The sequence below is a fragment of the Xyrauchen texanus genome, chromosome 2 (genome assembly GCF_025860055.1).
Source record: "Xyrauchen texanus isolate HMW12.3.18 chromosome 2, RBS_HiC_50CHRs, whole genome shotgun sequence".
In the NCBI taxonomy this organism is placed as follows: domain Eukaryota; kingdom Metazoa; phylum Chordata; class Actinopteri; order Cypriniformes; family Catostomidae; genus Xyrauchen; species Xyrauchen texanus.
This window is the reverse complement of record NC_068277.1, coordinates 2744677-2816765: the sequence shown is the minus strand read 5'-3', so window position 1 is coordinate 2816765 and position 72089 is coordinate 2744677. Positions and strand designations below refer to the sequence as shown.

At 39.1% G+C, this 72089-nt stretch overlaps 4 protein-coding genes across 9 annotated transcripts in view; 2 read left to right on the top strand and 2 right to left on the bottom strand.

The window, feature by feature from the left end:
- The window catches only part of LOC127653879 (endothelin receptor type B-like), a 15014-nt gene extending 5713 nt beyond the window's left edge, over positions 1-9301 (bottom strand). The window contains exons 1-6 of the mRNA XM_052140693.1: positions 8659-9301; positions 2463-2575; positions 2157-2361; positions 1861-2010; positions 1508-1641; positions 1-27 (exon numbers count right to left, since the gene is read on the bottom strand). The exon at positions 1-27 is cut by the window's left edge and continues 82 nt beyond it. Coding sequence (XP_051996653.1) covers positions 1-27; positions 1508-1641; positions 1861-2010; positions 2157-2361; positions 2463-2575; positions 8659-9075 — 1046 coding nt within the window. The 5' untranslated portion in view covers positions 9076-9301. The remainder of the gene's footprint in view (positions 28-1507; positions 1642-1860; positions 2011-2156; positions 2362-2462; positions 2576-8658) is intronic.
- Positions 9302-29551: 20250 nt separating this feature from the next.
- Positions 29552-35383, top strand: LOC127653896 (macrophage mannose receptor 1-like). Of its 2 annotated transcripts, XM_052140742.1 has the most exons (7): positions 29574-29688; positions 30948-31314; positions 32763-32812; positions 32947-33324; positions 34228-34563; positions 34731-34816; positions 34902-35383. In XM_052140742.1, exons 3-7 carry the CDS (start codon positions 32776-32778, stop codon positions 35037-35039), a joined length of 975 nt encoding a protein of 324 aa, XP_051996702.1. In that variant the 5' UTR covers positions 29574-29688; positions 30948-31314; positions 32763-32775; the 3' UTR covers positions 35040-35383. The 2 variants fall into 2 exon arrangements, with proteins under 2 accessions (XP_051996692.1, XP_051996702.1); XM_052140732.1 differs by lacking the exon at positions 30948-31314 and having other exon boundaries at positions 29552-29688.
- A 2354-nt stretch (positions 35384-37737) lies between these two features.
- Positions 37738-53922, bottom strand: khnyn (KH and NYN domain containing). Of its 3 annotated transcripts, none has more exons than XM_052140648.1 (10): positions 53566-53922; positions 53240-53321; positions 51363-51625; positions 50749-50883; positions 46690-48398; positions 45376-45506; positions 44817-44913; positions 43728-43835; positions 43364-43465; positions 37738-38656 (listed from the first exon to the last, which is right to left on the bottom strand). In XM_052140648.1, exons 3-10 carry the CDS (start codon positions 51612-51614, stop codon positions 38362-38364), a joined length of 2829 nt encoding a protein of 942 aa, XP_051996608.1. In that variant the 5' UTR covers positions 51615-51625; positions 53240-53321; positions 53566-53922; the 3' UTR covers positions 37738-38361. The 3 variants fall into 3 exon arrangements, with proteins under 3 accessions (XP_051996608.1, XP_051996615.1, XP_051996598.1); XM_052140655.1 differs by having other exon boundaries at positions 53819-53906; XM_052140638.1 differs by having other exon boundaries at positions 53240-53922.
- Positions 53923-54489: 567 nt separating this feature from the next.
- On the top strand, positions 54490-66126 carry ripk3 (receptor-interacting serine-threonine kinase 3). 3 transcript variants are annotated; one of them, XM_052140671.1, is made up of 12 exons: positions 54491-54833; positions 57300-57624; positions 57745-57896; positions 61064-61113; positions 61193-61348; positions 61483-61565; positions 61752-61809; positions 61969-62015; positions 64558-64597; positions 64692-64747; positions 64854-64872; positions 64963-66126. In XM_052140671.1, the coding sequence occupies exons 1-12, from the start codon at positions 54676-54678 to the stop codon at positions 65094-65096; spliced, it is 1278 nt and encodes a 425-aa protein (XP_051996631.1). In that variant the 5' UTR covers positions 54491-54675; the 3' UTR covers positions 65097-66126. The 3 variants fall into 3 exon arrangements, with proteins under 3 accessions (XP_051996640.1, XP_051996631.1, XP_051996622.1); XM_052140662.1 differs by having other exon boundaries at positions 57297-57624; XM_052140680.1 differs by lacking the exon at positions 57745-57896 and having other exon boundaries at positions 54490-54833; positions 57297-57701.
- The last annotated feature ends 5963 nt before the right edge of the window (positions 66127-72089 follow it).

Sequence of the window (72089 nt, the reverse complement as noted above, 5' to 3'; positions counted from 1 at the left end):
CCAATATAATCAAGAACAAGGAGGAAGCTACAGGTATAAACAAACAAACACACAAACAAACATTTCTATTAGAGACCAGACACTGAAGGTGCTTAGACAGCCTTTTGTATTAAAGTCAATTGTTGAGAAATTTGGCACAGAATTTAGGGGCGGTTTAAGCTTAAATCTTACCAATTTTGGGAAGTATAGTTCTCTGCGGAAACAAAAATGGACGTTTTCCAATCAGTGAGCTTTTTTCAAACTAGGATGGGTGTTTTTCATTTTCATTTTCACTTTATGTTTTCTAAAATTTAGTGGCCAGTTCCCAATACCTTTCTCACCTTAATAATGTCTGAGCTCACCCGTTATTGCAAAACTAATTCGCCTTCGCTGACTTCAGTAGTTTAACCAACAATTTGAGGTCGGACTAGACTATAAAAATCACGATCTGTCACAAGAATGTTGTTTAGGCTATGTATGTAGGTCTAAGTCAACCTCCGGAAAATGATCACATTGAGGTTCCCAATATTGATTAGACGGTTGAAAATACCCACTGATTGGGAAACCTGATTTTTGTTTAATATCATCAATATTGAGGGCATCCTCTCAAACCCTCTAGCTCCTCCAAAAGCTCAACTTTTACATTTCTGCTCATACCTTTTTAACCATATGCTTCAGAAACCTCTGATCCCTTTAGTTCAATGCACCGGATGTTTCAATTTCCCCCGTCTTTGATTTGAATGAAAACTCTTACAAATTTGGTCCAATCTTTACCAAATTTGGGTTAGATTATCTTCAAGTAAAGCATCAAATGGATTTTGGTTTTTAATCTGTGTTCCAGAAATGACCTCTTGAAGATGACAACATGGAGGCCGAACAGAAAATTAGGCTAAACCATGCCAACGATTTGGTGTTTTCTTTGGTAGCTGAGCAGTGTGGGTACAGCGCCACCTTCTGGTTAAGAGATCACCAACATTACTAAATATGCATAATTTGGGATCTTCAACTCCAATTAAAAAAAACAACAAACAAGATTACAATATGTTTACAATCTTATAATTAACATACATTTAAAAAAAGGAAATATTCTCCTCAATAACATTTCCTCAAACACCTTCCATTACAATATAATTTTATTTTTCACAGAAATAACTACATTTTAATACATTTATTTCGCTTAATTGTGGTGCAAGAGAAAAAAGAAGCCATTTGCCTAAAACAAAGCCTTAAAGACCCAGCTGGTTGCTTCGGCAGCGGGTGGAACTAACTCAAAAGTGCTAATCCCTTTGGTTAGCGCTCACATGTCACAGTCCACATTCAGTAAATCAATTAGAGTGAAGGCAGACAACATATATACAATTATATAGATATAAAAGTGTGCCTTCGGCCATTTCTGCAATCCATCTTGAAGTATTTGTTTCCAGACAATGTACGAGAACTGATGTCCATCTACGGCCAAATGTAAAACAAGGTATTCCTCATGAAAGATTTGTGAAGATAGTTAATGTGTTGACTGATTCTATCTTACCTCAAGAGCTCGCAGCGGTTGGGGTCCTTTTCATCATAAGTGGTCATCTTAAGAATTCGACTGAGGTGAAGTGGAAGCCAGCACAGTGAAAACACCAGCACCAGACAGAACACGGTTTTAGCCACCTCACGCCTCTGTGTGGGGCACAATCATCTTTAAAGCTGATTGTTTTGCTTGATAATCACAGTACAAGAAGGCATAACGAGAGTAAATCTCCATAGTATTAATGAACTTTATGACAAGGTATGAAAGTGAATGTGATTTTAATTTTAGTCTTTAAGTGCATGTAGGAAGTATATGGGCTCTCTCAAAAGAATATACATTTCCAAAAATAATGTACAGAGGGCTCTGACCTGTTTCAACTGATCATTCAGTGCAATTTTAAGCCCGTTCTTCTTTCGGAGCATTTCACAGGTCATGAGAGTGTAGAATAAGGCAGTACAGGCCAACGGTAAGCAGAAGTAGAAACTAAAAAGCCACCAGTCTTTGACTGACTTATAAAACTGGAATTTAACAGAGAAACCAAATAGTCATGACAAGTAACAATTTATATTTTGCGAATAATTGTAACAAGAAGGGGATTAAAAGAACCAAGTTATTTGGGATTGTGCATTGAATTATTGAATGACATGCACAGACACACACTGACCTGCATGAACCTGGTTTTCTGCATGGGATGGAGCAAGCAGATCCTAAGATGCTCTCCTTTGTAGTCCATCGTGATCATGTCAAAGGCAATGGCCTCTGGTGCCGCAAGTAGGATGGACAGCACCCATATCACAATAATTTTAATGGCTGTCCATTTGGGTACACCGATGCCTTTGATGCGGTTCCATGATGCTACTGCTCGATACCTTAGGGACAATGTTATCAAAGCCAGATGCAAGATTAGTTGGTGCTACAAGTAAGGTTTTACATACTAAGAGCATACATATGAAACAAATGATATATATACCTGTCTATACTCAGTGCACACAAACTCAGCACTGTGATGCCAACTGATGCCTTCTGTATAAAGGGAACCAGTTTGCAAAGTCCAACACCAAATGGCCAATCTTCAGCCAGAAGCTGGAATACAGATACTGTACTGTCAGTATACGAAAGCGGACATAGAATTACACAGTGAATCAATGAATCAACAAAATAATAAAAGTCTATATTATATGTATGTTTGAGGAAGTAATAAGGAAAAGGATGACAAAAAGACACATCTGTTTATGATATTAATGTGTCTGTGGGAATTTCATTCACTAAAACTCACTGCAGTTTTTCCTCTGAGTGAAACAAATTTGCTCATTGCATTTGACTAATTGAGACCTTTCCAGTGATATATAACACATGAATATCTCATCTTGTTATGGTTTTACCAACTCTGAATATATTTGTTGGGACAACAAATTAGCAAATTATGAGAAGGAAACCGTACTTATCTGTCATCAAATTAAAAAAGCATTATTTAAGAATGGGTAGGATCAGCTATATGCATTGTAAAGTCCAGATTTGAAGCTTTAAAATGACAAACATTTAGCTCAGATCAAGTGGTTATTCATTTATTATGTAATTATTTATTTAGTTTTTTCCTCAGGGAGTGACCTTCACTAGCATGTTATAAGCTCAATTAAACCTTCTATCAAAAAATAAACGAAAATATGTTCAAAAAAGGAGTACAAAACCTGTCATAATGAATTATGTAATGCAATATCTTGTGATAATACATACAATATGAGAGATTTATGAACAATCTTAGTGGGCCGGTCATTTTTGACAGGTAAATGTGTTAATGTGTTAAAAGAATGTGTTAGCACAAAACCAAGGGTTAAGAGGTGTTCAAGACAGGTCTTTTCCCCTTTTCTCCCCAATCTGGAGCGCCCAATCCCCAATTCTCAAAGTCCTCATGGTGGCGCAGTTACTCACCTTAATCCATGTGTCGGAGGACGAATCTCAGTTGCCTAAGACCGTCTATCTGCGCATCTTATCACGTGACTTGTTGAGCACGTTACCGTGGAGATGTAGCGTGTGGAGGCTTCACACTATTCTCCGCGGCATCCACGCACCACTCACCACACGCCCCACCGAGAGCGAGAACCACATTATAGTGACCATGAGGAGGTTACCCCATGTGACTCTACCCTCCCTAGCAACCTGGCCAATTTGTTGCTAAGGAGACCTGGCTGGCGTCACTCACCACACGCCCTGGATTCAAACTCACGACTCCAGGTGTGATAGTCAGCGTCAATACTCGCTGAGATACCCAGAGCCCAGATCTTTGTAAGTTTGCCAAAAATAATACTATATTTTAAGAAGTCAGATGGGATGTTTTATAAAGTTGCAGCAAATAATTTCCTCAAGTATTAATACATTGCTCTATGTACATTTTGAGTGACAGGTTAATATAGAAATCATGCATCTATTATTATTATATTATTAATGAAAGTTCTCCTATAGACACCTAGTGTCACATGCTCCCAAAATTCATATTTGAAACATGTGGATTTATCTACAAAATTTAAAAAAAAAGTTGAGTTACTTTACTTTTTAATTACTTTTGAATGAGTGTGTGTTCAAAAGTTTGTCTCCACTTGTGAAATGTTTTATTTGCATTTTTTCTTATTTGATAGATTATTTTTCATTACAAATAATATTATCAACAACACACTCAAAATATAAAAATATCAAAAATATTTCATCCTGTTTTAAATTTCCATCAAATTGAATTGTGCAACAATTAACTAACTTCAATAAAAAAACAACACCAAAATGTATTATATTGAAATGCCTGAGTAACTCTTACAATTATTTCTGAATGCGTTTTAAGTAAAACGTTTGTGCAAAACATGATCAAAGAATCAGAATCAGCTTTATTGCCAAGTATGCTTACACGTACAAGGAATTTGTCTTGCTGACAGGAGCTTCCAGTCAACAACAATACAAAAACATCAGCAAGACAAAGATAATTAAAAACAAAAAAAAGAATAATAAAATAAATAATTATACATATACGTACATACACTCACCTTCATACATACCCACATACATACATGTAGTGCAAATCTATTACAATCTGTTATATAAAAAAAAATACAGTTTATTATGTACAGTGCAATGTATGTAATGGCATAAGTGGATATGTTGGTTAATATAAATAGACTTAACCATGTATTGCACATAATTATTGCTCAATGGGGCAATTTTAACTGTTCATGAGATGGATCGCCTGAGGGAAAAAACTATTCCTGTGCCTGACGGTTCTGGTGTTCAGAGCTCTGAAGCGCCGGCCAGAAGGCAACAGTTCAAAAAGGTAGTAGGCAGGGTGAGTGGGATACAGAGTGATTTTTACAGCCTTTTTCCTCACTCTGGAAGTTTATAGTTCTTGAAGGGGGGGCAGGGGGCAACCAATAATCCTCTCAGCAGTCCGAACTGTCCTCTGTAGTCTTCTGATGTCTGATTTCGTAGCTGCACCAAACCAGACAGTTATTGAAGTGCAGAGGACAAACTCAGTGACTGCTGAGTAGAACTGTTTCAGCAGCACCTGTGGCAGGTTGAACTTCCTCAGCTAGCAAAGGAAGTACAATCTCTTTTTCACAATGGAGTCAATGTGTGTCTCCGATTTCAGGTCCTGTGAGATGGTAGTGCCCAGGAACCTGAATGAATCCACTGCTGCCACAGTGCTGTTCAGAATGGTGAGGGGAGTTTTCTTCGTATAAAACATATAGTTCACTCAACAGTAATAAATCAAGAACATATAGTCCGCTCAACAGTAATAAATCTAGAACATATAGTCCGCTCAACAGTAATAAATCTAGAACATACAGTCCGCTCAACAGTAATAAATCTAGAACATATAGTTCACTCAACAGTAATAAATCAAGAACATATAGTCCGCTCAACAGTAATAAATCTAGAACATATAGTCCGCTCAACAGTAATAAATCTAGAACATATAGTCCGCTCAACAGTAATAAATCTAGAACATATAGTGCACTCAACAGTAATAAATCTAGAACATATAGTCCATCAACAGTAATAAATCAAGAACATATAGTCCGCTCAACAGTAATAAATCTAGAACATACAGTCCATCAACAGTAATAAATCTAGAACATATAGTCTATCAACAGTAATAAATCTAGAACATATATTCCGCTCAACAGTAATAAATCTAGAACATATAGTCCGCTCAACAGTAATAAATCTAGAACATATATTCCGCTCAACAGTAATAAATCTAGAACATATAGTCCGCTCAACAGTAATAAATCTAGAACATATAGTGCACTCAACAGTAATAAATCTAAAACATATAGTCCGCTCAACAGTAATAAATCTAGAACATATAGTCCACTCAACAGTAATAAATCTAGAACATATAGTCCGCTCAACAATAATACATCTAGAACATATAGTCCGCTCAACAGTAATAAATCTAGAACATATAGTCTATCAACAGTAATAAATCTAGAACATATAGTCCATCAACAGTAATAAATCTAGAACATATAGTCTATCAACAATAATACATCTAGAACATATATTCCGCTCAACAGTAATAAATCTAGAACATATAGTCCGCTCAACAGTAATAAATCTAGAACATATATTCCGCTCAACAGTAATAAATCTAGAACATATAGTCCGCTCAACAGTAATAAATCTAGAACATATTGTCTGCTCAACAGTAATAAATCTAGAACATATATTCCGCTCAACAGTAATAAATCTAGAACATATAGTCCGCTCAACAGTACTAAATCTAGAACATATATTCCGCTCAACAATAATACATCTAGAACATATAGTCCGCTCAACAGTAATAAATCTAGAACATATATTCCGCTCAACAATAATACATCTAGAACATATAGTCCCCTCAACAGTAATAAATAAAGAACATATAGTGCGCTCAACAGTAATAAATCTAAAACATATAGTCCGCTCAACAGTAATAAATCTAGAACATATAGTCCACTCAACAGTAATAAATCTAGAACATATAGTCCGCTCAACAATAATACATCTAGAACATATAGTCCGCTCAACAGTAATAAATCTAGAACATATAGTCCCCTCAACAGTAATAAATAAAGAACATATAGTCCGCTCAACAGTAATAAATCTAGAATATATATTCCGCTCAACAATAATAAATCAAGAACATATAGTCCGCTCAACAGTAATAAATCAAGAACATATATTCCTCTCAACAGTAATAAAACAAGAACATATAGTCCATCAGCAGTAATAAATCAAGAAAAAATAGTCTGCTCAACAGTAATAAATATAGAACATATAGTCTGCTCAACAGTAATAAATCTAGAACATATAGTCCGCTCAACAGTAATAAATCTAGAACATATAGTCCATCAACAGTAATAAATCTAGAACATATAGTCCGCTCAACAGTAATAAATCTAGAACACATAGTCCACTCAATAGTAATAAATCTAGAACATATAGTCCGCTCAACAGTAATAAATCTAGAACATATAGTCCGCTCAACAATAATACATCTAGAACATATAGTCCGCTCAACAGTAATAAATCTAGAACATATAGTCCCCTCAACAGTAATAAATAAAGAACATATAGTGCGCTCAACAGTAATAAATCTAAAACATATAGTCCGCTCAACAGTAATAAATCTAGAACATATAGTCCACTCAACAGTAATAAATCTAGAACATATAGTCCGCTCAACAATAATACATCTAGAACATATAGTCCGCTCAACAGTAATAAATCTAGAACATATAGTCCCCTCAACAGTAATAAATAAAGAACATATAGTCCGCTCAACAGTAATAAATCTAGAATATATATTCCGCTCAACAATAATAAATCAAGAACATATAGTCCGCTCAACAGTAATAAATATAGAACATATAGTCTGCTCAACAGTAATAAATCTAGAACATATAGTCCGCTCAACAGTAATAAATCTAGAACATATAGTCCATCAACAGTAATAAATCTAGAACATATAGTCCGCTCAACAGTAATAAATCTAGAACACATAGTCCACTCAACAGTAATAAATCTAGAACATATAGTCCGCTCAACAGTAATAAATCTAGAACATATAGTCCGCTCAACAGTAATAAATCTAGAACATATAGTCCGCTCAACAGTAATAAATCTAGAACATATAGTCCGCTCAACAGTAATAAATCTAGAACATATAGTCCGCTCAACAGTAATAAATCTAGAACATATTGTCTGCTCAACAGTAATAAATCTAGAACATATATTCCGCTCAACAGTAATAAATCTAGAACATATAGTCCGCTCAACAGTACTAAATCTAGAACATATATTCCGCTCAACAGTAATAAATCTAGGACATATAGTCCGCTCAACAGTAATAAATCTAGAACATATTGTCCGCTCAACAGTAATAAATCTAGAACATATAGTCCACTCAACAGTAATAAATCTAGAACACATAGTCCACTCAATAGTAATAAATCTAGAACACATAGTCCATCAACAGTAATAAATCTAGAACATATAGTCCGCTCAACAGTAATAAATCTAGAACATATAGTCTGCTCAACAGTAATAAATCTAGAACATATAGTCCGCTCAACAGTAATAAATCTAGAACATATAGTCCGCTCAACAGTAATAAATCTAGAACATATAGTCCGCTCAACAGTAATAAATCAAGAACATATATTCCGCTCAACAGTAATAAATCTAGAACATATATTCCGCAGGAGATATGTGATTTGGATTTGAAGCTTGCATTACTGCCAATGTTTAAACTGTCAATATTAAAATAAAGAAAAAACAATGACAGCAACGGTAAGAACCTGCACTGAGCGAGCACACACGAATGACACCGGTTTGGAGCGATTCAGACAACATGGGGTGGAGAATGACGTCACCGCTAGTGAAAACATTCTCGCTATATCTAGGAAAATTGTTACAACGTTTGTTTTAACGGCAGATGGGGTGTAGAATGACGTCACACAGCCCAAAAAAGAAGGCTTAATATCTCAAACACCAAACCAGCACAAACGAATGGAATTATTTTGGTGATTATTTCTTAATAAATTAAATAATTAGGAAACGCTATGTCTAAACAAATCATAAAATACAAAGGTGTGCTGCAAAATGGGCAATTTAAAAAAGTCAGCCAGGAGAGACTTTACCTTATACACGCTGATGGGAATGTCAATGACGATGTGCAGCAGGTCCCCGAGCGCAAGACTGGTGATGAGGATATTAGGGCCGTTCCGCATGCATTTATTCTTATAAATGATTCTGAGCAGTGTAGCATTTCCGATTATCCCAACCACAAAGACTAGGCATGAAACCACCGTGTTAATATACTTGAAAGTATCCCGTATTTCTGTGGGTCCGGCGCACATTGGCGGCACCACTCTTGTCCGTCGAGTCATGGACACATTGCGTTTCAATAAGATGTCTTTCCCAACGGCAGATTTGAGGGTTGGAGACATGTGTCCCGAGGAAAGTTGCCTCTGATCAGAAGTCCTCTCTTGTGCCCATATCGACACGAAGTGTGCCGTCAGGAGAACGAGCAAATAAACTATACGTCTCGTTTCCATCGTTTGTATGAACCGGTAATTAAATATTGTTTTGAACACTTTTCATTAAAAGCTGTTAAAAAGATTAAAAAGACAGCAACAAAGTTAAAGAAGAGGTTGAAAAACGCATTTGTTTACCCGTCGCAAAGTAATCTGAACGAAGACCCCTGAAAGTCCATTAAATGTCCGCATGTGCCTCAGTCTAAAAGTGTTTAATCGGTCTCTGAGGGGCATTGCCTCTCCCCAGTGGCAGTCCCACCCAATGTCTTCAGACTCTCAGAGGACTACAGAAACACTGGGATGCTGACTGTGCATGTGATCTATGGTTAATATTATTCACTGATGACTTGTGCCAACACTTCCACTGAACAGTGGCATAGAAAGTCATTCTAAAATGTGTTCAACATTAACAATTCTGGGCTATTTCAGAAGCCCACAGCACAATCATATATAATAATATTTGTTTGCACTGAGGCAAAAAATATGAAGTACATTCTATATTGAATAAGTTAGTTAAAGCTTGAAATATGAAGTAAACATTCTACATTCAAACATGTTAAAAATAAATAATCAATCTCTTAAGTAGGGCTGTCAATCGATTACAATTTTTAATCTAATTAATTACACGGTGTCCTGATTAATGAATCGCATATACAAATAGTTGCTGAATGCCCCTCATCAAACAATAATTCAATATATAATGATGAAATAATTATACATAGTTATCTTTAAATAAATATATATTCAGATAATTAAAATATATTACATTCTTGTGGCAGAAGAGTTAATCATTAATAAGACAATACAAAACGAATACATTGTATTGTTTACTACCATATTATTGAGCACAAATTATCACAACTAGCAAGAACATTCACAGTCCTGTTGTTAGTATATAACCCAAGGATAGATTAAACTAAACTAAACTAAACTAATCTAAACCTAGATTAATTCCCAATGTGTAGGGAATGAAAATTACACCCGGCCATGTGTCCTAGCAATGTTTACAACTTTATTGTATGACACACATGCATGGACGTTGTATTTTGGTTACGCTATACGTAATGCATAACTTAATTTCATTTAAACTGACTGATCTCAGTTCAGGAGACTTTGTGCTGTCAGTAAAGGGTTACATTTTCGAAGTACGGAGTCATGTGATCAAATAATATAGCGTCGATGACATCAGAGTTTGTGTTTGGTTAAAATGGCAAAATAATTACATCTGGTAAGAAAACGTCTAGGTTACGGATGTAACCTCCATTCCCTGATGGAGGGAACGAGACGTTGTGTTGAAGAAGCGACACTAGGGGTCTCTCTTGAGTGCCGAATATGCCTCTGATCTATGAAAAAAGGCCAATGTGAATTAGGCAGACAGTATTTACATACCCTGCCCCGGACATACGGGTATAAAAGCGGAAAAATACGTAGAGTTCATTCAGGAGTTTTCTGAGGAGCCAGAAATGGTCCGGCCACAAGAGTGGCTCGTCTCGTTCCCTCCATCAGGGAACGGAGGTTACATCCGTAAACTTGACATTCCCCATCTGTCGTTCACTTTGACTTTGTGTCGAAGAAGCTACACTAGGGGTTCAAATCACGCCATGCGCTGAGCCGTGTACGTCTACTGCTGACACAAGAGCGGGCAGGTATTTCACTTGCAAAGGTGACCGGTTGTGTCAGATTGCACGTACCCTTCACAATGCCCCATAAAAAGTCATCGGAATCCTTTTGGTTACCCTAAGCAGGGTAACAAGGCGACGCTTGCCAACCTGGGAACGGGCCTCTTTTTTCTCTATGTTTCTCGCATAGAGCCAAATGGCTGGGGCCCTTACATGCATCGTGGGAAGGGGGGTCTTACTCAGTTTCCTATTCTTTCAGAGGGAAAATACCCTGCGGAGACCACACCTGCCCAGGTACGGGGAGGTAAAGTGGTGAATACATCACATGGGCCATTCAGGTCACATGTGGAAAAATGGCGCGGTGGTAGATCCAGCCTCAAGGAGGGGGGAGTTGCTAAAGCACGGCGACCGGAGGGCAGCTAGAACTGCCTAAGGGAGACGCAGGGCCACTGGCAAGGGAACCGTACCGTGGAAAATACACACAGGATGAGTCCACACAGGAGTCTCGACCTGTGGAGCACCTATTCCAGTACATGGTAGATTTAAGTACCCGCAGTGGATTGGGTCATCGAATTCCTCTGCCGAATTGCGGACCCACAGGGCTAGGGAGGGGTCATCCAGGGATCTGAATATATGGAATCTCCTGGGACAGAAAGCACACAGTTTTACCTCGACCGAGGGAAAGGGCGCTAGGTGCAAGTGATCCACCTGGCCAGTCCGTCAGTGAGTTACCGAATTCTACCGGCTCGGACCTGAGAATACACGGCTAGATACTGACTCAACACTGAGATTGTAAAATCTCGCAAAGGTATTAGTCGTTCCCTTTCCGCTGTCCACCAAAGCAGACAAAGAGCTACTCAGAACGTCTAAAGCTCTGCATGCGGTCCAAGTAGGTACGCAAAGCACGTACCGGACACAGCAATGAAGGGGCTGGTGCTGCCTCCTCCTGGGGCAGCGCTTGCAGGTTCACTACCTGGTCTCTGAAGGACGTGGTAGGAACCTTGGGCACAGAAAGCCCGCTAACAGAAAACACTTGCTGGTCCCCGACCCTCTTGATGGAGGCAGGCACGATCAGCAGGGCAGTCTTTAGAAAGTTAGCCCTCAGTCAAACTGATTCTAGGGGCTCGAAGGGGGGTTTCTGAAGGCCCGTGAGGACCACTAAGAGATCCCAGGAGGGGAACAGGCTTTGCTGGGAAGGATTTAACCTCCAGGCACCTCTTAGGAACCTGATGATTAAGTCTTGCTTACCCAAAGACTTGCCATCTACAGGGTCATGGTGGGCCGCGATAGCACATACACCTTCAAGGTGGAAGGGGACAGCCTCCTCTCCAACCTCTCCTGCAGGAATAAGAGTGAAGAGGGGTGCCCTCCATGGAGACGTCAGCTCATCATGCACTTTCGGTAAAAACGGGACCAGGGGGGCGTGGCTGTGAGCGGCGCGGAGCCCCCAGGAACCAGTCATCCAACCACGATGGCTGTGGGGAGGATGGAGGGTTCCAGTCAAGCCCCACATCTGCGTGTCAGCCTCAGCCTGGGCGTGCTGGCCCGAAGGCGGCAGCCCAGCGGAGTCATCAGTGTCAGACGCCGTGCTCTCCACTTCGAGCTCTAAAGGATAGGCAGGCTGGCTGTAAGGCGAGCCGCTGTTGCCTTGAGCATGGCAGGAGTCAACAAGCGTGCCGGGGGGCAAGTGGTCCGAGGGGGCGTACCTGGCGGAGCTGCACCCGCTGCCGTCCCCAGATCGCCTCCATCGCCAGCCGCATTGTCCTCAATCCCATGGGAGGGTATGCAAATACTGTCTGCCTAGTGAGCGACAGACGGGGAACTAATTATGTTTTTACTAGGGCTGTCGATTTAACGCGTTAATCCAGTGCGATTAATTTTACAAAAATAACGCGTTTAAAATAATTAACGCATTTAATCGCACTTCCCCAGACCATAATTTGGAAGATTCCTGAGAAATTCAAGCTTGTAGTACCACCTGTATACTCCAGAGTGCAGTAAGTGAAACTTCAGCTGTATGAGCAACGCGCAGTTTATTACAGTGAAGAAAACACTTCAGTAAGCGTTCTTGCGTTCAAAACACATGAAGGGATCTCAAGATGCGTTTAAAGTATTAAACTATATTTAACTTGACAGTGACTTAAACATTTTATGTTTATGATGCAACACACCAAAGACACGACACAAGCATGTCTAATGCAGGGTGAGGCTGGATTGAGATTTAGTGCAAAATTAGGAAATTACCCCATAAATATCTAATCACAATTAAAATCAAAGAAATTTCCCTTCAAACTTATTTATAAGTACTACCTCACTAATTATGTTCTTGTAGATCGATTTAATTGTGATGTCGATATATCCTGTTCATTTTGTGGTCTGCAGGCAGAAACATTTTTTCATTTATTTTGGAGTTGTCCCGACTCGACTTGTTTTGGTCTGATTTCTGCAAGATTGTTAGAGATCATATCATTCCCAGCTTTCAACTTTGTTTTGAAAATGTTTTATTCGGTTTTTTTTAGCTATGACATGTCTCTTCATAAGGAATATTATTTGATTAATTTTCTGCTTTTGTTGGAAAAGTTTAGTATTCATAAATGTAAGTATGGTGGTTATAAACCATTAGTTTTAATTCAGAGGTTTAGCAATACCTAAGAACAGTTTCCAGTTTGAGTAACAAGAAAGCTGTAAAGTGTACTGAAATTGATATTTTTATTTAAACTGTTTATTTATTTTCCTTTTTGATGTTGTTTGTTTTAATATACCTCTTGGCTCTAGATGTAAAAGATTTGTAAGCATTAATTTAAAGAAATCAATAAATCTCCAACTGATTGACAAATTCACTTGTGTAATGGATTACTGTGAACTGTGTGCCAATGACTGACTTATGAACAATAATATGGTAATAAACAATACATTGTATTTTAAAGCTGCTTTTTGTATTGTCTTATCAATGATTAACTCTTCTGCTACAAGAATGTCATGCATTTTAATTATCTGAAGATTTTATATATATATATATCATTTAAAAATATTTAAAAATAACTATGTATAATTATATATTGACATAAATATGTATAATCATTATATATTGAATTATTTTTATGAGGGGCTTTCTCAGCAAATATTTGTATATGCGATTAATCGCGATTAATTAATCGGAAGACCATGTAATTAATTTGATTAAAAATGTTAATCGATTGACAGCCCTAGTTTTTACAGTTTGAAACCTGTTTGAGTCAAAAGTGTCTCTAGTTTCAAATGCCTTTTTTATTTTTAATTGAGCGATTTATCATGAAACAGATCACTTTTAAACATAATGGCCATGTACGTGGAATATATGCTCAGGCTTCATTAAAAGAAATCGTCTCGGGTTACATGTGTAACCCTTGTTCCCTGAAAAAGGCGGAACGAGATGTTGCGCTGCTTTGCCGCACTGGGACGTCCCAGGACTGCTCTTCAGAAAAAGGTATCTGTCGACACGCTGGTGACACCTCTATTTTATAGCCTGGCCACAGGTGCGTCTAATGATCTTCACCAGCCGAGGCTATAAATTCAGGTCAATGTTCATTGACGTGTTTCACACAAATTCACAGCTGCTCACAATGCAAGATTGTTCCCCGTAGCGCTTAGCAGCGCAACATCTCGTTCCGCCTTTTTCAGGGAACAAGGGTTACACATGTAACCCGAGACGTTCCCTTTACAAAAGGCTTCACTACGATGTTGCGCTGCTAAGCGCTACGGGGAACGCAATACCCACGCCGCCGCACTTGGGGCTGTCCGGACCCCTACGGTTGTGCAGTGTACTCACAAAAACGCGAGAGGTCTCAGACATGAGCTTGAGATGTCGACTCAAGGGCATAAGAGCCCGGAGTAGCATAAACATCTAAACCATTCAATTTTGATGAATGTGTGCGGAGAGGACCAGCCTGCCGCATCACAAACTTGTTCAGGCATGAGCTGAGATGTCGACTCAAGGGCATAGGAGCCCGGAGTAGCATGAACATCCAACTATAAAATCTGATGAATGTGTGCGGAGAGGACCAGCCTGCTGCATCACAAACTTGTTCAGTCATGAGCTGAGATGTCGACTCAAGGGCATAGGAGCCCGGAGTTGCATGAACATCCAACTATAAAATCTGATGAATGTGCGTGGAGAGGACCAGCCTGCCGCGTCACAAACTTGTTCAGGCATGAGTTTGGGATGTCGACTCAAGGACGTAAGAATCCGGAGTAGCAGAAACATCTAACCCATGAAGATTGATGAACGTGTGCGGAAAGGACCAGCCTGCCACATCACGAATGTGTTCAGGCACGAGCCTGCCATAAAAAACTGAAGAATGTGCGTGGAGAGGACCAGCCTGCCATGTCACAAACCTGTTCAGGCATGAGCTTGGGATGTCGACTCAAGGACGTAAGAGCCCGGAGTAGCATGAACATCCAAACTATAAAATCTGATGAATGTGTGCGGAGAGGACCAGCCTGCCGCATCACAAACCTGCTGCAGAGGGACCCCTCTAGCCAAGGCTTTAGAGGCGGCGACCCCTCTGGTGGAGTGAGCCCTGACACCTACTGGCGAAGCTTGACTGCGCGCCTCATAGGCCAGGGCAATAGCATCCCTCACCCAATGTGACATAGTCTGCTTGGTAGTGGCTGCCCCCTTGTTGCGGCCCCCAAAGCAGACAAACAATTGCCCCGACTTACGCCACTGGCTAGTGCGGTGGACATAAGTTTGAAGGGCACGGACTGGACAGAGTCCGTGAAGACTTTCCTGCTCCGGCGTTAAAAACGGCGGGGAGCAGAAGGCTTCCAGAGTGACAGGGTGTAGTGTCGAAAAAGGCACCTTAGGAAGGTAGTCAGGATGAGGATGCAGGATAGCTTTGGCCATACCTGGGGCAAACTCTAAACAGGCCGGCAAAACAGACAGAGCCTGTAGATCCCCGATTCTCTTAAGAGAGGTAATCGCCACAAGAAAAACCAGCTTGAGAGTCAGAAGTCTATCAGACGCTGACTCTAGAGGTTCAAAGGGGTTTCGGCCAGACCCTCCAGGACTATTGCTAAGTCCCATGAGGGAGTTCTGGTCCTAACAGGAGGCCTCAGTCGCCTGGCTCCACAAATGAAGCGAGTGAGTAGAGGGTGCCTCCCCAAAGGCGCCCCGTCCATCAAGGCGTGGCAAGCCGAAATGGCGGCCACATAAACCCTGAGAGTAGCGGGGCATATGCCTGCTGACAGTTTTTCCTGCAGAAAGTCCAGAACTGAAACAATTTGGCAGTTATCTGGATCTGCACCATGTGAACTGCACCACCTTTCGAAGACACCCCATTTATTGGTGTAGATTCTTCTGGTGGAGGGAGCCCTAGCACTAAGAATGGTCTCGATAACTTCAGGCGACAGCCCTGTGTTCCTCAGTTGGTACCCTTCAGGGGCCAAATATGAAGTTTCCACAATTCGGGCCGGGGATGAAATATCGTCCCCTGTGCCTGAGACAGAAGGTCCCTCCTGTCCGGAATCGCCCAAGGCGAGCCGTCGAGGAGAGATATAATTTCTGAGAAACAAATCCTGTTCGGCCAGTGAGGCGCTATCAGTAAGAGGCAAGACCCTTGCTGGCAAACTCTGGCTAAGACTCCCGGGAGCAGAGAAACCGGGGGAAAAGCATACAGAAACATTCTGGGCCATGTATGCGCCATCGCATCCAGACCCAGGGGGGCTGGGTGACTCAGAGAGAAGTAGAGGGGACATTGCGCAGTCTCTTGAGAGGCGAAGAGGTCCACTTCTGCTCTGTAAAATCTCTCCCAAATTTGTTGTACTACCTCGGGGTGGAGTTTCCACTGCCCCTCGGTATGTTCTGTCTGGACAGCAAATCTGCTCCCACATTTAGGCGTCCAGGGATGTAAATTGCCCTGAGTGACAGGAGCTTGCCCTGGGCCCAAAGGAGAATCCGACGTGCCAGCAAATTCAGGTGGCGAGAGCGTAGACCTCCTTGACGGTTTATGTACGAGACTGCTGCTGTGTTGTCCACCCGCACAAGGACATGGCAGCCTCTCAGATGTTGGAGGAAGTATTTCAGGGCCAGAAATACCGCCATCAGCTCGAGGCAGTTGATGTGCCAATCGAGCTGATGACCCTCCCATTCCCCTTGGGCTGGACGACCACTTAAGATCGCACCCCAACCCGTCAGGGAGGCGTCTGTCGTTAGCATCCTGCGACAACATGACGCACCGAGAGTGGGACCCAAGGTAAGGAACCGGGTCTGAGCCACATAGAAAGGGAACAGGCTCGAGCATAACCCTTATTTGCCTTAGGGGACTGGCCCTTGGATGAAATCCCCTGGCTTTTAGCCACAGCTGAAACAGTCTCATATGGAGAAGGCCCAAAGGAATTACCGTGGACGCAGATGCCATGAGACCTAGTATTCATTGATACTGATGAACAGTGCAACTTTGACCTAGCCTGAGATTGCTCAGGGAGTTCTGGATGGAGCTGACACGAGCGGGAGACAACTGTGCCCGCATCGTGAACGAGTTCCATATAATCCCTAGATAGATAATTTCCTGGGTTGGAGCAAGAACGCTCTTCTGGACGTTGAGTCTCAGACCCAGAGAACCTAGATGAGCCAAGACGATATCCCTGTGCTGAGCTGCCAGTTCTTGAGATTGTGCTAGTATCAGCCAGTCGTCTAAATATTTCAGAATGCGGATGCCCTGGAGTCGCAAAGGAGCCAGTGCTGCATCCATGCATTTCGTGAATGTGCGGGGTGATAGGGCTAGGCCGAATGGAAGAACCCGATACTGGAAGGCTTCGTCCCCGAAAGCAAACCTCAGGAACTTCCTGTGCTGTGGCAGAATTCCAGTATGGAAATATGCGTCCATGAGATCGATCGTGACCAGCCAATCATGATGTTGGATCTGAGACACGACCGACTTGACAGTTAGCATCTTGAACTTGAACACCCTGACTGAGCGGTTCAAGCCTCGAAGATCTAGAATCGGACGCAACCCCCCACCCTTCTTGGGAACCAGGAAGTATCTGCTGTAATAGCCGGACTCTTTCTCTGGAGGGGGAACATGTTCTATGGCCCCTTTTGCCAAGAGATTTTGCAGTTCCTTCCACAGTAGACATGCCTGCTTCGGTCTTACGGTAGTGGGAACCACGCCGTTGAAACGCGGAGGGCAGCGAGCGAATTGAATTCTGTAGCCTTTTTCTACTGTCTTTAGAACCCACATAGAAATACCTGGCAGAAGTTTCCACGCTGCAAGGTTCTCTGAGATGGGTACTAATTTCAACACTTCCTGTTGAGGGGGTGTTGAGTGTTCCGTGTCCTGGACTAAGGCAGGAAGCAACGGTACACCCAACTCTTTGTTGGAAGCCTCTATCACCCGAAACACCAAAGGCGGCGGGAGTGAAGAGGTTTCGTGAGGGTATCGGGAGGGCCAAAGTGGATGATACACGTGCCCCATCCCGAAGGGAACTACCCTCACAAGGTTGGGTACAAGAACGTCAGGGCTTCTTTCTTTTAGAGATCACAGCCCTGAGGTCCTGCTTGGGTGGCTGCTGAGGGCGACGAGCCTGTCCCCAGTCCCTACGAGGGGGAGCACGACTCGCCACGCTCTGTTTTTGAGCCTCTCTCCTAGCAGAGGCGGGGCGAGACTGGGTGGCCGACGGCCCCGCCCCCTGAGTGCGGCGAGGAAGAAACTGCCCAAAGGCTTCCTCATGGCTTTTCGCCTCCTGGAATCTGGAGATAACCAGTATTCATGGCGTCTCGAAGAGACCAGAAGGCGAAACCGGGCATCGATTAGGAAAACTCTGTCCCTATCTCGGATGCCTGACAGGTTAAGCCATAAATGCCTCTCCGTACTGACCAAAGCGGACATAGACCGGCCAATGGCACGGGCTGACTGCTTGGTCGCTGGAGAGACAAATCCGTAGCTCCGACGAAGCTCTAAAAGGCCTCTTCGTCGAGAGTTTCACCCGCACTCAGATCTTTTAGCAGGTCAGCCTGGTACGCCTGTAACACAGCCATGGTGTGCAGCGCAGCACCAGCCTGACCTGCCGCTTGATAAGCCCTCCCCACTAGCATGGAGGTAGTCCTGCATGGCTTAGAGGGGAGAGCAGGTTTTTCAAGGACGATGCCGAACCCGGCAGAGATAACCCGCAAGTGTCTCTTCGACCGGTGGCATCCTCGAATACCCTCAGCCTCAGCACCCACGATAGTCGAATATAACGACGTCGAGGGCACGTGGAACGCCGAGGTATAAGGGTTCCTCCACAAACGAGCAAGCTCATCGTGGAGGTCATCAAAGAAGGGAAGGGACTGATGAGGTGTTCCCTTCCCTTGGCCATCAGACAGAAATCTATCCTCTAATTTGGAGCATTTGGGGTTTCTTGGTCACGTGGCCAGTCTAATTGAAGTCTGGCCACAGCACGAGTCACCACATCGAGTAACTCCTCAGAGGATTTTGTATCCTGCTTTGAGTGCTCTGATGTGGGTAACTCGAACTCTATAGACCCAAGGGAATCGAGGTCCCCTCCTGAACTGAAGAGGCCGGGCGCTTCAAGAACATGAGAAGGACCAGCCGGATCTGGGGAGAGAGCGAGCGAAAGGGACGCACCCGCCTCTCGCTCCTCAGCCAGATCCATATGAGAGCCCCACGAATGAAGTCGCGGTGCTGGCTCTCGAAGTAAGCGTAGGCGAGCGAAGCATCCCGACCGATAGAAGGTCACAATGCGCGCACCCGGCCCGCCCCAACGCGAGAGCCGAGTGCTCTTCCCCCAAACAAACAAAGCAAAACTCTTGCGTGTCCTTGTCTGTCATGAGACGTTGACAAGGAAACACGCATCGCTTGCTCTGTTTCTCTGTCATTCTCTCTTTTTTATATATATATTACTCTTTCAGAGCAGAGAGAGAAAGAAAGAAAGTTCTGCGCACTGCCTAACAATTTCTAACTCCTAACAAAGAGGGAAGAAGGTTTTGTAGCAGGTTGTGAGACACACAGCATAGTATGCTCTGAATGAAAAAAATCTGTCGACACGCTGGTGACGCCTCTATTTTATAGCCTGGCCACAGGTGCGTCTAATGATCTTCACCAGCCGAGGCTATAAATTCAGGTCAATGTTCATTGACGTGTTTCACACAAATTCACAGCTGCTCACAATGCAAGATTGTTCCCCGTAGCGCTTAGCAGCGCAACATCGTTGTGAAGCCTTTTGTAAAGGGAACCTGTATTTACTATAGTGTTTAAATGACGCTATAGCTTAGTGTTATTTAAATTTCACGATGTAGTCCCATTGTCCACATATTATTAGAACTAATACTAAAAACGTATCTGTAAGTGATGTCTATATGAGCGATCATAATATTGTTCTGTTTGATCTTCACTTCAGTTCTGTCCCAAAGCCTTCAGTAGTTAGGTCTCAGAGACGTGTTATCACGGCAAATACTGCAGATACATTTTCTGATTTGTTTGATCCTGCTTTAGTTATGGACTGCCTTGATGTGGATGATTTCGTTCACTGTTTAAACAATCACTGTGTAAAAATTCTGGATCAGGTGGCCCCTGTTAAATCAAACTTGTCTACTCGGGAAAAAATGTGGCCTTGGATTAATGAAGAGATTTTAAATCTTAAGAGACTGTGTCGAAAGACTGAACGCCTGTGGAAATCCACTAGCCTTGAGGTGCACAGGTTGTATCTTAGGGATCTTGTGTTGTCCTATAATGAGACGGTTGGAAAAGCCATATCTGACTATATCCGTCATCTAGTAACATTAAACAAAACAAAAAAAATCCTAAAGTGTTGTTTGACAATACACTTGTTTGCCCTGCTGCCCCAGTTATCCCTGTTTTTTGTGAAGCTGACAGCAATGCCTTTTTGGGATTTTTTACAAATAAAATCAAAATGATTAAAGATAAAATCCCGTCCCATTCGTGGGGTACCGCTGCTGTCTTTAAACCAGTCTCCAGCAAGTGGTCCACTTTTAGGACCGTGACGATTGCTGATATTTTCAAATTGGTGACCAGGATGAAGCCATCTTCCTGTTCATCGGACGTCATCCCTTTTAGATTATTCCAAAAAGTGTTTGAAGAAATTGGCCCTTGTGTAACTAAAATGGTTAACCTCTCGCTGTCTACTGGCGTTTTTCCAGATGCTTTTAAGCATGCTATAGTGAAACCGTTACTAAAGAAGGCAGGTTTGGACCCGTCGGATTTTAATAGTTTTAGGCCTATTTCTAAGCTCCCATTTTTATCCAAGATCATTGAGAAGGTAGTCTGCGAACAGTTGACATTTTTCCTGGACAAAAGTAACATCCATGAGCCATTTCAGTCAGGTTTTCGTAAACAACACTCTACAGAAACGGCTTTACTGAAAGTGTCAAATGACATTATGATGTCTGCTGATTCTGGAAAACACACTGTTCTGGTTCTCTTGGATCTGTCCTCAGCCTTTGATACCATCGACCACCAGGTTTTGCTGAAAAGATTAAGGGACCAAGTAGGGCTGTCAGGGTCAGTTCTGCAGTGGTTCACTTCATATTTATCTGGGCGTAGTTTCAGTGTTACAGCTAACCAAATTAGGTCTGAGTCTGCGGCCTTGCTCTGTGGAGTGCCTCAAGGCTCCGTACTGGGTCCTGTTTTATTTTTGTTGTATTTGATCCCGTTGGGAAAGATCATACAAAGGTTCAGTGATGTTTCTTTTCACTTGTTTGCTGATGATATCCAACTTTACTGCTGCTTTAAGCCGTCAGATATCTGTAAGTTAAACTCCTTGCTCCTTTGTCTTGTGGAAATAAAAAAATGTGATAACACCCTGCAGCTAAATGCAGACAAAACAGAAACACTGATCATTGCCCCGGAGGTTGCAATCCCTGGGATTAAACAATACTTGGGTGATCTAGGCCAGTCTGCTAAGCCAAGACTTAGAAATTTGGGAGTTATTCTGGACAAAGACATGTCATTAGTGCATCACTGCAAGCAGCTGACGAGAAACTGCTTCTTTCAATTAAGGAAAATCTCGAAACTTAGAAATATGGTTTCACAAAATGATTTGGAGCTTATCATTCATGCCTTTGTGTCTTCGCGTTTAGACTATTGCAATAGTTTATTTTCATGTCTAAACCAGAAGGAGCTCTCTCGACTGCAATTACTGCAAAACTCTGCAGCCAGAATTTTAACACGTACAAATGGGAGGTCTCATATATCCCCTATCCTAAAAGAACTTCACTGGCTACCAGTGTCTTATAGGATACATTTTAAAATTTTGGTTTTAGTTTTCAGAGCTTTGCATGGTCAGGCACCTCCCTATATTAGTGACTTGATTCAGCGTTATACTCCTGTGCGTGCTTTGAGGTCTGTGGATCAGAACCTGTTGATGGTTCCACGCACTCGCTATCGTACTAGAGGTGACCCGATCTTTTCAGGCTGTTGCCTCTAGGTTGTGGAATGACCTCCCACCGTCTATGCGCTCTCTTGACTCTGTTGATGCCTTCAAATGCAGACTAAAGACCCATTTATTTGTTCAGGCTTTTAATTAGCTGCTTGTGGGTTGATATGATCATGTACTGTATATGCTTTTATTGTGTGTATTTTATGATATAAATGTTTTAGTTGTGAAGCACTTTGTGGCCTTATACCTGTGAAAGGTGCTATATAAATAAACTTTTACTTACTTTAAAACTATTTGGTGTAAAAAAAATGGTTTTGCATGTTTTGCATGGGCTACTAGTTACAAATCAGAAAGAGGAATGAAAAATACACACAGCGGTCACGCTCGGGTGTCAGGAGTAGGTGTACTGTACAAACAAATGTATGGAAATAAAAAAATAAAATAAAATGTAGAAAATAAAAAATAAAATAAAATAACAATCCAAACTATTTTACAATTTAGCTTCTTGAAAGTCACCACCCCATGCTTAGACTTAGATATATTTCAATTTGGGTCTGTTCCTCACTCAAATCTATTGCATGACTTCAGAAGACTTTAAATATAGTTCACCAAGCAGAAAAACTTGAACGATGCGGAGCCATGCTCCCATTTTGCATTTCCCATTTTGTTTGAATTTGCATAAAGAGCATTTTGCATGAAAAACAACCTCTACATCCGTGACTCATATTTTTGTAAGAGTAGGATGAGAGGTTTGCATGGTGGCAATGTAAACTTTCCTGACCACTGTAATTATAAGATGTGAAAATATCTACTTAAACATTAGGGAATTGTCCTTGTCACTCGCACCTACGCACTGCGGGTGGTGTTGAAGGGTACTATTCTTCGAAAAGTTTCTTTGGAACATTGTATAATGTGAAAAACACTATAGAATTACACTGAAACCGTTGGGCAGCTCAAACTCACACAGACATACAGAATACTCTGGCATTATCCATGACAGTAAACTACACAATCAGTCTCACTTGTATCATGCCCGATAAAACAACAATGATTTTTATTCAGATATTCAGATAATACATTTGAAAACACTTTTTGCTCTGTTCCCCATACTATGCTATCTCATGACATCTAAACACTTTTACTATAGCACAAGAGGCGATACAGTAATTGCATTTTAATCTCTCATTTGCTTTTATGAAACTATCGGTTAGGTTTAGTGTTTGGGGTAGGGAGGGAAGTTTGGTTCATTTAAAACCTTGGGAGAAACAGGCTCAGCTGGGTGAGTCAGTTATCCTCTGGCATGAATGTTTAAAAACTGAATGGCCTGTTGAGTGAACTGTTGGATTAATAATTAAGTGTCTTTAAAGTTCATCCCAAATGAACTGCAGAGGTACAGGTATAGATGCAGTTTCCTTTGCTGTTTGATTGGTAAATGCTTTAGTTGACAGTAATTTGTTCTCTATATGTTCCATTTTAAAAGAATGAAGAGATCCAGGCAGTGGTCAGTGAGGTGTGCCTTTCAGTCTAGCTGGATTCAGGCAGTAGTTCATTGTCTGTGAAGTCCATCCTTAGAATAAAATACACAGCATGCGTGTGCAGTTGTATGAAGCCTGCTTGTTTGGAGGTCTATGTTTGAGTAAGCCTTGTTTGGAGATATTATCCTCATTTATATATTTCCATTAGGTAATGAGAATGGTGCAAGGTCTTCTTCAAATTATTATCTTGCTTGGTGAGTTACAAAAAGTTTTAATAAACTTTGTAATACACTGATTAGCCAAAATATTATGACCCATCACAGGTGAAGCAAATCATGTTGATCATCTCCTAACAAGGCCACATGTCAAGGTCTGGGTAGATTAGATGGTAAGAGAACGATCAGTTCTCATAGTCAAAATGTTGAATGCAGGAGAAATTGACAAGGGCCAAATTGTTCAGGCCAGACGACTGGGTCAGAGCATCTCTGAAATGACAAATTTGTGGGGTGCTCCCAGACAGCAGTGGTGAGAACTGTATTATATAGACTAATATTCACACTAATAAATCAATAAACCAGAGGACGCTACTCACTCCTGTTACCTCAGTCCTTTATATGAGTAACAGGACTGAGTTTTTAGCATAGAATTAGCAAATACATTAAATAAAGCCACATGGCATCCATGCTACTAGCATGATGACACTGAGCACATAGTGATTTACCAAAAAAATAGTATTTTTAAAATACACCTAAATCTAAGAAATAATTTAGGTAACAGGACAGTACGTTGAGATTGACCTTCTCAGACATAGTTACAAAATCATCAAATATACAGAAAAGGAGAGAACTTACTTTTGGTCTTCTCATGGCCTTCAGAATATCCAAATTCCTGTTGAACATGTGACTTGTGGAATGTTCCAAATTTTCCAGGTTTCAATGTGCAGGGCACTTTTCTTAAAAATAAAATGTATTTTACAGTTCATTTTCATGCATATTTATACATATAATGTCCTGGGGACGGAAATGGCAACCATTCGGCAGAATGACTCCTCTAAAGACACCTAGATTGAGCTTGTAGTCCACTCAGAGGCCGAGATATTCAATGAAATAATGAGGGTGTTGCTTGAACTGAACATTAGACTGAATGTCTATGGACGAACACATCTGTGAGGGCTCTGTTCTTTGTATCATAAGATTATAAAGACATGTGATATTTTTTATGAATAATTGGGAGTTTTTTTTATTTTATTTGGGTGGTTCTCTGAAACATTTGACTAATTTTTGGTAATTAATCCACAGTATGTTTCTACATTAGTCTACTTGTATCAACTTACCTTAATTTAAATAGTTAAGTTAATTCTATATGATCACCAAGTAGAGTGAACTTCAATGCAAACGTTCGGAGACACCATTACTCAATTCAAGTGAGGGAACGAGTTTACTCAATCCATTGAGTAAAGTCAACTTATCAGAATGTCTTCTCACATGACCAATCGCAACATGGAAAGCTTGAATATGTAGAGTGTTATATGAGCATAAATTACCATGTCTGTGCATATTGTGTGTTTTGTGTGACATTATGTTTACATAAGTGATGAGAAAGAACGTTGTAAGAGTGGAGCTTAAATCATATCTCAATGGCTACATTCACACAGGAAGAGAAATTAAGATTTTTTTTGGAAGCCGTCACTCAAATCTGTTTAGGTTTTGGTAGTCTGAACATAATAAATTACATTTTTACAAGCCTCATCAAAACCACATTTGTAGATTGTTTGGAATTCAATTAAAATCCGATTTTTCTTAACACGCCTCAGTCTGAATGGTCAGATCAGATTTCATGGGGGTTTTTTGTATTTGCTGTGCTCGACAGTTGTAACACATCAGGTTTTGTGACGAGATAACATAATGCCTTCACAGGGCACTTTGAATATAATACAATAATGATGGTGGACATCATTGACAGGATTGTTACAAACAGAATTTTCAATAAAAATGACTTCAAAAGTGAGTTAACTGATAACCCTGTCCCTGACAACCATGTCACTCATGTTTATCACATCTGTTTGTTATGTTCGTCAGCTATAGTTTGTCAGTGCAGTCAGTAATGCAGCAGATTGAAAGGTAAACATCAGAACATCTTTTGCAGATCAGCAGACAACGGTGCGGTGGTGGATTGTGTCTGTTGTGTGTTGATTTCATGCTATGTTGTAACGTAGTTGGTGAGAAACCATGTTGGAAAGTAAATAAAGTCCATCTTTTACTCTCTGTGACAACGAGCTTATACATAAACATGTAAACATGTTTTATTCAGGATTCACGGTTTGGTTCCCACTTCAACAGAACAATTCCAGTCGTTACATTTACAAAATGTAATATTTAATCGTCTGTTTTTCCACCGTTGAAAGTTTCCCCTGAACTTGTGCAGCAGAATATGGTGTAACACCGCTGTTATCTCTTGTCTCGGCAGCTGTAAATGCTTCTTGTTTTACAACCTGCTAATAATTGACTGGCAGTATTTAAATGGTATTAAAATAGTCAGCATATGACCGATACTAAACTGTACTGATGTTTATATAGCTATTTATTAAATGTCAAATATTCTTTGATCAAAATATTTCTTCATGAAAGCATCCTTCTGAGTATCTTTGCATTGTCATATTGGTGCAAAATCAGTCCACATAGAAAATGTCTGTTTTCATTCCAGTACAAAAAGTAACTATATCGGCCACCATATTGGTAATCGGCTCATTTACCCCCTATGGGATTTATCTTCTCAGAAAACCCATATCGGTCGGGCACTAGTGCATTTCAAACTGTTCTGAGACCAGTGCAGACAGACAGCACACTGGAGGTTAAGTCATGCACTAAATAGGGAGCAAGGGAGCATCCTATAGCTCTATATAACTGTTCTGAGACCAGTGCAGACAGACAGCACACTGGAGGTTAAGTCATGCACTAAATAGGGAGCAAGGGAGCGTCCTATAGCTCTATATAACTGTTCTGAGACCAGTGCAGACAGACAGCACACTGGAGGTTAAGTCATTCACTAAATAGTGAGCAAGGGAGCATCCTATAGCTCTCATATAACTGTTCTGAGACCAGTGCAGACAGACAGCACACTGGAGGTTAAGTCATGCACTAAATAGGGAGCAAGGGAGCATCCTATAGCTCTCTATAACTGTTCTGAGACCAGTGCAGACAGACAGCACACTGGAGGTTAAGTCATTCACTAAATAGTGAGCAAGGGAGCATCCTATAACTCTCTATAACTGTTCTGAGACCAGTGCAGACAGACAGCACACTGGAGGTTAAGTCATGCACTAAATAGGGAGCAAGGGAGCATCCTATAACTCTCTATAACTGTTCTGAGACCAGTGCAGACAGACAGCACACTGGAGGTTAAGTCATGCACTAAATAGGGAGCAAGGGAGCATCCTATAGCTCTCTATAACTGTTCTGAGACCAGTGCAGACAGACAGCACACTGGAGGTTAAGTCATTCACTAAATAGTGAGCAAGGGAGCATCCTATAGCTCTCTATAACTGTTCTGAGACCAGTGCAGACAGACAGCACACTGGAGGTTAAGTCAAGCACTAAATAGTGAGCAAGGGAGCATCCTATAGCTCTATATAACTGTTCTGAGACCAGTGCAGACAGACAGCACACTGGAGGTTAAGTCATGCACTAAATAGGGAGCAAGGGAGCGTCCTATATCTCTCCTATAACTGTTCTGAGACCAGTGCAGACAGACAGCACACTGGAGGTTAGTCATTCACTAAATAGTGAGCAAGGGAGCATCCTATAGCTCTATATAACTGTTCTGAGACCAGTGCAGACAGACAGCACACTGGAGGTTAAGTCATTCACTAAATAGGGAGCAAGGGAGCATCCTATAGCTCTCTATAACTGTTCTGAGACCAGTGCAGACAGACAGCACACTGGAGGTTAAGTCATGCACTAAATAGGGAGCAAGGGAGCATCCTATAGCTCTCCTATAACTGATCTGAGACCAGTGCAGACAGACAGCACACTGGAGGTTAAGTCATGCATTAAATAGGGAGCAAGGGAGCATCCTATATCTCTCTATGCAGTTAAGTGTGTTCACTCCTAAAATCTGATCAAAAGTTCAGTTTCAGGCTGCAGATGATGTTTGGACACTCAATGATCATCAGTTCATAGATTCAACATTTATAATGGATCATTTTATCTGATCATGATTGACGGTGATTGGATGATGCTGGATGTTACTTTACATCTGAATTAATTATGATCATTTATGATGTGATGACTCAACAACATGAATCATCATCAGCACTCCTGGACACATAATAAACATAATGAACAAGACTTTCTATAGATTGATAAAGAGTATGTGGACATCAGTTTTTTAGGAAGTTGACACACTCCGCTGAACATCGACGGCTCCTCTGTGGAGATCGTCAAGAGCACCAAATTTCTTGGTGTTCACCTGGCGGAGAACCTCACCTGGTCCCTCAACACCAGCTCTATCACCAAGAAAGCCCAGCAGCATCTCTACTTTCTTCGAAGGCTGAGGAAAGCACATCTCCCAACCCCCATCCTCACTACATTCTATAGAGGGACTATTGAGAGCATCCTGAGCAGCTGCATCACTGCCTGGTTTGGGACTTGCACCGTTTCGGACCGCAAAGCCCTGCAGAGGATAGTGAGGACAGCTGAGAAGATCATTTGGGTCTCTCTTCCCTCCATCAAAGACATTTACAAAAAACACTGTATCCATAAAGCAACCAGCATTGTGGACGACCCCACACACCCCTCACACAAACTCTTTACCCTCCTCCCGTCTGGCAAGAGGTACCGAAGCATTCGGGCCCTCACGGCCAGACTGTGTAACAGCTTCTTCCCCAAGCCATCAGACTCCTCAATACTCAGAGACTGGTTTGACACACACGTGTCCTGAGTTGCACTTTAATTACTGTCACTTTATAACTGTCTGCTACCTCAATAACTGCTATGTGCATAGAACATTATCTCATAGTATGTTATGTTTACATTTTTAGAAACTGTCATCTTTTTGCACTACTGAGTACTGGTCGAGCTGCACTGTCTATTGTCCTGTTCATTGTCAGTAATTTGTTGTACTGTCCTGTACTTTTTGCACATGTTTGCACGTGCACTTTATATAGGTATATATAGGTAGTTTATATAGGTATTTTATTTCGTTGTGTTGTCTCATGTGGTCCTATGTTGGTCCTTTGTTGTTTTTATGTAGCACCATGGTCCTGGAGGAACGTTGTCTTGTTTTGCTGTGTACTGTACTAACTGTATATGGTTGAAACGACAATAAAAACCACTTGACTTGACTTGACAGTTATAGTTTAGGATAGTTTATTTTGCTGGTTTATAAGGTGCTACTACTTACAAATAAAAAAGGGAAATGGAAAATTCACACATCAGTCATACTCTGGTCTCGGGAGGTTATATGAATAGTTATAAAAGTTTCTGTGATCTTATAGTGTTGATTTATTTATTTGCCTGTCATGGACCTTGACACCAATTGCATTGTTTTGTTCAGTGTATGCATATACAGAACTCTCCGGATAAAACCTGCACGATGACTATTTAACTTAAATTACACGTCAAAGCATAATAACCACAATTCCAAAACATTTTAATAATTAATAATAATAATAATTTGATAAAATAGTAGTGGGTTTAAACATAAGAATGTAAAACTGGTAAAGTTATTTATTATTTTCTATCTATTTTCTATCAAAAAAATAATAATTTTTATGAGTTTATATTCTGTCAATCATTTCTTTGGACATTTAAAAGAAAAACTGCAATTTAAAGAGATTTTGAATGAAAGTTATAGATTACAATAATAAGTGTTAAAAGTGTCTCACTTTGAAATGTTTCATTGTAGCATATTTCCTCTGATTAGGACCGCACAGGCTACATTTCCCTGTTTTGTTTGTGTTTGCATAACATGCGTCATTTGGAAATGATAAGCACATTTTTCCATCTGTGGCATCATGTTCTCTGAGCAGAAAGCGTGGTTTGCATAGGAGACAGTGTAAACCATATAATCAATCGAACCAATACAGCATTACTCCTACAGCAAGAACATCAACGGAAAAAAGTCCCGAACATTTGAAAAATCTTCAGTTTTCTCCATTATTACAGGTAATTTGTTTTCTTTTTATTGCAATATGGAATAACTACAACATACTTATAAATTGGCAGGGCTGGGAATCAATTCATATTTTCCAAATTCTGATTTAAACTGATTAATTTGGGTATACTTCAGTTATAATGTCCATTTTCTACACAACATCCTTTGACTAAGGTGATGCAGGCAGAGGTCAGTAAGGTGCACTGCAGTACTGTAAGATATATCCAATATCCAAGTGTCAGGCAGTGGCCAGTGAAGTATGTCTCAGGATTTGTATCCCAAGGTTAAGACAGGGATACAAATAATATTAGCGTAGATGCCATTCACTTTAAAACAGGATTATAGAATATGAGATGTGTTTCTGGTTCTGGCAGACATAACTAATGCAGCATAACTATGAGTTGAGAGATAAACTTTGCCTGGCTGAAAATATGAGTCTTTAGTAAAGCCTGACCGATATGGGTTTTCTGAGAAGATAAATCCCATAGGGGGAAAATTAACAGATTGCAGATATGGTGGCAGATATAGTTAACTTTGAGCTAGAATGAAAACAGACCTTTTCTATGTGGATTAAAATGTTTTTATCAAAGAATATTTGACATTATTATTAGACACTGTCAACAAATTCTAGAATTGAACACGTAGTAGAGTTTAGTATCGGTCATATGCTGACTATTTTAATACCATTTAAATACTGCCAGTCAATTATTAGCAGGTTGTAAAACAAGAAGCATTTACAGCTGCCGAGACAAGAGATAACAGCGGTGTTACACCATATTCTGCTGCACAAGTTCAGGGGAAACTTTCAACGGTGGAAAAACAGACGATTAAATATTACATTTTGTAAATGTAACGACTGGAATTGTTCTGTTGAAGTGGGAACCAAACCGTGAATCCTGAATAAAACATGTTTACATGTTTATGTATAAGCTCGTTGTCACGGAGAGTAAAAGATGGACTTTATTTACTTTCCAACATGGTTTCTCACCAACTACGTTACAACATAGCATGAAATCAACACACAACAGACACAATCCACCACCGCACCGTTGTCTGCTGATCTGCAAAAGATGTTCTGATGTTTACCTTTCAATCTGCTGCATTACTGACTGCACTGACAAACTATAGCTGACGAACATAACAAACAGATGTGATAAACATGAGTGACATGGTTGACAGGGACAGGGTTATCAGTATATTAGTTATATGGAAAAGGGAATATTATAGGGTAATTGTTTATTAACTTTCCAGTATGTATTTCACAATCTAGTTAGCAACTTACCGAGAAGACACCGCTTGACTCCGCACCGCTGAACTCCGCCCTGTCTGCAGAGCCTCTGTCAGCTCAGCTCTGTAAACAATCAGCGCACGCTCTGCTGGACAAACTATGTTATGACATTATGACATGATATTCTGTCTAACATTTGGTTTTGTGTTCCATGGAGGAAAGAAGGTCATATGGTTTTAGAACAACATCAGGGTTAGTAAATTATCCAAGTTGTTTGGTGAAATATTTGTAATATGTAAATCTATATAAACGTGATCAATAATGACAGTTTTTAAGTTTTCTTGATATTCCAATGGGAGGGAGAATGTGCTGAAGTCCACAATGTTGTTGGAGTCCATGATGTAGGATGGTATGTTTTGTTGCTTTAACTCTACATTCTGCTTGAAAGCTTCACTTTATTTAGTTGAACAGCTACTGGAAAGCTTCTAAAACAACCAATTTAATTGTTACACTTGTGTAACATCACCATGAACAACTGCTTTATGCAGCACAATGAGCTAGCAGCTAACAGCTAGCGGTTGTTTTATTGTTTATTGTTTTGTGTCGCGTTTAAATGATGTCACAGCAGTAGAGGCGGCGCAACTATTACGATCAGCCTATAATCCCGCCCACATTGAGGCGGCACTAAACTGCAGTGGAAATGCAAACTCAGAAAAGTAAAGCGAAGCAAAAACATGTTTGACTTGATTGATAAGTCTACAGTAAGTGGTCATAACAGCTCTGCTGGCCATTGTCAAAATTTGACCGACCATAGGAAATGAATGGGAAAGACTAAAAAAAACGGATTCTTTTTTTATTTGACAAAACCAATATATATATATATATATATATATATATATAAAAACACACAGAGAAATGAGGATGTGAGACCCCCCAACCCCACATCCCCCACACACATACCACTTCACACACAAGAACAAACTGGTGACACTATAACACAGAGCAGTTTTTGGAATTTTGTCAAATAAAATCTAGAAATAAGCCACAATGCAGCACTCACATGCACATAAATAAATGGCTGAGACTAACACTGCCAGAATGCAGAAAACAACACACACACACAAACACACACACTCACACATACACACACAAAAACACACACACTCACGCACAAACATAACATAGAATAAAGACTATTTATATACTAATTGAATTTTCACAGTCATTACTGTTCATTTCAGTTTATGTTCATTGTTTTGACATTATAATGAATGTACATTAAGTTATTACATATTTATGTTTGAAATAAATGATTGGTAACAAATAAATGTTTTTTTATGTGTCTCTGAACACCACATTGTTGCAAAAACTGACACTTAAAAACAGTTTTAAAAAGTAACAAAAAAAAAACATAAGCTAAACTTTGACAAATAGTAGTTTGTTAATGTCTAAACTTATATCCAAATGCATATCTTGTGATAAAAATGACAATTACTACACAGTAGGTGCTATTATTGTCATAACACGATTTTCAAGTCATGTTATTTTTCTTTTTTCACTAGATGGCAGCAATCTGCCCTCAACGACACATCCTCATGTTTTCATGTTTTTACTGCAGTGCAATTAAAATGAATGGTCAAATCGAGAAATGTATATGTAAATCAGATCTAAAAAACAGAAAATCCCAAAATAATTTGATTGTTTTACTTGAGGGAATAAGAAATAAAAAATACAACAAGTTACACCTGTACTGTGTCCAGTCAAAAATGCAAATAAGTAAAATAAATAAGTAAAATAAGTGATCAGAATAGGAGAGTTCAAAACGTTTCACTATTTTATGGTAACGTTTTATTTCAGTAGGTAATCGGAGATGGAACAAGATCTGCTTCAGGTACTTCTTTTACTCGGTGAGTAACTGAAAGTATGCATGTTTTTATTTATTTGTTTATTTATTAAATTGACTGTAATTCTATAAGGGAATCCGCATCTAGTCCCTTAGAAAATGTTTGTCTGTCTTTCCGATCACCTTGTTTATCTGCAGGAGTTCTGTCTGGTTCACTGAGCTTTAGGGGTCAGTATATTCTTATCCAGCAGCCGAAAACATGGTCAGAAGCTCAAGCGTTTTGTCGAGCGAATCACTTGGACTTGGCGACATTGAACAATGACAACGACAGGAATAACTTCAGAAACGACCTGGCTGCTAGTAACTTTAAGTCTGATGTCTGGGTTGGATTATATCAATACTCGGACAACAAAACCTGGCGATGGTCCTTTCAAGACGAGAACATAACATTTGACTCCTGGAACTCCAATGAACCGAACAATCGTGGTGGCAATGAGAAGTGTGTTCATTTTTATTCTCCAACGACTTGGAATGATGCAACTTGTTCCAAAACTTTTTACTGTTTCTGCTATGATGGTGAGAAATGACATTGATACATTAATAGTACATCCCTGCAAAGGCAAAATGCAATATCTAAACTGCCTTAGATAAGAGCAGATATAAAGTTTGTGGCTACTTGAGGCTTACAGAAATCATATTTCACTGTGTGATTACTTTGAAAATATTTCAAACTGTGATATATGGATATAACCAAATGAACTTTACAGTCGTATTCCTGAGAATGAGAGCTTTCATTAGATATATGATTTGTCAGTGCTATGCGAAGGACTTTTGTATTCATATTAATATTTATCCTACATTGCCTCTAGATGGCGCTTATTTGTGATGCTGATGTTTTCGGGACATATTTTGTTGATGATGATACCACATATGCCTAATTTATGTATCTGGGGACGATAACGTCTTAAACATAAACTTCCTTTGTGTTAAAGCACCCCCTCTGAGTTTAAGGGGTATTAAGTTATTTACGGTAGTCAAAATAAATGCAAAGACATAATTGCAGAAGTATTAAATTTTTTTATTTAGCTATCCTTTCACAAACAGCACTTTAGGGGCATGTTCAGCTCAATTGGAGCAAAGCATCCATTAACAGTGGTTCATTTCTGTTATCTCACATGCTGTTTATATCTTGTGGTTGTACTTCTGAAAAAGTGAGTATTTTAATGTTCAAAAATCGTCCCCATTGACTTCCATTGTAAGTGTCTCACTGTAATAGATTTAAAGAAAAGGAGGAATGAGTCGAAATACATTTTTGTGGTTATCAACATTATGCCAAAAATGATGTGGAATGAGCTTAACTTGTATTGAACCTGGAACATTCCTTTAACAGATGTGAATAAACAAATTAAAAATGCAATATTGAGATCTGTTAAAATTACTAAACATATTTTCTCATCTTTCGTTTTTGCATTTGGACAGGAGAGACAGATAAATTCATCCTTGTTAAGGATAAGACCAGAACTTGGTACGAGGCCCAGAGTTACTGCAGACAACATTATACAGACCTCGCCACTGTACGCAACATGAGTGATCAGGAGAAACTCAAACAGTTGATGGAGCAACAATCAGGGAATTCATATATCTGGATCGGATTGTTCCGGGATTTCTGGAAGTGGTCAGATGGAACCAACATCACCTCTTTTAAATGGATTCTTGGACAACCAGCTAATAATGGAGCATGTGCTTATGCTAATTCTGAAGGCAACACCGGTGATAAAGCATGCTCGGATCCGCTTCCGTTTGTCTGCAACAGTGGTATGTTCCTTGCCGTTAAAATATTACTAGTTAAAACTGAAGTGTGTGATTTTTGTTCAAATGTCTTCTCCTAACTTAATATGAAAGTGACAGCCTGATCTCATGAAAACTGTGACTGTTGCAACATTTTGAAAAATGTCGTTTTGTTTGGAATTATGTTCCCATAGTAATAAAAAAGATTCATGTGAGAGTGGAGCTAAAATCAGATCAAAATATGGCGGATCCTAAAGTTCAGGACACCATCTTACAGCAAGTGAGTGCCACTGCATTTACAAGAACCTGTTTTATGATTCATGCATAACAAACATACTGTTCATAAGATTGGTTTTGTTCATCAGATTCAGCAGAAACTGAAGCAGTCTGGAATGGCAGCGGATGCTGAATTGACATGGAAAGTTCAAGTAGACGGTCAAGTGTTCCACGTGAAGGAAAATTATACACGACAGCAAAACTGGAAGACTTGTGACATACCCTGACCATCCGTTACTCAATGAAACCTGGAGTTACTGACCAGTAGTGGCTCCCAACCTTATTTTTATGGGAACCCTAATTTTATAATTGCAATATGTACACATAATTTATATGTATTACAAAAATATATAATAATTCAATCATGTAAACATAAGCCTTCAAATCATACGTTTTTTAAGATCATGAATAAAAATGACCTGAAGTGAGTCCACACCTTTGACCTGGCTTGAATTAGATTGGTCTTAAGAAGTCATTCTGTAGATTCTGTAGTACATATCAGGACTTCTATCATTTTTTTTTTTTATATTTGGCAAACAAAATGTACGTATGTGGAATGTCAATTAATCCATTAAAGCTGTCAATAAGTTATCAGTTCATATGGTGTATTTAATTAATTTAGATGGATGGATGGACACTTAAGAGTCAACCTTTTTAAGCCTCGGCTTGGAATGAGGAAATTAAATATCTGAAAACAAATAAACGAAGGGGAAAATATCTCCTGCAATGCACGATTTAGTCCAGTGTCTCATGAACAAGGGGTGATATTTTAAGTAGGCCTACTAAGGGTACGTTTACACGACAACGAGGTACTAATAACTGAAAAGTTTCAGATAGGCCTACAGAAGACAACGTTGTCCAAACAATCCCAGTTAAAGGTGGGGTATGTGATTTGCAAAACGGCCGGCAGATTTTGAAAATACACAACTCATAAGGTCCTACCTTCTCTCCTCCAACGCTGGCCCTGACTCCACCCATTCGAAAAACATGGACGCGCAATCATGCACGAGCGAAAACTCAGATGCGCGAGAGCGAGCCAGGCTAGCATAGGTTGGAGTTTCTGCATGACGTCACCATTTACCTGCTAAGACCGTCAACATGGCACAACATTCAGCGGTAAGTTGCACCAGATATTATTAACATTCAACAGTCACATAAATCATTAGTATTGTTAGAAAATTTATGTTTTTGAAATGTAAATATATATTGTATAAATATAAAATATATAAAAATATATTGGACGTCCTGGTTGTCACCGAAGTTTATGGCTAAATATAGGGCTGACCGATATAACGTTATCAGATGAGATTGTTATGCGCATCTCGTCAGTAAAGCACATAACATAAAGTGCATTCATTGATTAGTAAATCGCCATCAGCTGCTTTCAGATGGAGCGGCGTATACTACACAGAGCCGTAGTTCACTAACAAGCTGGGCCGTGATAATGAAGGGTAAATTGCCCAGCTTGTCAGTGATGAACTACAGCTCTGTGTGGTAAATGCCGCTCCATCTGAAAGCAGCTGATGACGAACGGGACTCGCGCGCCAGGGTGGTGGGGGGAGGGGGGCATGGTACGAACGTTTGATTGACACATTTTCTGTCCAATGATTCTAGATGGTCTTGAAAATGATCGGCTGGAGTTTTTCGAGTCCTGCCCGTTCCACAGATGATTAAATTGCTTAATTTTCATTTCAGTGCTTCTAATTTACAGCCAGTAAGTGGGTTAGGAATAGGATTTCAAGTTATTTTGAAAAAATGGTCAAAAAAGAAAATCACATACCCCACCTTTAACATAGATCCGCGAAAAACACTAAAAACGCAGTATTACGCATGCCAGGCCAGTAGTTGGCGATGTCACTTTGTAAAGAAACACTACGCGCCTGCGCACATAAGCATTCTTCAACAGAGCGGTGGTAAGACGGCGAAAGCATCGTGCAATTTTGTCTGGACGGACGATGAGGTCGCTTTATTACTATAGATACTTTGCTGGAGAAGCGTCAATAAACTCAATGAGCAGCCAAACACAGTCCTGTAGTCCGCCATTGTTGTTTTGAAGTACTCGCGCGCAAGCCTTTAGACTGAACACGTAATACGCGTGCGCATGACGTCATCGTGTTCACAAATTTACGTTTTTGTACGTTTACACGGAGACGATAACAGCATCGTTTTCAAAAACTTGCGTTTTCAGGCCCCAAAACGCCGTTGTGTCAACGAACAGCCAAAACGCATAAAAAGTTTTCCGTTTTTAGTTGAAAACGCTGTCCTGTAAACGACCCCTAATTTTGGAACATACCTGCACTTTGGGGAATACACGATGAATGGAAAATAATTCCGACCTACCAAAAACACAAAATAATTGACAAAAATATTACATGAATGCCTCAAATGCAAGTCAAAAATATCCATCAGTGACAGACTGCGGTAAAGTTGTTTCTATATTGGACATTCGTTGGATATTATATATTTCCTTCTTTTATTGAAATGTACTCGCAAAATGGTGTTGTTTCATACTTTGTCTAGTCCAGTTAAAACTAAATAATAATAATAATGATATCGATCAATCATTTTGCTTTTTAAAGCATCAAAAGTGAAAAGCGCCATCCAGCAATTTAATTATTACTATTTTTTTTAATTAAAATCTAAACTATTCCGTGACTAAATTAAAGACCTGACCGGCCAAAATTACACTGAAAATGAATCAACAATCCACACAATTGCATTACGTGGGAAAGTTCAATTTCGCAAATTGATTTTGTACTTGATTCAAAAATGTGCATAAATGCACTTTTGCTTTTGTGACAATAACTTTTTTTGTTTTGTTGATTCACATACCACACATTGACGGTGTTTGTAATGCCAAAATTGTTTGAGTAAGAACATTTCAAGTGCCTTTATTTCACTCAGAAACAGACAGATGTAATTCAAATAAGTTCTTTATTGCCATTTTAGTCATGTCATTTGTAATCAGTACCAGACTACAATTCATCAGTAATGTTTCATCACTGCTGACAGGCGGTATCTGTATCTGAAAGGTGATTGGCACCTTTACCTCAAACTGTTGTAATGTTGTGATTCACCTCTGAGCTTTTATTAAATCCCTATGGAAAAAACATAATGGGAAAAATGACTTCGGAACCAAGACAGCAGAAAAGGTGGATGGACACCATTGCGCTCTATTGACCCAGACAGAAACAATGCATCTATATATTGCAGGAGCTTTATAAGGAGGTCCACTGTAAAGTTTTGCTTCATTTGGCATCTTACACTTTTAAGCCATTTTTATTATCCTCCAAGAATGACCATGTAAAAAAATAAACTGCAATCAATAAAACGATTGAGTTATACATTTCTTGCACATTGAAAAGCACAATAAAAGTAATACAAATTAGATTCATCACCATCAGTTTAAGCACATTAGTGACTCAATCAATATATAAATTAAGTTTAAAATGTAAAACACATAAGAATATATAGCTACATGGGAATTAAAAGTATTTTTCATTTAAACACAGACTCTATGCACTGTAAAATGTCTCTTCTCGTCTCTGTTTATTCCTGTTGTTCCAATATGAAGTCTGTGAGCTCGTTCATGCTTCGGATTGTTGGGTGACACTGTAGAATCATGATAATGACACTTTCCTGGTCTGGAAAGATCTGCATCAAACTCTCTTTCAACTTCAGTGTCTCATCGACTGTCCTCTCCATCACCTCCTTGCGACGTTGACCCTGTGGTGTCCAGTCTCGGTACTGCAGGACTTCAGTGTAGGCGCGAGGGGCTGGAGACGCAGAAGGAATGGACGAAGACATGCCCGCAAATGAGTGACTTCCTGGAACAGGTGAATTGCTATGAAGAGAGAGAGAGTGTAAAAGGTAACGGTGCACAATAGTAATCAGAAGCTTAAGTGAATGTATTTGCATTAGATAACACAATATAAATGATTAAATATTTGAACCCTTTAAGCTCTGAAGGTGTTTCTAAAGATTTCCTGTTTCAGTGGCATACCCAAAATTAAAGGCTTATAACTCAACAAAAAGGGTCAAGTGTTTGGTCTCATTGTAAAGAAAACTTTTCTAATGTATCTATTGATACATTCTAAAACTCCCAGCCTAAAGATATTTGCTGAAAACAATACTTTTTTCCTTATTTTACATTATATATCACTTTAGTTTTGTTCTCAATCATATCAACTGTATCTGAGAAAAGTTTGTGTAATCAAAAGTTACAACATTACAAATATAATGTATCATAGTGTCCAAAAACATCTCCAAACAAATAAAAGATAATAATTGTACATAAGAACTAATTACACATGCAAACACAACAATGACTAAAGGTTTGCATAGCATGCAGACATGATTTTAGTCATGAGATTTCACAGAATGAGTTTCATTCTGTGTCATTTGAGTCATCATTGAGTCTGTGTCGTGTATTTGGCGCCATCTCCTGGTGGTCATATGTAACATTGTGCTTCATGTGGATTATCTAATGATCAATGGCACCAACACACTTTTCAAGCAAAATATTATACAAGGAGTTGGTTAGGGTCTAACATCTAAACAAAACAACATATTACTTCTATTATGTGATATATTTCCAAGTGAAATGGGACATTCAATAAAAAAAATGATGGTGGACAGAACATTTTATATGCAGTTTCGGGTGTAATCTGATTAAAGTACTGTAACGTTTTTAGTTAAAAAGTACTGCATTGCAATACATGACATGTTCAAAATACATTACTTTGGTTACACATCTATAAAATAGAGATGTATTATTTTAGAGCTGTCAAAATTAATGTGTTAACACTGACAGAAATCAAGTGTTTTCACATTATATTTACCACAGAAGCACATGAAGTCTTAACTATCATCAAAAGCAGAATGAGATGTGTTTGTCTGCAAGTGCTTTTCATGGCGAGTTCAAAGCGGCGCACGACGCCCTGACGCGAATCATGAATGCCGCTTCATGATTGCTGTAACAAAGCGGATAGCACAGTCTACCAGCAGACTTTGTAGGTTTAGAGAAAAAAAGAATGTCCATTGAAATAAATATATAACCTATGTGGGGAAACTAACTCCCATGAATACTTTAAGAAACGTTTAATGTTACTTGAATAGGTGATATTTAAGTGCATTTCTATCTTTATACTGTGGAAGGCTTTGAGAAATGTTAATAAAGCATTATATTATAAAAAATATACATATAGTTTTGTTTTCTTTCTGAAGATGGAAATAAATGCATCTTGACAGGAGAAAATTATATAAAGTTTCAAATTTCAGCACTTGCACATATTCTGTGAATAATCGCGATTATCTAGGAATAATTATGCGATTAATCATGATTACAAATCTTAATTGACTGACAGCACTATTTTTTAGTAGTAACTGTGTTTTTGTGACAGCTGAATGGCGTACTCCCCCTAATAAGTCCTTATAAGGGAGGAACGTGCTATGCTAAATGTTTGACTTACGTGCCACAATGCTGCCCTGCAAAAGCAAAAGACCTTAACTCACTAGAGTGTGAAACTGAGAAAAATGACTTTAAAGTTTCTGTTTTGTCCAGACAAAAGTATTATAGGTAGGACTCCCAAAATTTCACAACTAGTTGCTATACTGAAGAAATGTTTGTATGCAAAAAATCTTGAGCTCAAAATTGACCTTTGACCCTTGTTTGGCAGTTACTGTACTCTGCCTTTGTATCATGTGCCAAAAATCAGGAGTCATGCAAAGGCAAAAGGCCGTAACTGACATATAATCAATATTTACTTGCTGTTCACCATACTTACATCCATTATAAGAACACCTAACCAAGGTCTAGTCATCATGGTATTTGTTTTAAATTATATAGAAGACCTTTGATTGTTCCTATTTAGTGCTATAATTATCAGGATAGTGCGGCAACACTAACACAGTTAAACAGAATAACAGATAAGTTACTTTGCAGTACAGTATGTACAGTATGAATAAATACAATACATATTTTCACAATAAAGATAATTTAATTATAATTGAATACAAAGGTATATGTATTTAAATGCAAGATATAGAGTAATAATTAATTAAACATTAGACCAATACATTAGAGATTAGAGACTTTACTGCGCCCAAATAAAATCTTACTGAAAGCTAATTTTTTGAGATATCAACCTAAAATTTGGAACACAACTTGTCCATAGGTATATATGACAAAGCATTCTTGAAATACAACCATTTAAGTTTGGATAGTGATTTTCATGTCTATGCTGAAAAAAGGGGAGGGGTGACAGTTAAAGGGTTAAGGGCCGAAGTCCAAACTGCTCAAGATGCTCAGTCAACGAACTTGACTTGGATTACTACTTTTTAATTCTGAGATAATATAGACAGAGTATACCGAAAAAAGTTGGAATTACTTTTACTATTTAGGTTAGCCTACTTTGTACGGACGTTAGTGATAACTAGCTGTAAAATCTGACGTGAACACCTGCAAGAAGGAAATATGGCTCAAACACGTATGGATTGTTGTGGATACAGCAGATGACGTGCATTGCTATGGATTATATCTTCTATGGATTATATCTTCTATGGATTATATCTTCTATGGATTATATCGGATTGCATGGAAAGGTAGGATGCCTCTGTATTTAATATTTGGTTTTCAGCATCTGATGTGAGGCGAGTGTCAGCGTCAACGTTAGCGCTAATTTACATGACACAGATTAAATTTAGCTAGCTCCGGGCTGTCACTGACATTGACAGATCTGAACCATCGCCCTATCACATCGCTATCACAGAGTAATAATACAAACAAGCAGTCGGCAGTCTACACTTTATTTCAAAGATGTGTCGTGTGTATGTTACGCGGTTTGGTGACAATAAAAGAGCGGTAATCTTTGACAGTATGACAAAGCCAGAGTACAGTAACATCACAGCGGCACCGTAACATCTCTCTTGATGCCAGGCGAAACAAAGTCAGAACACCTTAAACTCAACTTCAGTGTGCCGGAACAAAGGCTAAGAGCCGTAACACTGTTACAGCATTCTGCTGTGGTTTCTCGTATGGTTTTGGATGTTACGGTTGTCATAGCCCTTTAATTTCTCGTTAAAACAATCAAATTGACTCACGATATTTATTCACATGATAAAGGAGGTCTTGAATACCCCAAAAAATGACATTAACTCATTTTTGACCAAACATGATGTTACGGCGTTTTGCCTTTGTAGGGCAGAATGAACGAGGAGGAAATATAGTCATTCGTTTGAATTCATTGAGCAAAAAACTAAAACCTTTCTGTGAAAAGTATTTTTGAAAGTAACAAGTTTTTTTTATAAAGTAATCAGATTACAATTTAAAGAAACAATTAGTAATTTGCAGTAGATAACTTTTGAGTAAATTACTTTTTCTATATGACAGGTGCTTGTAAAGTAACATCAGCCAAAAAGGAAAGTTGTTTCAGAGGCTGAGCAAGTTATTACACATACGCTGATGTATTAATAAAGTAAAATATAATTAATATTTGTTCTAAATGTTGACTAACACTTTAAGCCTGGATGGGCCCATTAAAAAAAAATAATCCTCAAAATATTCATAACCAGTGTTGCAGATAATGCGATAAATATAATGTGCATGGCGTAATCAGATTACATTTTTTATGAGTAACGAGTAAATAACGCATTATTTTATATTTTAGACCATAATATCAGAGATACGTTTTAAATAAAGTAAATGCTTTGCTTTTGTATTATGAGAAATCTGGTATGTGTAAACTTCGGGGAGGAGAGGTAGTGCATGATTGGCATTGTTGTTCTATAGAGTGTGAGGCCAGAGACTATTTAGCAGAAAGAGACGAGTCACTTCTATTTAAATAGTGCTCTAGCACCCAACAGCCAATGGATGTAGAAAGGAAGTCCCGCCTTGCAGGTAAAAGAGCCAATCACCATTTAGATACAGATACTGCCTGTCAATCAACTAGCTAACGCGCATTTTGTGTTTTAGTTTAATATGTCAACATTTAGTTGTAAAACGTGGTTGATTCATGTGTTAATACACACTGTAAACAGTGTGTAAATCAGTAAACACATTTAGCCAGAGGGATTATAAGACTAGTCTTCCACTGGCCAAGACATGATACACAGGGTGAAATACTCGCTCAATTCAAGGACTTATGCATCCAAACTGCTCCGTGTTACAGCTCCCTGAAACTGGGAGAATTAGATGAGAACAGCTAACTTTGGATCAGTGGCTCCGAGCTATGTTCTACATCGATTGTGTATGCAAAGAAAATGTCTTGGTTTCCAAAAAGATATATATATATATATATATTTAAACAATTGCACTGTGTTAGTGGAACAAGTTCATAATTAATGAAAAGTTAAATTAGTTGTGAGAAAAGCCGGAGCAACATTTGTTTGCAGACGACACTTGCTTTCATAATTTCTTATCTAATGCAATGACTTTCAGATATTTATACTGTGCATATGACTTTGGTAAACGAATACATTTTGGGGCCACTGTATGCATCTACATGCCAGGTGAATGCTCAGGGAAATATGTGCATGACTATGATATTAATACCTGTTTTGTGATTGTAAAAAGTCATTCAGGTGTGGTCCACCGCGGCCCATCGGGTCGTCAGGTAACATGAAAAGATCTCCGGCAAACACGTACTGTAGCAAACTGAAAATCATATGATTTCTGGGTTACTGCATTGAGTTTTTTCTTTAATAATGGCCATAAAATTATAAAATGGTTATCAGGAGTGGGTCACCGAGGACTATTATCACCTTAATCATCATGAAATCTTATTTCCATGAGGAGGAGAATTACAATTACATCCAAATGGGATTTCAAATTTCAGTAAGATTCGATCAGTTAATGTTATCCAAATGTAAAGGTTTATCTTAGATGAGCAAATCTTTCACTTATTAGTAATGGGCACCTTTTCTTTATGATGTTTCTCCATGCAGGCGACTCGTCCACTAGATCTCTCAGATTGTCATTCGTCACAATCACTCCATTTGTGTTCTGAGCCAATGCGAGCATGAATCTGTGTTGAACAAACTCATTTTTAATGCTGTTAGTCTTGTTATAAAACTACAATAAAGCAATCTGGAAAAAGTAAAAACATTTATTTTTTTTTTTACATAAAATACACTACAGTAAGGGTGCATTTGTTAACATTAACTTTCACAGCACTCATTTATCTTGGTTAATGTTAATTAAGTTCTTCACTGTCTGAAGTCATTCAAATTCATTTTTAGCCACTCAACATATTTGATATTTAGCAAACTATAGTTTTGGCAAGTCGTTTAGGTCATCTACTTTGTAAATGGTACGAGTAATTTTTCCAACAATTGTTTACAGACTTCTAACACATTTCCAGTGGGTCAGAAGTTTACACACACCAAGTTAACTGTGCCTTTAAGCAGCTTGGAAAATTCCAGAAAATGATGTCAAGCCTGACTTCAAATGTACATTTATAGTACATGTTTTTAAGTTAAAATGTTGTATATGTTAACATTAGTTAATGCTTTATGAAGAAACAAGAGCTACCAATAAACATTTCAACCGAGATTAATAAATGAGACTAAAAGATATTGTCCATGATAAATAATGCATTTAATGAATGGAACATTTTGCCTTTTTATATCATTACTTGCTCTTGCTATTTCGGTTTACTCTTATGTTGTGTTCTTTATGGTCTTCACAAGTTCAAGATAAGGTGTTGTCTTTATTTCAAGGTCTTCAATGTCACCGGACGATGTAGTGAAGTAGTTTTTTTCCATTGCCTTTGCTTGGTCTAATAACACTCGTTGAACTTGTGCTGGTCAGACAAACTCAGACTGGGCATTGAGAAAGTCACATCTAAGATTATCCGATAAATGAAAGCCGTTAGAAGAGTTAACATTACAAGGTGTCGACTGACTTTGGATATCAGACAGAACTCAGTCTTCTGACGTAGAGAGAGATCAAGTAGTATGCTGGACATAACAATCATTTTACACCTTATTCTGATTTTAGGACATACCTGTCATCATAAGAGTTGATTCTCTTACCCTCCACCTCTCTGGACGGAGTAAATGAGAGCAAACCCAGATCCTGCAGTTCAGTCAGATACTGCTTCTCTGTAGAGGAACGATAATGTTAACCCTAATGTATCTTAGACAACAGCGAAACCCATTAATCATTAAAAAGTTAATAGAACTTCTTTGTTGTAACTGTTGTCCACGTGCAGTGACAGATCATGATAAGTTCAGATAATGCATCTGCTTGAGTAAAACAACTAGCATTCGGCTTCCATCACATTTGTGGAGAGATTTTAACTAAAGTGTATTTAGAGAAAAAAACTTTTTTTTTGAGTTTGAGTTGGCAAATTAAACTGAAACATTAACCTGCCTCATGAGACAGGTCCCATAGACCCTCCCTTCAACAATTTCTGATAGGAAGTGGTCACAGAGATGTTTTAGATGCACGTTAATACCAGGAGTAAAATGTTCACTTTAAGAGAGTAGGGAACAGTTACTTGGTGCCCTAACAACTGGATAGGACACAGTGTGACATGTGTATAGTTCTCTAGTGAATGTTACCTTTAATGTTATGATGTTTCTTTTGTCTCCACTGAGGGACAAACACAGTGATTTTGCGATGACCCTTCCCCCAGAAGTGCTGTACAGCCAGAGCGATGCCTCGACAGGAGAAAAACACCCCCAAACCGTGGCTGCAGAAAATCCAGCAACATTGCATCAGTTTAAATGTAATAAAAAGTATCTTAACCTTAGAGACAGCAATTATCTGTTATGTTTCTCCTTCGATCCTTCCTGCATCACTTTTGTGCTCCCTCACTCTGGGTGGGTCTCAAACCGCTACCTAGTTCAGTAGTAAGTGGGAGGGACCCAGGGAGTTCGCCATGTCTTGGTCTGTCCCATGGCCAAAATTGTTCCAGTGAACTTTTGCCGCAGTAAAAATTCCCAGAATGCACTGTAAAAACCAGTAAGCATCAACTACTCCCCATATTCACTAACTAGAATTGTTGTCCTGTCTTTTTAGCAGCAACAACGAAGATGTCTGCTGAACAAAACAAATGATCCCAGGAAGATATTTGTCTGGGCTATTTTTGATTAATACCAGCTACATTTTAATGGCACCAACATACAGGAACATGTAGGAAAGCATACAATGTGTTCTAAAGGAGGGAAAAAGTGCATTGTCAGTTTGAAACCAATTGCAAATTCAGAGAACTGGAGTGTCGAAAGCCAAAAGTTGTTCGCCTCTCTGTAATTACCATTGGTCAATGGATGTCAGAGTGACACAGCAAATGTAAACATTTTTAAACTTTATTGTTGCAGGACAGGGTGTCACTTTCACAAACCTTAGCATTTTTCTCCACACCCTTGTGTCACACCTTCCCCTTTGAAATCAATCGATTTGCCACATTCTTTAACTCTACTGTGTTGGCACCCTGTTACATGACCTTGTAATCGTGTTAAAGGTAATAGAGTCATCAGTGTCCCAAGGTTTACATTTACATTTATGCATTTGGCAGACGCTTTTATCCAAATTGACTTACAGTGCAATTATTACAGGGACAATCACCCCGGAACAACCTGGAGTTAAGTGCGTTGCTCAAGGGCACAATGGTTGTGGTTGTGGGGTTCAAACCAAGGACCTTCTGATTAACAACCCTGTGCTTTAGCCACTACGCCGCCACCACCACTCACAGTGTTTAATTAATCAAGGCTCTTGCAGTGCCCATTGTACTGATTTAAATTGAAGGGAACTAGGAAGTGGAATGAGACCCACCCTTTAACATTTCTGGTGCCAAGTATCTTAATCTTACCTTTCCTCTAAGCTACATTTTTCATATAAAATTTATAACATTTCATACCTTGATTTGTTTTTACCTCATTGCAACATTGCTCCCATCAATGATGATCTGACGCAGCATGGAGTTACCAGGATCATCCGACAACTCTAGTTTGAAGGGCATCTTGAGGCCCTCAAGAAACCTTTGAGGTCCAGTGACCACAGACGCTGTGGCTGATTTGCCCTGCCTCTGCTTGGGCAGGCTGACATGCTGCTGAAGGTTGGAGATGTTTGGTACTTTTGGGAAACTTAGATGATTGTTCTGAGGGACACTCTGTGGATGTAAACTTCCAGAATGGATGTGTGGATTCATGAGTTGTACATTTGGGTTTATGTCAGGTAAGTCCAAGTTTTCAAGTGTCGGTTTTGAGGGGTAGGTTGTCTGTGGTGGACCTCTCACTGACAGAGGGGGGTTGCTATGAAGTGGTGGCTGGTTTTGGGATATTGTGGGTGACTCTAGCGCAGTGCTGTTCAATTTAGTTGTGTCTGGTTGTCGGACAATCCCTGTTGTTCTTGCCTCTGTTCCGGTCTTTTCGCCCCCTGTTTCGAGATATTTCACGTCTGCCTCTGAATTCCTCCCAATCGTCTGCTCCGCTCCTGTATTGCTGTCTTTCCTTCTGTTGGACTCTTTGACTCCCTGCCTCTGCAATTCCAGTAGCAGCTCATGTGGGTTCAGCTCTGGTAAATTGCTGTACACTTCCTCTACTCTTTCCTCTGTATACCCACAGGTGGCTGCGGCCTTCTTCAACACACCCAAGACAAAGTCGTCCTCTTTGGACTCTGGTTCATCTTTACTGGTCTCTAAAATTTCAGCAGCCTCCTTTAGTCCTTCACTGATCATGGCTCTTATCCTAGCCACATTGTCTTTATTCTGTGCCTTTGTGTTACAGTGGTCTCTTTGCTGGTCTGATTTATCCTGCTCTTGCTGGATCAAATCCAGAATCTGGGAGGCTTCTTTGGGGCCAGTACGGGCCAAGACCTTGTTTACCACCTCCTCGTTGAAGCCCATCGCAGTGAAGAACTTGAGAAGGTGCTCAAATTCCTCTCTACTCCCTGCAGATAATAGGACAGTTTCTTGTGGAGGCATTTCAGATTCCACTTCTTGTGGCGAACCACGTTGTGGTACCTCTAGGTTCTCTGGGTGAGTTCTATGTGTTGGGACAGGGAGGAAACTGTGGGATAATTGATTTTGTGATTCACTGAAGTCAGTCATCCTCCTTGCAATATCATCTGTGCCATTAAATCTTTGATATCCATATTGTGGAAAGGCACCAGAGTACTTGGAATGTGACTTCATAGACATCATATTTGGTCTGTCTTGGATGACTGCACTCTCTCTGTTTTTATTTTGTCCAAGTTCTTCAGGCTCTCTGAACATCATTTCATTTATAGTCCTCTGCATTGCCCAAGATTCATTACTTTCTAATTGTTTAAGTGTTTCCTGGCTCCTTTCGGCATCCAGGCCCCTACCCCTATCCAATCCAGACTGCTTCACCAAATCCAACAGAGCTTCTTTTACTATCACAGGTAACACTAGCAGGTCTAGGATGTGACGGTCCTCCAGGTTCTCAACCATGGACTTGAAGGCCCGGCGTGAATCCAGGGACTCACCTGCTGTCCCAAGCCCACAGTCAGGACGTCGTCCCTGGCTCATACTGTACTTCTCTGCCAGGTCTGTAATGTAAGAGTATGCTTTCATCACAGGTTCTGCAAGTCCGGTGATGAGGAGACAACCTTGAGATCCTACCTGAAAGAGAGATTTAGAGTTTGAAAGTCCAACAATGGTACAATATATAGTTGAAGTCAGAAGTTTACATACACTTAAGTCATTAAAACTTTTTTTTATTTTTTTAACCACTCCACAGATTTAATATTAGCAAACTATAGTATTTGCAAGTCGTTTAGGACATCTACTTTGTGCATGACATGAGCAATTTTTCAATAAATTGTTTACAGACAGATTGTTTCACTTTTAATTAACTATAAAAATCACAATTCCAGTGGGTCAGACGTTTACATACACCAAGTTAACTGTGCCTTTAAGCAGCTTGAGAAATTCCAGAAAATTATGTCAAGCCTTTAGACAATTAGCTTCTGATATGAGGTGTACTGAATTGGAGGTGTACCTGTAAAGATTCTGGAGGAAACAGGTAGACAAGTATCTATATCCACAGTAAAAGGAGTCCTATATCAGTGAAGTGGTGGTGGCATAGTGGGCTAAAGCACTAAACTGTTAAGCAGAAGGTTGTCGGTTCGAGCAAGGCACTTAACTCCAGGTTGCTCCGGGGGGATTATCCCCATAATAAGGGCTCTGTAAGTCACTTTGGATAAAAGCGTCTGCCAAATGCATAAATGTAAATATCAACATGACTGTTCAGCAAGGAAGAAGCCACTGCTGCAAAACCGCCATAAAAAAGCCAGACTACAATTTGCAAGTACACATGGGGACAAATATCTTACTTTTTTGAGAAATGTCCTCTGGTCTTATGAAACAAAAATTGAACTGTTTGACCATAATGAGTATCATTATGTTATCATTATGAGGAAAAAGGGTGAGGCTTGCAAGCCGAAGAACACCATCCCAACCATGAAGCATGGGGGTGCAGCATCACGTTGTGGGGGTGTTTGCTGCAGGAGGGACTGGTGCACTTCACAAAATATATGGCATCATGAGGAAGAAAATTATGTGGACATATTGAAGCAACATCTCAAGACATCAGACAGGAAGTTAAAGTTCGGTCACAAATGGGTCTTCCAAATGGACAATGACCCCAAGCATACCTCCAAAGTTGTGGCAAAATGGCTTAAGAACAACAAAGTCAAGGTATCGGAGAAGGCATCACAAAGTCCTGACCTCAGTCTGATTGAACATTTGTGGTCAGAACTGAAAAAGTGTGTGTGATTAAGGAGGCCTACAAACCTGACTCAGTTACAGCAGTTCTGTCTGGAGGAATGGGACAAAATTCCAGCAACTTATTGTGAGAAGCTTTTGGAAGAATCCCCAAAACATTTGACTCAAGTTAAACAATTTAAAGGCAACGCCACCAAATACTAACAAAGTGAATGTAAACTTCTGACCCACTGGGAATGTGATGAAAGAAATAAAAGCTGAAATAAATAAAAGCTGAAATAAATCATTCTCTCTACTATTATTCTGACATTTCACATTCTTAAAGTAGTGATCACAACTGACCTAAAACAGGGAATGATTTCTACCATTAAATGTCAGGAATTGTGACAAACTGAGTTTAAATGTATTTGGCTAAAGTGTATGTAAACTTCTGACTTAAAACTGCATTATATCTACATAACAGCCACAGTTGAACAGATAAAGCAAATGTTTGCCATGTTCAGCCCATAAAATGGTTTGACAAACACATAATTCTGTCCCGTGATACATTTTTTTATTGAAACAGGAACATGGGGCAAAACTACGATTTGCTACTTGCTAGTAATAGACAGTTGCAGGTGGTATTGGGGACAGGTAAATTTACATTCATGCCAGACAACATTTTATTGGGCACAACATTCCTATTTGTAGCAGGAATGATGTCATCATAAAGTTTGGTTCATTTTTCCAGGAAGAAAATGAATGTTCAGTGTATATCTACTGAAATTGATTGTTATTTTAGGTACTTATATAGGTTAAGTGTATTTAAAGGGATAGGTCACCCAAAAATGAAAATTCGCAGGTAACAAGTCAACTGAATCAGGCATAATAAAGATAGTCTCCTAAAACAAACTGCCTTTCACTTTCACCAAGCTTTACATACTGTATTATTTTATGGTACACTAACAGGCGATTTTACTGTAGAGTTAGCACAGTCAATGTCAGTCTTTAATAAACCCCTTCTTACTGTGGCTCAGGTGGTAGAGCGGGTCGGCCACTAATCGCAGGGTTGGCGGTTCGATTTCCGGCCCATATGACTCCACAGGCCAAAGTGTCCTTGGGCAAGACCCTGAACCCCAAGTTGCTCCCATTGGCAGGCTTTTCTGTCATTGGTGTATGAGTGTGTGTGTGAATGGGACAGTGTAAAGCGCTCTGAATAACGCTAAGATTAAAAAAGGCGCTATATAAGTGCAGACCGTTTACTTACCAAAATATGTGCTGAGGTATTTTTAATCAGGCAATCCATGAACAGCCCTTTAGCACCACAGAACACACAGTGAAGGACCTCTGGGAACTGGATCTCTTGTTGAGCTTCCTGATTGACGACACCTTTCACAAAAAGCTAAGAGTAGCAGAAAGGGAAGTAAACCCTCAGCAATTAAACAATACAAATATAACATGGATACTGTATTTGGGAATTGAATTCATAAACAAAAATATCTATTGTCTATCTGTTGTGCTTTCATTGGGCGTTAACAGCCTGACATCATTTTCTCCAGGCAAATAGTGTTATTAATATATACATGACTAAAATAAAGAGTTTTTTAATGAAGCCTAATTTAGAAAGGAGGGGTGCTTGCACTAAAAACAGTGACAACAATTTGAAAACTCTGTGCGCAATACTACTCTTAAACTGGGTATTTATTAATCGCTGTCAAGTTTCAGTTTATCTATATGTAACAGTCCTGTTTGACCCGCTCCGAACGGGATTCGAACCGGCGTCAGCCAGAATGGGAGCCTGTCGTGCTAACGAGGAGGCTAAAGGCTACAGCCTGTCGCTAGTGCGCCTCTTGAGGCCAGGAGAGTGAAGTGTAAATGCACCTTTGCTGCCTCCACATTCCTGGCGTTCCCGCGCAAACGCAGCCAGATCTGTCCGTCCTGTGACGAGACCGTATCCTCTCCTCCGATATTCAGTGACACCCCAAACACCCGCTCAACAGTGGGCTGCAGGGCCACCAGTGCCCCCCTCAAAACACATGAGCAGGTAAACTCATCCTTAACTTCCTGCCCCTCTGTCCAGACGTCCGTCCATTGGGATGTAAATTCTTCAAATGGGAGGGCTGAGAGAGCCATGATAAAACTTACTGAAAGAGACAGAAAATACTTCAGTCATTTCTTAAACATTTTATAGTCCAACGGGGGAAATCCAGGGGACGGGTCATTTTTCCTGGTCCCAAGAGCATGACAAATATATATATATATATGTTTTTATTGAATCTTGATGGAGAAACAATGCATGTAAAAAGAAATGAGTTTATCTGAGGTGACAAAAATGTGAAATCTTTTTCATATTGTTTAAAACCACACGTGTCGAGTTTATAGAAATGTAATAATCTTTGTATTCATGTTGGTTTCACAAATGTTTAAAAAATATTTGTAGCATTTTCAACCAAAATAAATACATAAATAAATGATCAAATTACTTTAAAAATGTCATGTGTTATAAACATCAAGTAAAAAATATATTAAAAATAAATAAATCTTATTGCACCTTAAATACGAGAACACAACTTAAACATTGATTTAAAAAAAGTTTTTGAAAAATTTTTTCCAAATAAAAAAACCCCGTTTCCATAGGGTTATTCCAATTGACATGAAAATGTCAAAGTATTTATATTTAATTATATATATATATATATACACACACATACACACACCTGTTGGTTACACCATCTAACTAACTTTGATTTGGTGGACAAAAGTGTTTAAAATGTTACTCAAATCAGAATTAATAAATACAATCGTAATTATCAATTGAATAATCGATACCTGTGCAATTAGCTCTTGATTTTTCAAGATGTGTTTTTTAATTATGATCTCTGTACGGTTACACCACACTTCAAAAACATGTTCATCATAGAAGAGGTGTATTAAAGTCATTGTTTTGTTCAAATTACATTTTTTATGTATCTATTTATGAATAATTAAAAGATCTGGACAAATAGAGAGAGACTTTTTTTCCTCAATTTACTTGTTTAAAAAAAAAAGTATTAATGTATGTATTGATTGATACTTTATGTACTATATAATCATTTTGTTCATTGTTCATGTAATGGCCAATGCTTTGGCAATACTGCACAAGTCATGCCAATAAAGCTCATTTGGACTGAATTGAGAGAGAAAGAGAGAGACAAACAGACATAGAGAGAAAGAGAGATGTAGAGAGAGAGAGACAAACAGACAGACATAAAGAGAGAGAGAGAGACGTAGAGAGAGAGCGTCACTTTACGTCACTGACCCTACAATAAATGTATTTTCATAAAAATAAAATGTTTTAAATGTAGCTAAAGGCAACTGGATGGGCCTTTGGGGTTTTCTGTTTTTAGTACAGTTTAATACGCTTTAATACCAATACATTAAACAATAAGGTTGCATGTGTTAACATTAGATAACAACTATCACTATTTTTATAGCATTTATTAATCTTGGTTGTTCTTGATACCGAATACATTAATGTTAAAGAATTATTGCCGCATATTTGACAAATGATTAAATCGTGCTCGCTTTGCACAAACAATTTAGTAACACATCAGGTATAATTTAATAAAATAATTAAAAATAAAAATGTATTTATATATATATAGTAGCTATACATCTGTCGCTATAATTAAATAGTATATAATTGTCTACTATTGTCAGCATTATATAATACAATTATCGTTAAAAGTCATTAAAAAACATCAACAAACTTTACTTACCATAGCAAATGTGTGTAAGGTCAAACCAAGATGACCAGGTTACAGAATGTTCTATTGATATTAAATAAACAAACTATCGATTCTGGAGAAGAGAAAAGAACATATTCCCCAATGAAGTCACAATAAACACATTTGAAATCAGAGATATCCACATTATAGAACGATGACGATTTAACCGACACAAACTAGCGTTGTTACGCTCTTTAAACTTATTTAAACTTAGCACTTATAAACGATCAAAAGCGACAATATCACATTCAGCTTCACCAGAATCAATCGTGATATAGTTCTGTCGGGTTATAACATGTTTCTCGTTTAGAAATCACCCGCATGTTTAGTCAGGCTGTCCACATTTAGGACTGATCGTCAGTTGTATCATTGTTGATCAAATGAAACTTAAGGGAAACTCCATTTGCGTTCTCGATGTTTTGTCGTTACAAACAGGAAAGAGGCGCGTGTACAATTGACCACAGCACTTTCGTGTTTTACCAAATATTTCATCTATAATATTTATCAAAAATAAATCTGTTTTTGCACTAATTCAATGCCATTGCATTTTATATCATTCCATATATTTACACAAGTGACATTCACGCGAACAGTCTTCTCGTAGACTTTGCCAAAGCTTTACGCAAGTGGGAATTTCCACTGTCTAAAGTCATTTCCGTTTGAAGTCAACAGAAATGTCTGAAGTTTCCAGGCAAGTCAAGTCCACTCGGCGGCCATCTTTGGGACGCGCCCTCGAAGCTGTTTCAATGTAAACAAGCGGCATTGAAGTGCAGCTCCCATCTACTTGAATGGGGAAAGAAGGGAATCTCCAAAACGGTTGGTCAAGATTACGATCAAAGAACATATTTAAAATCAGCAGTAAAAACGGACAAAAATGGTTTCAAACAATGTGCTTCTTGAGCTCGTATCACGCTAAAATAAATCTGCGTTTTTCAGGCTGGTCCAGCTAATGCGCATGCGCATTCTCGAGTTGATCGTCAAGCGAGCTCTATGTCTAAAAACTGATTGGCTCTTTTACCTGTAAGGCGGGACTTCCTTTCCCCCAACAGTTCGGGGTTTTAATTGAAGTGGTCCGTTTTTGCGAAATAGTCTGTACATACTCAAACTCGTTTTTAATACATCGCCAAACGACATTGTATCTAAATATAAAGATGATGTAATAAAATGTATAATAGTGTCTGTTTCCATTAGTTTGACTCTACACTGCAGTTGGTGAAGTTACGTCATTCTGAACTTCCCCTTCACTTTGAATGTGTGTGTGTGCATAAAAGTGGAACAAACTTTACAATGTGAATCGTCGCCATTAATAACAGGGAACTTGAGGGGGAAATAGTGACTTTTGTGAGTTTGAACTGAAATATACCATGTTTGAACATTCTGCACTTAAGACTCGTTACTGAAGAAGTTCGTGTCGCGCTGCAGTGAGAATGGACGGACTGTACTGTCTGCGGTCCGATCTGATTCGCGATGATTGTCTGGACGGCTGGACGGTGATCGGATCCGGTGGGTTCGGACAGATCTACCGAGCAAAACACAAGGGATGGGGAACCGACGTGGCGATAAAGTTGTTGCTTTATAATGACGGGTAATTTGAGGTTATGTGTTGTTTTTCATGACAAGTTGACATTGCCAATCATTCATTAAAATAAATTATTCAGTTCTAGTATTTGACATGAAAGTTTGGTTTCTTATATGGTTAGAAAAAATTTCCTCCAAGTAAAAATACCCTTAAAATCAATAAGAGGCAGCAAATATTTTGACCAAAATTTCGACTCTTCTTAAAAAAAAGTGAGACACTTACAATGGAAGTCAATGGGGCCAAATATTTGAGGATTAAATGCAGAAATGTGAAGTTTATAATTTTATAAAAGCACTTACATTCATTGTTTAGTTAAAACTTGTGTATTATTTATGTACTATACTCGTGTAAAGTTGTTTAAATTGTCGTTTTATTAGGCCGTTTTAGAGTTTACGGCATTATGTCATCATGGCAATGGGTAACTTTACACAGATATCATATTATACAGTAAAATCATGTTAATACACATATTGTTTACATCTTGTGGCTATACTTATGAAATAGTGAGGCCTTGTCCACACTAATATGTTTTCATTATAAAGCACATCTTTTTCTCTCCGTTTTGGCCTTCAGTCCACACTGAGACGGCGTTTTGCTCACGAAAACGTCGCTTTTTGAAAACGCACTCCAAAGAGGATAATTTTAAAAACGGCGTTTTCGCATTGTAGTGTGGACTGTGAAATCAGATATATCTGAAAATGATGATGTATTTGTTGTCATGTGACACAGTCATGTGATCTATCCAACCAAAAAAATCAAGATGGCGGCCCTTGTTATAGCGGCGCTGTTGTACTTGATACTCAATTTGATAGCGTTGTTAAAAAACAAATGTTACTTTGTACAACCATCACATTGCGTTCCTTCAAAGGCGAAGGGAAGTTTACTCGGGATTGCTGTCCGGCGACGGAACACGCAGACAATTACGTTTCAGACCGTACATGCAGCGGGTATTTCCCGCATGCGCAGTAACACGATTTAAACGTTAGTGTGGACTGAGAGCGTTTTGAAATGAAAACTGTATCTGGATTAATGTAGACGTAGCCGGAGTATTTTAACGTTTACAGATTGACCCCATTGACTTCTATTGTAAGTGTCTCACTGGAACACAGATTTAAAGAAAAGGAGGAACGAGTTGAAATTAATTTTTGTGGTAAACAACATTATGCCACAAACACTGTCGATTGAGCTGAACTTGTATTGAACCCGGAATATTCCTTTAAATAAAAGGTGGATAACGTTATTTATTTATTGTCAAAACATAATACACAACAATAGGCTATACACATTCTGTTGTATAGTGTAAAAAGTGTCCATTCATATTCTACATTCACAGGGAACTAAAGTCTTATTTGCGTTGTTAATTAACTGTTTTCCAAACAGGTACTCTAGAGCACAACAGTGCCCGCCCACTTTTTCAGGCGCTTGAGTTCCCATTCGTTTCCTCCATCGAATTAGTTGTAAGCCATGAACCAACCAAACCAACCAGCTCTGAGGTGAATCACAACATCACAAACTTTGATTTGAGGCAAAAAAGTATTTGAAATTCAGATGAAAAGACAAAGATACAAGTGGGCACGAACTACAGTGCATGAAGCATTTTGACTGACGTAATTGAGTATAAAACGATGGACATATATAATACAATCGATTTTATGTTTTTTTTTTTTATAAATATGGAACACTATAGTTAACGTTTATTGCGAAATATTCCAAAATATACAAACATATGAGTAGTTTAAGGGAGACCGAGTCGTGTGCATCATTTAAAGGCGTCATGGGAGTGGGCGGTCGCTTCCGGGCTTGTTTGGTGGGCTTTATTGGCAGCAGTTCTCTGATTGGTGGATCTTTCTCTGCTGGATTATGCGTAATGTAGTTGTTCACCAGGAACTCCGCTATTAAACATGATTTTTAACAATGAGGTTGAAATAAAGCAGATTGATGGCTTCAACAGAAGCATCGACCATTGATGAAAAACCTCAGAGCTCACGGTAGGTCTGTCTTTAAAGGTTTATAAGTTATTGGCAAAAATCTATTATGGTATTTTTACTTCCACAAAGTCAATATTGTGCTTTAAAGCATTTGGTCTCTCGCAGGAAATGAATGAAATGCGGCCTTATGGCTGACCATTTCATCTTCTGTATTTGACATTTTACCAAAATAATCATAATAAAACATTTTTTTCAAGAAAAATACAATTATTATTATAATCGTCACTGGAATAATATATAGAAATGTCAAATTTAGAAGTAGACCGATACTGTATATCGGTTTTACTGATTAATCGGTGCCGATAGTTGCCTTTTGGAACTATCGGTTATCCGCCAAAATCTGTCGATATTTGCAGATAGTTTTTACATTTTCATAAATTTTATTTATTATTATTATCTCTTTTTTTACATTCTATAAATCAATTTATCGATTAATCGGTTATCAGCCTTTCCCAGCACCTTATTCTTCTCCTTCATTCAGCAGGTCCACGTCGTCTCTTCAAAGAGAAGCTAATCTGATGTTCCAGGGTGGAAATCCAAATGTCCTGCGGATCTTCGGCTTGTACGAGGGGCGTCTGGGCGGTATGCATAACCTGTCTCAGGTAGGTCTGGTGATGGAGTTCATGTCGAGGGGCTCTCTGGCTGATCTACTGCATGCGTTGAGTGGACCCCCTCCGTGGCCTCTGACCTTCCGCATCACTCATCAGATTGGTCTGGGAATGAACTTCCTGCATCAGTTGGCCACTCCCCTTTTACACTTGGATCTGAAGCCCAATAACGTGCTCCTGGATGACAGCCTCAACGCCAAGGCGAGTCCCAGCCTTAAAGCCTGTTTTACAACACTGTTATGCAACACTGAAGCGAAGCAGCTGCAACATCGAACAACGTAAACAGGCCTAAATCTTTCTCTAACTTTCTATTCCCTACAGCTAACAGATTTTGGTCTGTCGCGAGTTGCTCGAAGTCTTTCTAAAAGTGTCCAAGAGAAGGATGAATCCGAGGGTGGAACTTTGAGCTACATGCCGCCTGAAGCGCTGAACTCTGTGAATTACAAACCAAACAAAGCCTCTGACATTTACAGGTATCAAGACAAGCAAACCAAAAGTCTTCAGAAGACTCGGAATATAGCACACATATGTCATGTGGACTTCCTTATACAGGTAGACCGATATATCGGTGCTGATAGTTTCCTTTTGGAACTATCGGTTATCGGCCAAAATCTGTGACGATAATTGTTGTACGCTTTGATTATTAACATAAAAAATAGTGTTCAAGAAAGGGTCCTCTTAAAAAGGTCCAGACTAAATAAATAATAAAAAAACAATAGAGTAAAATATATATGTAGAAAAAAGATTCACGTCATCTTCACCTTTTATCAGTTTACTTTGTGATTGGGTCTCAGCCCACTTATCATCTTTATTGTTTGGAACCCAATAATAATAAGTTACGATTTTATTATGGAAATATATTTTAATTTCATTATAGTTTCATAAAATATTATATTATTCGCCTCCTCCTTGTCACAGTCACACAGCTCTCTCTCGAACTGCTGCGTCCCGCTGCACTTATCCCTCTCCTCGGCTGATTAGCCTAATTGGGGGCCGGGCAGGGCTAGACTGGTAATCTAGACTGGCATTTTCCCGGTGGGCCGATACCCTTTGGGGCCGATCAGGGGCGGAAAGGCCATCGGGAGACCGGTGGGTCGGCCACAAATTGAGCCAAATGGGCTGCTATAAGCAAAAATGAGCCGCCGCGTTATGCAGAATGGACAACAAAACGGCGCCACGATATGCAGAATAGGACAGCGAACACCCCCCCCCCGCCCAGAAATGATCATAATTAATTCAAAGTAATGTCCAGCATCACCGTCAACCATGTTCAGATAAAATGATCCATTATAAATGTGAATCTATGTACTGATGATCATTGAGTGTCCAAACATCATCTGCAGCCTGAAACTGAACTTTTGATCAGATTTTAGGAGTGAACGCACTTAACTGCATAGAGAGATATAGGATGCTCCCGTGCTCCCTATTTAGTGCATGACTTAACCTCCAGTATGCTGTCTGTCTGCACTGGTCTCAGAACAGTTATAGAGAGCTATAGGATGCTCCCTTGCTCCCTATTTAGTGCATGACTTAACCTCCAGTATGCTGTCTGTCTGCACTGGTCTCAGAACAGTTATAGAGAGCTATAGGATGCTCCCTTGCTCCCTATTTAGTGCATGACTTAACCTCCAGTATGCTGTCTGTCTGCACTGGTCTCAGAACAGTTATAGAGAGCTATAGGATGCTCCCTTGCTCCCTATTTAGTGCATGACTTAACCTCCAGTATGCTGTCTGTCTGCACTGGTCTCAGAACAGTTATAGAGAGCTATAGGATGCTCCCTTGCACCCTATTTAGTAGCATGACTTAACCTCCAGTGTGCTGTCTGTCTGCACTGGTCTCAGAACAGTTATAGAGAGCTATAGGATGCTCCCTTGCTCCCTATTTAGTGCATGACTTAACCTCCAGTGTGCTGTCTGTCTGCACTGGTCTCAGAACAGTTATAGAGAGCTATAGGATGCTCCCTTGCTCCCTATTTAGTGCATGACTTAACCTCCAGTGTGCTGTCTGTCTGCACTGGTCTCAGAACAGTTATAGAGAGCTATAGGATGCTCCCTTGCTCCCTATTTAGTGCATGACTTAACCTCCAGTGTGCTGTCTGTCTGCACTGGTCTCAGAACAGTTATAGAGAGCTATAGGATGCTCCCTTGCACCCTATTTAGTAGATGACTTAACCTCCAGTGTGCTGTCTGTCTGCACTGGTCTCAGAACAGTTATAGAGAGCTATAGGATGCTCCCTTGCTCCCTATTTAGTGCATGACTTAACCTCCAATGTGCTGTCTGTCTGCACTGGTCTCAGAACAGTTATAGGAGAGCTATAGGATGATCCCTTGCTCCCTATTTAGTGCATGACTTAACCTCCAGTGTGCTGTCTGTCTGCACTGGTCTCAGAACAGTTATAGGAGAGCTATAGGATGCTCCCTTGCTCCCTATTTAGTGCATGACTTAACCTCCAGTGTGTTGTCTGTCTGCACTGGTCTCAGAACAGTTATAGGAGAGCTATAGGATGCTCCCTTGCTCCCTATTTAGTGCATGACTTAACCTCCAGTGTGCTGTCTGTCTGCACTGGTCTCAGATCAGTTATAGGAGAGCTATAGGATGATCCCTTGCTCCCTATTTAGTGCATGACTTAACCTCCAGTGTGCTGTCTGTCTGCACTGGTCTCAGAACAGTTTGAAATGCATCTTATTTTCGTCATAACTCCATATAAAGCCTGATGCTGAGTTTATAGTCCACAAATGTGGTCATTGTGTTTAACATCGTGCCGTTTCGCAATAAATTGCTCAAATTTAAAAAATGGCATATCGTACGAAACTAGAGACTACCGGTATAAGCATTTGACTCAAATAGGTTTCAATGTAAAAACTTAATTAGGTTTCTTACCAGATATAGTTTTGTTGGCATTTCTTCCTAAGACAAACCCCAAAATACAACGTCCACTCATTAAATATGGTAAAAATATGTGCATAAATAAACAGTGTTAGTGCTTTGTTAATGTCTTGCGATATTATATTTTCTCGACATTTTTGTCAACCGCATATTTTATTCACAAATGTTTGATTATCGTCACTATCCACCTATTTTGTCTCATCCAGGTTATCATTGACAAAATAAAAAAACAGCAGTAGTTTTGTTGACAAGATTATAGGAATATATTAAATAAAAGATTAATCGACAGCATTTTTGTCATAATGATTACTACAAAAATAATTTCAATTTATTAAAAGAAGGGAATGGGGTCAATCCGTAAATGTTAAAATACTGTTTAAAAAGTATAGCCACAAGACATAAACAGCGATGTAACACCGTAAACCCTAAATCGATGCTTTAAACAACTTTACAGCTCAACAATACACAAGTTTTAACAGAGGAATTAATGTAAGTGCTTTTATAAAATTAGAAGCTTGACCTTTAAACCCTCCAAAAATTGGCCCCATTGACTTCCATTGTAAGTGCCGGTGTTGTTTTCTGTCAACTTGAACAAAATAATGAACAATCAGCTTGTAATCATGGATTTATTTTGGTGTATTTATGCTGCCTCCTTTCTAAAAAGTCTGTGTAAATGCAGATGCTGTTTCTGCACCACAAAAGTGAAATGCAAATTAATTGAAGTTGATTTGATGTGTGTCTTGTTCTCTTCAGTTACGGTGTGCTGTTGTGGTCCATCATCACTGGAAAGGAGCCATACGCTAGTAAGCACACTTCAGCTAAACCGACACTCTGCTGTACGCTACTGTATTTATTCAAACGTCTGTCTCTGTCGTCTTATAGATGCTCTCTCGAGTCTGGTACGCTTTCGTATCCCTCAAGGTGACAGACCGGATGTGACATCAATCGACCACAGTGTGGCAGAAGGGTTGGATGATATAGTTCAGCTCATGTCAGCGTGCTGGACTCATGAACCCAACCAGAGACCGTCATTCAGAGGTCAGAAAATTGGCTCATTTAATAACAGAAACCCGAGAATCGGGACTGACGCTTTCAAGCTTCAAAAAGGACTCAATAACATCATAAAAGTGTCATAAAGTGTCTCACCTCATTGTCCTGTTTTGTGTTTTTAGATTGTGTTCATGTGACTGAAAAGGTCTTCAACATGCACAAACGTGGAGTGAACGATGCTGTTCATGATGTTCTCAAACAACTGGTATAAAATAATTTTAATATCTAATCATACTTGCTAAATCTTTTGATTAATATTGAGATCAAATGGAAATATGCCAAAAAATAGGTGATGCACACAAAGCATTTGTTGTGTTTAGGACCCTATTTTTATACTCTGAACAGATCGATTATTAACCAGAATTTAAATGTTTTTCTCAATTATTTGTAGGACGATGACATCTGTTCCGGTTTAAGATCGGTCCAAATCAGCCCTAAAGCAAAGAACAGTATGTCCCGTTATATTCATCCTGAAGGAAACATGTTAAAATACACTGAAATCATCATCACATTTGTGTTTGGAAACTACTCAACACTATTATAATGCTTCCCATTTCAGATATGTTCTCATTGTATTTGACATTTTGGTTTTTTTCGTCTTTTATAAGGACGGCCTCCTTTTATTTCGTGTGTCACAGGTCCTTCTCCTCAACAGGTAAATAATTTTGTCTAATCTGTACAACCTCAAAGAACACGACTTTAGCAGTATATTGCAAAGCCAGGTGAAAATAATGTGTTTTTTTTAAACCAAAGTCGTTTTAATATTAAATATGATTAAATGTTTAATATTTCATAAATTCTGTCATTCAAAATCAATTGAAATCAGATAGCAATCTATTAAATTACAAATTAAAAGTTTTAAATGATGTCTTAATAGCCACTGATTCTGGTTGTAAAGAGTCGTTGCTGAGATTAGACATAGGATCTAATTGCAAGCTTTAATAAAGATGATAAACGTGAAACAAACCAACGTGAACTCCAATAACAACAAACAAGAACTGACAAAGGGATGCGAAAACTAGAGGGTTTATATACAAACAAGAACTAATGAGGGAATGGAAAACAGGTGCGAATGATTGGAAACAGATGGCAGTGATGAAAGCAGAGCATATTGGGAAAAGTAGTCATGGGGAAACACTTCAAAATAAGAGTCCTAGGAAACACGAGGGAGACCGACTGTGACACTGGTGACTCGGCTGTCCTGGTCCTTTTATGGGGCTTTTCCACTGAACGGTACAACTTGACTCGACTCTGCTCGCTTTTTTGGGGTTTTCCACTGTTGATAGTACCTGCTACTTTTCTTAGTACCACCTCGGTCGAGGTTCCAAGCAAGCTGAGCCGATACTAACTGTGACGTCAAAATCCTGCCGATCACTGATTGGTCAGAGAGAATCATCACTACCAGCGTCACTGGATTTCCAACACGGGACATCAACCCGCTAGTTTTAAAGTTAGCAACAGCGATAACAGTATCATTTGTTCACGTGTCTTTCTAATTGTTAAAATGGCTGTGCGCAAAACCACGGCGTGGTCAATAAACGAGGTTGATACATTCCTCTTGTTAGCGACGAACCAAACTATGTGAAACGAAAAAGTCTGTCAGGAAGTGTCTCAGCTGTTGGCCACACACGGATACTGCCGGACCTCCCAACAGTGCAGGGAAAAGTTAAACAACTTAAACGTGACAACAGAACCATCAAGGAAAAGTGGAAGTGGTTCGACCAAATGGACGTTATCTAGACCGGTGAGCAACGGGAGGGAGTGTGCGCTGGACCCGGTCATAGCGTTGTTGGTGTTCACAATGGAGAATGGTACATTTTGTTATATTAACTCTGTAATCTGCTTGAAAGCTTCACTTTATTTAGTTGAGCAGCTACTGGAAGCTTCTAAAACAACCAATTTAACTGTTACACTTGTGTAAAATCACCATCAACAACTGCTTTATGCAGCACAATGAGCTAGCGGCTAACAGCTATCGCTCGTGTTATTGTTTATTTTTTTATGTCACGACGCAACTATGACGATCTGCCTATAATCCCACCCACGATGAGGGGCACTAAACTGCAGTGGAAAAGCAAGCTCAGAAAAGTAAAGCGAGTCGCGTTGAGTCGAACCGTAACGTGCCTTGGAAAACTGCCATTACATTTAAGTGCTGCATTCGATACAGTTGACCATCCTTCTTTCTCGTTTAGAGCATTATGGGCATTAGAGGAAGTTGATTGCAATCATATCTTAAAAATAGAAGTTTCCCTGTAAACAGAAAAAGTCCACTCGAGTATTACTCCCCTGACTTGTGGGGTCCCCCAAGGCTCTATTTTGGCCCCCATACTGTTTTCTCTTTATATGATTCCCTTAGGCTCTATTTTTGAAAAACATAGCTTGTATTATCACTGCCATGAGGATGATACACACATTTATCTGCCCCTGAAGCATAAAAATGGCTTAGACTCTCTCGTTGCCTGTCAGTGTGATGCCAAGGCCTGGAGGTCTTAAACTTTCTTACATTTAAATGAGAGTAAAACTGAGATCGTCATGTTTGGCTTTTCAGAAGCCCCTAAAACATCTCATTTAAATGTTGGTGTTTTATCCTCTTCGGTAAGAACTGTGATAGTGCAAATTAACATAGTTTTTAATCAACTAAGCGTACTTGTCCTTTCTGTCCATCAAGCACTTCGAAACAGTGTTGCATGCTTTTATCACCTCTAGACTGGACTATTGTAATTCCCTATATTTGGGAATAAACAATTCTTCCATATCTAGATTACAGATGGTTCAAATGCAGCTGCGAGATTTTAACGGGTGTCTGTAAACATGAACATATTACTCCTTTTTTAGTGTCTTTACATTGGCTTCCTGTCCATTCTAGAATTGATTTTAAGGTGCTGTTGCTAGTATTTAAATCCTTAAATGAGCCCCTGCCTATCTCCGACCTTTTGTGTGATCACCGTCCAGGAAGAGCACTTAGGTCCACCAACCAGAGTTTATTAACTGTTCCTAAGTTGAAGCTCAAATCTAGGGGTGATCGAGCATTTGCACCTAAACTTTGGAACAGCTTTTCGACTTTTATCAGAACTGATCCAACACTGCATATTTAAATCTAAGTTCAAAACGCATCTGTCCTCTCTAGGCTACAACTTGTGATGCTCTCTGTAATTATATGTTTTTTTGTAAAACTTTTCATTTTTTTTCTCCTTTAGGAAACAGGTGCCAATCAAAAAGCAGAGGGCAGAAAAAAAGGTTAAATTAATTACATTTAATTTATTTATTTATTTTAATTGAAAATTATGATTTATGAATTTGTGATTATTTATTTATGAATTTTTTCTCATAGATTCCCTTTCTCGTCCGGTCGTGTTTGTGGCGCCTCACTCTAACAGAGCACCACAGGTCTGAAGCAAAGCAAATGAATAATGTGTAGTATTTCAAACAATATTTCAAACTATCCCTCAGCAAACCTTTGTTTCTCTGTTTTGTGTCTGTGTTTGCTTCACAGCGTCAATCATCAACACCAGGTCAGTTTTATTGCTAATAATCCAATCAGGAACTGAAACCGTGACTCACTTTTTCACTGATCACTTTTCTTTTTTCTGACTTCCTCTCAGGCCGCGTCTCCATTCATATGTCCAACGTCAGTGCGGTTCAGATTGGCAACAACAACTTCATGAACATTTCTCCAGGATCCCGTCAAAGGCACCAGACAGCTCCGTCTAGTGCCAACAGATCCCAGAGGCTTTAGATAACCTTTATCTGTTCATGTGGTTGAGTGTGTTGGTTTTCCTTTTTCAACATTTCTGATCCTTCATCCAGCATTAAAAATGTTTCTGAACGATTCCGCCTTAATATGATCAGAAAAGCTTTTGCTCTTTTCTTATTTAAGTCCCGTGTGTTTGGAGAGTTTTAAACCGAATGTTACAGAAATTATTTCCGGGTCATTTTAAAGCAAAATTATTTTTTTATACTTTACCTTAAAAAATACAATAAAAAAAATCCATAAATTCTTGAAAATCAATCAATCAAATCTGCCCGCTGTGAATTGAAGTACGTGTCAGCCCTCATTCCCAAATGAACATGTAGGGGCAATTCAATTATTAAAAGAATATTCCAGGTACAAGTTAAACTCAATCGACATTTGTGACATAATGTTGATTACCACAAAAATGACTTTTCTTTAATAAAAGCACAAATGTGTGTTCCAGTGAGACACTTCCAATGGAAGTCAATGGGGTTTAATCTGTACACATTAAAATACTGTTTCACAAGTATAAACACAAGACATCAACAATATGTGTGTAAACATGTTTTTACTGTCATTAAATCACTTAGTAAACTTTAGAAAAAGTCTTAATTTACAACTTCGTTTCAATGACAACATCACGCCATAAACTGTAAAAACGACTATTTAAACAACTATACAGCTCAAATAATTCATTCGTTTTACAGAGGAATTAATGTAAGTGCTTTTATAAAATTATAAGCTTCACATTTCTACCTTCCAAAATTGGACCCCATTGACTTCCATTGTAAGTGTCTCACTGTATTATTATTATTATTATTATTTATTTTTTTTTTTAACGAAAAGTAGGGACGAGTCGAAATTATTTTATGTGGTAATCAACATGACTTAACTTGAATTGAACCCAGAATATTCCTTTAAGTGAACATGTGAGTGGCTTCAGCATGACTGTGATACGTGCTGCTGTTTTAATAATACATATGCTAACTAATAAAGTACCTACAGTAGCTTACCTTGAATTAAATGTTTTATATTTTCTACAAATTTGTCTCAGACTCGTTCTAAATAGATCTAATTGGGGTCCAAATATTTGTCTCCCTATGGTAAGTAAATTTAACTGTATTTTGGATTGTATTTATATATATATATATATATATATATATATATATATATATATATATATATATATATATATATATATATATATATATTTGCTTTGGGGTGTTGGGATTGTTTAGCTGTTTTCCCCCTTTTATATTAGTGTCAAACAGTGCAGGTCATTCTGTCATGTACAGCATTTTACTTACATGAGATGAGACTATGGCCACATCCACTAATCAATTGAATTTTGAAACCTCCTAACATCATCGTTTTCCAAAGTATGTGGTAATGGAAAGTGTTTTCGAAATGCTAGAGGTGCCGTACACTCATCCTCAATGAATGCATTTTCGAACATCAGTGGATTAGTGTAGACGTGAAAACTGGTTTCGACACATGAAGACGAAAACATGAAGATCATGCTTACATCAAGTTAATGGCCACTTGCGAGTAACATTTCATATACTCAGCTCTTGCTGAATTATAATGTTGGACCCTGGGCCTAATCCTTCCATTTGTATCATCAGATGAAAAACTATTTTTATTCTAAAAGCAAAATATTGGTATTATGCTAGTAAATGGCCTGACCCTAACCTAACCTAACCATATAGCGCCTTTTTTAACCTTAGTGGTTACCAAAGTGCACACTCATACACCAATGACGGCAGAGCTGCCATGCAAGGTGCTAGCCTGCCATTGGGAGCAACTTGGGGTTCAGTGTCTTGCCCAAGGACACTTCGGCATGTGGAGACATGTGACCTGCGATTGGTGGCCGACCCGCTCTACCACCTGAGCCACAGCCGCCCCTCAGTTTCACGCAGAGAACAGAATAGCCATTGCGTGAATCAAGACTGACAGTGCATGAGGTTTTAGTCAACAGGGTCCTGGCATTCTGAGCATTCCTAATCCCATCTTCCCATCTACATCAACAGCACCACATGTGTGTCCTGGTATTCAGGACAAAATGCTGTGGATTGGGTTAGAGAATGACGTACAGTAATAACAGGCAATGATTGTAGTTTCCTCAGAAACTTCTGAAGTCTTCAGGCTTGGGCACACTGTACTTTCATGTGCTGTTACATTTCGCAAAAAGTCAAATGGTCAGCCTTTCGAAAAATACTCTTTTAACCAAAAAACCAGTCTGAGGTGGGAATCCTCGAGTTGAAATTTACCACTTTTGACCTCAATGCTTTCCAGTCAGTCAAACGTGATCACATGGGAAGGCTGCATGTTGTTTCTGAGAGTGTTCCTTACACTAGGATCCATCTCCAATCAGACATTGTTGCATTGGTACCTTCATGTTAACCTTCCATTTTTTTAACTGGAAGTACATTGCATATCTAGCTTGGGAGACCCGGGCTTGGATCCCACGTTTAAACAGGAAGTAATCGCGTTTGCATAAATGTTGACAAATGAGATTCAGATGCTGCATTTTCCCCCTCGTTTGTATTCCACTTATGGACAAAAACCTTGAAAATGGAGTTCTCACGTGCCAATACACCCAACAACACTTACTGATTTGACCACTGGGGGCAATGATTTGAATTTCGGTAAGCACAGTCCGACTGTGAGATCAGTGTGGTCAAACACACGTCACATGTACACATGTCAAATATAATGGCATGTCAAATCTTCCAGATGCTAGCTGGTATCTAGTAGCTATTGAATGAGCAAAATAGTGAAAATGTAGGCATTGATTGATGAAGAAAAAAATGTCTAAACATCCTCTAGTATTTCTTGTATATTGAATGTTCATGCATTCTATGCAGTGAAAACACTTCAAAGTTATTTAGTTGCGTAATACTCGTTGGTTGCCGCCATCTCAGAAATTATGTCAAATTATGCTTCTTGGAGGGATACACCGTTGTGGAGTTCTCACCGCTACCATCCACACTAACGGAGCTGGGGAAGCGGAGGAACGGCCCCGACCGCGAGGGGTGTCATTATTGAATGCCTGGAGCATTCAGGGCAGCTGCCAGGAGCGGAGTAGACCCCTTCTGTTCCCAGACAGCCACTAAAAGCTGCTAGGTCAGCATATTGGAGCAAACTCATAGAAAATACCCACAATAATCCTAGGTGTTTATTCAGTACTGTGGCTTAATTGGTTAGGATTAAAGCCTCGTCTGAACCAGATATTCCTTCTCAGCACAATAATGTAATTGGAATTATACAATCATCTGTCACAGTACCTCAGAAAACAGTGTCCCTAATGTCCCTCATGTGCAACTTCAATCCTTCACTATCATAGGTCAAGAAGAGTTAACAAGCTTATCAAAACATCAAAAGCCACAACATGTATGTTAGATCCAATACCAACTAAGCTCTTAAAAGAGGTATCTCCTGTAATTTCAGATCTCTTCTTAATATTATTAACTTCTCGCTATCCTAAGGATATGTCCCAAGAAACTTTAAAATGGCAGTTATCAAACCGCTTATTAAGAAGCCACAACTTGATCCTGGAGAACTGGCTAATTATAGACCAATTTCAAATCTCCCGTTTATGTAGAAAATACTGGAAAAGGTATTTTTGTCCAACTGTTCATTTCTACAGAGAAATAGTATATATGAACAATTTCAATCAGGATTTAGGCCACACAGAAACTTCACTTATCAGAGTGACTAATGACTTGAGATGAAGGACTGCACTCTTATAATGGAATACATCGACTATCAATAAATTGCCAACAAAACCCTTCATCAACCAATTAACAAGGACAATTGCACCTATGTGAACTTCTGCAGTTAATATAGGATGAACTTCAAAGGCATTAATCCTTAATCTTACAGTTCATACTAAATCTTTATTTAAACACTGACCCTTAACACTTACTTAGTTTAATAATTTTAAAGCATGACTTTAACTATACATAAGCAATATTTACATTATATTCATGATGTTAGTCAGAGGGGAACTGGCCCCCACAGTGAATCTGGTTTAGGGTTAGGGTGGGGTTAGTCAGAGGGGAACTGGCCCCCACAGTGAGTCTGGTTTAGGGTTAGGGTGGGGTTAGTCAGAGGGAAACTGGCCCCCACAGTGAGTCTGGTTTAGGGTTAGGGTGGGGTTAGTCAGAGGGGAACTGGCCCCCACAGTGAGTCTGGTTTAGGGTTAGGGTGGGGTTAGTCAGAGGGGAACTGGCCCCCACAGTGAGTCTGGTTTAGGGTTAGGGTGGGGTTAGTCAGAGGGAAACTGGCCCCCACAGTGAATCTGGTTTCTCCCAAGGTTATTTTTCTCCATTAATCAATATCTTTTGGAGTTTGGTGTTTTTTGCCACATTTGCCTTCAGCTGCTCACTGGGGTTATTAATACAATTATTATTTAATTACTTATTTTTAATCAAACTACACAATGATGACTCATAGACATTATAGATATTATGGTTTCATTTTCTGTTAATGCCCGATCTTCCGTAAGGCTGTTTTGAAACCATGTGTGTAGTGAATGACACTATACAAATAAAAATGACTTACCTTTGATATTTATTTGCACACAATTTGGAAATTCTGCAGTTCAGTCTTGTATCTCATCAATAAAAACACTGACGAATGGCTAATTCAATTCCATTTACCCCAGGTGCCCCATTGCTACATGAAGGCGTTCCCGTAGTATGCAGGAACCACCACCTGCAGCCTAAACTGGTCTGAGCAACGTTCCCTCACCTAGCAGGGGAACAATCTCCATCTTGGCTACAACTAATCCATCACCCGGGGAAGCCTTTTATGTCACTGCCTACTTATTGGTCTGAATGATTCATTAGCAAATCGGTCTAATTAAAATTATTTTTAAGAAGTTTGTCAACACCAACAAATGGTAAATGAATCATTTTTAAAGTGCAATAAGATTCCTTAAATTAAATTACTTATTTATCAATGCTATGAAATTTAGAAGCTTTGAAAGAATAAAACATTATATCCTCAAACAGATGTTTATTCTCAATGAACACAATTGCAACAGTGAAATTTTACAATGCTAAAACATGCTTGTTAATATTTGAAATATGTCAACTATTAATATCTTTTAAAGTATCTGCTGAATTTAATGTAGCCTACGTGTAGTTTCAACTTATTAAATTAATTAATAATTCAGAAGTATACTCCCTAAAACTAAATTAAGCAAAATACATTTTCCACTAAGCCAAAAGATGAGTTCAGAGGTCATGGGCAGAGCAAGTAGAGCTTCCATTACTACTTTTTGGTAGACATGTCTTCTGGAAGACTTGACCATCATGTTGCTTCATCCATGTCACAGTGACATATTCTGTCCAGCCCTGTGCATTCATCGTTTTCTGTAACTGAACAACAGAAAGAAGTTTTGATTACTCGAGTGGATCTCATGAATTATAAAAAGAACACGTTTGTTTTACCTAATGCATTTGGATGTTTTGGTTGTAATTCTCTCTTTTAGAGATAGACCAATAACATTGTCTGTTTGGCTTATTAACTTATAATAAACTATTTCTGTTTTAAATGTTGATTTATTTAATTTGCTTTTAATTGTGCCATTTTATTAAGTATTATGCAATACGTGTTAATTTATAACTGCTGATATAAAAATATTAGGGCCCTATGAAATACATTTTATTATTTTCCAAATTACGTTTTATTTTTATCTCAAATTCTGTGTTTTATGATTTATTTTCTCTGAATTCCAGCTTTTAAAGTTTAATTAATAATTTTGGCTGAGAAAAACATGATATATCGATGATATATTGCTATATGGGCTAATGTGCTTATTAAACCACAGAAGGGGATGATTTAATTATATAAATATATAGTCTGCATGTGCTACATGCTTCACAGTGAAAAAAGAGATCTTCTCTTTGTCACTAATACACACAGATCGCACGTAATGTGTATTTTTATGATGTATTATGTACAATTTGTGTTCATTTTTGATATTTTGAATGTATTGCTAATATTAAAGGCCCTATAAAATCAGTGAAAATATCAAAGTTAGTGTGTAAGCAGTGGACTCTGACATTCATTTAATATTGAAGCTAATGCAGCTCATGCAGATCGTTAATCTCAGCCTTTAGTGGTTTAATCATCACAATAGGAAATATCACGGTTATCCCAAAAATGTCAAATTGTGTGACATTACGCATTTTATACTTCATTAATTCAATTTTATCACTGGATTCTGTGATTCCGTCGAATGAGCCAAAGCATTATGACCACTCACAATGCAACATGACTCAATTGCATTTCTATGCATTATTTTCCTAGTTTTAGACACATGTGGGTTTTTCATTGGCCAATGCTGATGCCAATATTTTGATTTAATGATGGCAGATAGCATATATACACAGATTAGCCAAAACATTATGACCACCTGCCTAATAGGCTGTTGGTCCCATTGAGGCATGGACTCTACAAGACCCCTGAAGGTGTCCTGTGGTATCTGGCACCAAGACATTAGCAGCAGATCATTCAAGTCCTGTAAGTCATGCGATGGAGCTGCCGGAGATCGGACTTGTTGGTCAAGCACGTCCCACAGGTGCTCAATCGGATTGAGATCTGGGTAATTTGGAGGCCAGGGCAACACCTTGAAATCATGTGTGCAGTGTGGCAGGGTGCATTTTCCTGCTGGAAGAGGCCACTGCCATCAGGGAATACCATTGCCATGAAGGGGTGTACCTTGTCTGCAACAATGTTTAGGTATGTGGCATGTGTCAAAATGACATCCACATAAATGGCTGGACCCAAAGTTTCCAAACAGAACATTGCCCAGAGCATCACACTCCCTCCACCGGCTTGTTTTCCCACAGTGCATCCTGGTGCCATCACTTCCCCAGATAAATGGTGTTAACGGACGTCCACGTGATGTAAAAGAAAACGGAACTCATCAAACCAGGCGACCTTCATCCACTGCTCCAAAGTCCAGTTCTGATGCTCGCGTGC

Excerpts from the sequence above, each read along its gene's own strand:
- LOC127653896 (XM_052140732.1), top strand. The coding sequence starts at position 32,776 with ATGGAACAAGATCTGCTTCAGGTACTTCTTTTACTCG. Across the intron at positions 32,813-32,946 it reads TCAGGTACTTCTTTTACTCG|GAGTTCTGTCTGGTTCACTG; the intron begins GTGAGTAACTGA and ends GTTTATCTGCAG. Across the intron at positions 34,564-34,730 it reads TCCGTTTGTCTGCAACAGTG|TAATAAAAAAGATTCATGTG; the intron begins GTATGTTCCTTG and ends ATGTTCCCATAG.
- khnyn (XM_052140638.1), bottom strand. The coding sequence starts at position 51,614 with ATGGCTCTCTCAGCCCTCCCATTTGAAGAATTTACATCCCAATGGACG. Across the intron at positions 45,507-46,689 it reads GGGAGCAATGTTGCAATGAG|CCACGGTTTGGGGGTGTTTT; the intron begins GTAAAAACAAAT and ends GATTTTCTGCAG. Across the intron at positions 43,466-43,727 it reads AGAAACATCATAAAGAAAAG|TTTGCTACAGTACGTGTTTG; the intron begins GTGCCCATTACT and ends TATGATTTTCAG.
- ripk3 (XM_052140662.1), top strand. The coding sequence starts at position 54,676 with ATGGACGGACTGTACTGTCTGCGGTCCGATCTGATTCGCGATGATTGT. Across the intron at positions 57,625-57,744 it reads ATGACAGCCTCAACGCCAAG|CTAACAGATTTTGGTCTGTC; the intron begins GCGAGTCCCAGC and ends TATTCCCTACAG. Across the intron at positions 61,114-61,192 it reads TGGAAAGGAGCCATACGCTA|ATGCTCTCTCGAGTCTGGTA; the intron begins GTAAGCACACTT and ends GTCGTCTTATAG.